Source organism: Zingiber officinale, chromosome 9A (genome assembly GCF_018446385.1).
Source record: "Zingiber officinale cultivar Zhangliang chromosome 9A, Zo_v1.1, whole genome shotgun sequence".
NCBI lineage: Eukaryota > Viridiplantae > Streptophyta > Magnoliopsida > Zingiberales > Zingiberaceae > Zingiber > Zingiber officinale.
In genome coordinates this window covers 10,362,764-10,434,852 of record NC_056002.1, presented here as the reverse complement: position 1 = coordinate 10,434,852, position 72,089 = coordinate 10,362,764, and the positions used below count along the sequence as shown (strand labels likewise).

At 36.9% G+C, this 72,089-nt stretch overlaps 3 protein-coding genes across 3 annotated transcripts; 2 read left to right on the top strand and 1 right to left on the bottom strand.

The window, feature by feature from the left end:
- The first annotated feature begins 25,256 nt into the window (after positions 1-25,256).
- Positions 25,257-34,485, top strand: LOC122019805 (protein STICHEL-like). Its single transcript, XM_042577345.1, has 9 exons — positions 25,257-25,584; positions 26,412-28,509; positions 29,111-29,330; positions 30,532-30,742; positions 30,852-31,042; positions 32,381-33,098; positions 33,802-33,871; positions 33,963-34,052; positions 34,127-34,485. Exons 2-9 carry the CDS (start codon positions 26,551-26,553, stop codon positions 34,145-34,147), a joined length of 3,480 nt encoding a protein of 1,159 aa, XP_042433279.1. The 5' UTR covers positions 25,257-25,584; positions 26,412-26,550; the 3' UTR covers positions 34,148-34,485.
- A 2,006-nt stretch (positions 34,486-36,491) lies between these two features.
- Positions 36,492-42,472, bottom strand: LOC122020067 (vesicle transport protein SFT2B-like). Its single transcript, XM_042577799.1, has 6 exons — positions 42,244-42,472; positions 41,497-41,550; positions 38,831-38,904; positions 38,083-38,200; positions 37,922-37,980; positions 36,492-36,841 (listed from the first exon to the last, which is right to left on the bottom strand). Exons 1-6 carry the CDS (start codon positions 42,388-42,390, stop codon positions 36,763-36,765), a joined length of 531 nt encoding a protein of 176 aa, XP_042433733.1. The 5' UTR covers positions 42,391-42,472; the 3' UTR covers positions 36,492-36,762.
- Positions 42,473-48,702: 6,230 nt separating this feature from the next.
- LOC122018915 (peptidyl-prolyl cis-trans isomerase FKBP42-like) lies at positions 48,703-54,301 on the top strand. The gene is made up of 7 exons (XM_042576381.1): positions 48,703-48,912; positions 49,344-49,529; positions 51,078-51,167; positions 52,265-52,449; positions 52,619-52,741; positions 52,825-52,977; positions 53,876-54,301. Exons 1-7 carry the CDS (start codon positions 48,834-48,836, stop codon positions 54,200-54,202), a joined length of 1,143 nt encoding a protein of 380 aa, XP_042432315.1. The 5' UTR covers positions 48,703-48,833; the 3' UTR covers positions 54,203-54,301.
- Positions 54,302-72,089: the final 17,788 nt, after the last annotated feature.

Below are 72,089 nucleotides of genomic sequence, written 5' to 3'. Positions count from 1 at the left end.
GCTGAGTTCGATGGACTACGTATTCGGATAGACCAGCGCTACGATGACCTGCGCGGGCATATTGACCAGCGCTTCGATGATATGCGTAGTCATCAGGTGGTGACACAGCAGTTGCTACTCGGATGGATGGCACGCTACCCGCCTCCGCAGTCTTACCCAGGCTATTCATCCTCCAGCGTGCCGCCTCAGGATTTCACCCTTCCTGCCGATGATGATGATGCTCCTCATGTTGAGGACGTTGATTGATATAGTCTGTGTGTCACCTTGTCTGTATGTATTTTGGATGTTATTTTTTAGTCTTTATGTCGGACCTGGATGTTTGCACTTCTGATGCTACTCATATATGTATGCTACTCGGTTTTATATTTGCTTGCTTCTTATTATGCTTCATTTTCTGTATTCTCTTTATGCTGTTCATATGCCATGATTTGATTGTATCTTTTGTTTTTCTTACTGTCATATTGAGACCTTAGAGGGAACTCTGGGTCGGTTAAGAGAAGGCAGTATGGATTAAGGGGGAGCCTTTTGAGTTTTTGTCACCTCATTTGCATCTTTTCGGTGTTTGACAAAGGGGGAGAGGATACCTAAGTTTAGAAATGTATGAAAGCTTGATTTTAGGGGAGAGGATAACGGGAAGGATCTTGATTCCCGTCATTGACTTGGTGGTGTATCCGTCTTAGGGGGAGGATCCCGATTTCCCTAAAATTATGGGTAAATGAGCATTTCTGATCTAAACTTAAATCGTGTTGTCAAACAATAAAAAGGGGGAGATTGTTGATACAGTCTGACCTGGATGTTGTTTTGCTGTTGACACTGATTTAAGTTTGTATCAGATATTTAACTCAGATTAATTACTAATCTAGGTTGACTAGGTTGACCTGATTGAGAAAGTCCTAACTGGATGTTAGGCGTTGGAAAGTCCCGTGAGTGAAGCCAGCAGTCTCGGTGAGTGAAGCCGTGAAAACCCTAGTGAGTGAAGCTAGGTGCAAGTCCCGGTGAGTGAAGCCAGGAAAATCCAGATGGATCAAGGTGATCGGACATCCGTGTTGAAAAGTCCAAGAAGGAAGCTTGGCATGCGAAGTCAGAGGGCTCGGTAGCTCGTTCTCTAGGATCGGATGAAGTCGGAGAGAGCTAGGAGCTCGTTTCCCGGACTAGGTCGAGAGGGCTCGACCGGATCGAGTCAAGAAGTCGGATCGGTCGGCACCGATCCGGAAACTGACACCGGACGGCCTGCACCGATCCGGAAATTTTATACCGATCGGTCGCCGACCGATCAGAATTGATCGCAGCTACCGAACGCCATCGACGGCCGCACCGATCGTAAATCGATCGCAGCTCATCAGGATGTTACCGATCGGCCGAGACCGATCGAAGTCGTAAACGCTTGGGAAGAACGCTATCCGATCGGTCCGGGACCGATCAGATAGTTCTCGATCGTCCACGCCGATCGAGCCGTGCGATTTTCAACACGCTATCGATCGGTCCGGGACCGATCAGATATTCCTGATCGTCCGCACCGATCGAGATGATCAGAGCATGGATCGGTGCACCGATCCATGATTGTTTGTTTTGCATGTACTTTTTCTGATTGCCGTATTTGTCTTCACCATCTGTTTTTAACCATCTGCTGTGAGTCTTTCTAGCTTGCAGGTTGCAGGTCACGTTCTCATGTTTGGATTCAAATTAAGCTTCATTAATAGAAGGAGACAAGTACCCTTTTCACTGTAATTTGCTGCAACAGATACGTTTGGGGCATCAACGTTCACTGGCGAAATTCGATTATGATTGGGCTGCTCAGTTTGACTTCTACCCATTGGTTGGTATCCAGAGACGCCAGTGATTTCCATTGGCATATGTTCAGAGAATCAGAAGAGGAGGAGAGGTGATTGGCTACGCCTTGCTGGCAGCAGCGATTCTGCAGACGGCGTTGATACGAGCAGAGAGACATAAGTAGGAAGAAGAGGAGTTCAGAAAATATATTCTGAATTCTCTGTCTTTTGTGATCAAGTCTTCCAGAGAGAAAGTTGGTGAAGCTGTGAGCTCCTTGCTGAGAAGGTTGATTGTGCGCTCTCTGCTCTGTTCTCTTCTCCGCGTGGCTGTAAGCTCATCTTAATATTTTTCTCAGCCACCACTGTAAGTCTTGTGCTTAAATCCATAATCATCTGAGACTTTGTTGAGAGGTTGCTCCACCGAGAAGGAGACATCTTTAGCCGGATCTTGTCCGGGGTGTGATCTACCGAAAGATCAAGGAGTCGTCCTCCTTACGGACACGCCGAGGAGTAGGGGCAAGTTATCCCCGAACCTCGTATATCCTTGTGTCTGTTGTGTGTTTGTTTTCTTTCGTTTTAGTTTTTCTATTTCCGCTGTGCTGTGCTAACAAAGTTCTTGAAGAAATTTCTGTTTAGTGTTTTTCAAAGAGGCTATTCACCCCCCTCTAGCCGTCTAAGATCCCAACAAATAGGACTTCAGTCACCACTGGGGTCTCCACATTAATGGTTGGGGGAGTGGGAGGAGCTAGCTTCTGATTGGCCATTAGATTGGCAGTCACTTGCTGCTGCTCGCTACTTGTCTCTGAAGTTGAGCAACAACTTTAGAGAGAATAGGCCCAGGGGTTCTGGGCTCTTCGTTCTCCTGAACTCGGTCCTCAGTATGAACGGTACAGGGACGTCCTCTTCTTGACATTCAATTATGCAGAGGAAAAGGCTTGATAGCTTCTCTAACCCTTCTAATCATACTTATATATGAATATAGAAAAGGGAAACAAAATCTTCTATCTTACTTAAGCATTCAAAAACAAATACTCTATACTGCAGTTAATAATAAGGAAAGCAGAATAAAGAAAGAATTTAAATACTTTCTTACTTGGAGACGGCAAGGCTGATGCTGATGTGTGTGTGATGCTGGAGAATGGGAACCGCTCTGATACCAACTGTAGCGACCACCCTTCTTACTACTACTCTCTAAGGGCGACCGTTACTTAACTACTATTCTACTTACTAGTGTCACTGACGCTATTATTAGAATCAGTTAGATTTATCACGGTTCAGAGGAATTCCTATCGAAAAATTTCGACAGAGTCTCCCCTGTACCGGTGACCAAATCCATAGTACATAAGATATATACGCAGTCACAGGCGACTGGAACACGTTTTTTCACAACCACGCAATTATAAAAACAACAGTAAAAGGAAGAACTACTCCAGTAAAAACAACCAACTATATCACTCCACAAATAATTAAAGTGACTAAATGCATATGCGGAAATAAACTCAACTACAATCTCACAAACTCCATAATAGTGTTAAAGAAAAGAACTAAAGCATAAACTCTAATCAAATAGGTCCTGCAGGTTTGGTAGCACTCTCTGGATCTCTCCATAGTCCAGACATCACACACTTCATCACCACCACCATCCTGTCGCCTCCCTTTCATATCTTAGCTTTTCCTTTATCTGTAGTAGGAGGAAAGAAAACAAAACTATAAGCGAAAATACTTAGTAAGTACTAATCTATCTCACAAAACATCGAAGTGCATAAAAGTAATGCAATAATACTGAAACTGTAATGCTAAAGCAAAGCTGCATGTACTCATGGTATACAGAAATAAAACTGAATACTAAACATGCTCACTAACTGACAGGAAAGTAATGAAACTACTACTGTAGGCTTAGAAATAACTAAACTTTTATTGATTCTAAGCATAAACTTGTTTCATTTTCTTATACCCTTATACTAGAAATTAATCTTTTAATTTCTTTTTCACTTTCTTCTTCTTGTTCTTCTTTTCTTTTCTTCTTTGGGTCCAGGCCTAGTACCATCTTTATTTTGCGCGCTCTCTAATAGTGACTGAGGTAGCGAGCCTCTAGTCCTATGAGGTAAAGACCTTGGTCTTACCAGGGTCAAGACCTTGGAATTGGTCACCTGGATTTGTTTAACGACAACCTTGGAAGTCGGGTACTAGCCTCTTACTTTAGTTTACTTGTTATCTCTTTTTAACTAGACCTTGGTCTTTTTCTTTACTCACACTTCTCATAATCCTTTATTAGAGCTTATTAGAATCCTGTAGATATATCTAACAAGTGTAGGATTACAACTAACCAAGCATGCTACATGAAAATAACACAAGGGAAGCCGATCTGAACTCTCTAAGTACGTTATAAAACAAGGCAAAGGAAAGCAAATCTGAATTTACTAATCATGCTATAAAATAGAGCAAAAGAAAGCAACTTTAAGCTTACTAATCATGCTATAAAATAGAGCAAAAGGAAGTAACTTTAAGCTTTCTAAACATGCTGTAAAATAGGGCAAAAGAATGCAACTTTGAGCTTTCTATACATGCTGTAAAATAAAGCAAAATCAATCACTAAAATGCTTGTGCCTAGATTATGGTTGTTCATGCCACTATACAGCATAAAAGAAAGTCTAGCCGGATATGCTAAATACAGGGTCGTTCTTGTCCAATACAAAGTATAACCAAGCCCAAACATCCCTCTGTGCAACGCTACGGTAAGGAAAACAGAAGCATACCCTTCGAAAGTAATCCACCAAAAAAACAGAACTACATGCTAACAACTAACTACGGTCCATACAGGAAGGTTAAATGTAGAGCTGCTCCTTTCAACTTATCAGAAAACTATGGCAGGAATTGCTATAATCTGCACAGCATAAGGAAACTAAGAGCATAAGACAGCTACCTATCAACCCTAAACCATTTCCCTCTTATATCCTTAATGAACTCACGGCAGGGACCCTTTTAAAACCATGGCAGCAAGCCTCAAACAACTTCACAGCATGCTTCAACATCAAGGGAAACGAGAAGAACTCAAAACGAATTCGGAGCTACTCCTACCACAGGTGAGTAGTAACTTACTATGCCTTCTTGGACTTACAACTGAAAGGGAGAGGCGGCTAGGGTTCCGGGTGGAGCTTGAAACTTGGCGGCTCCTTTGTGCTTCCGAGATCCCTTCGTCGGGATGACCACCCACGGTTGAAGGTCGGCCAGAAAAGGGCTTCGCCGGCGCCGGAGACCAAAACCTAGCTTGCTGCGTTTCCGCCCGAGCCCAAAAGCGCCGACGCACGCGTGAGGAGAAGAGGAAGAGAGGTTAGGGTTCGGGTAAAATTTCCTCTCCTTAACTTATCCTTTAATACCTAGGCTTATCTCTATCCTTTACTATAACTTAATTATATTTCGGTTCCCATCTTTTCACGAAATAACCGCAGACCAGTTGGTTGGCTGGGTTCGGCTCGGGTTGAGGTCGTGGGTTTGAACCTCGCCTTCAACGGTTTTTGTCAAAATTTCTTTATTTTTGAAAACATACTAAACGACCTCCAAAAATTACGTAAAAATACTCTAAAAATTTCTAAAAATCTCTAGAATATTTTAAAAGCATTTCTAAATATTTTTATGGACATTTGGAACTCGAAATAGGGAAAATCGGGTCGTTACAGATCCAGTCGACGCTGATCCTTGGTTCGGTCGACCGATCCTCTGGTCGAGCCTGGTCCAATCTCTGGAAGTTTGATCTGCTGGCTTGGGGGTTCGGTCGACCGATCCCAATGTTCAGTCGACCGATCTCGGTCAAACCTAACCCTGCATAAAAATATTAGTTTCCTGCAAAACAGAGTTAGAACACAAACGATAATATATAGAAATAAATTTGACAGTCTCCAGACTGTCCGGGTCTGACTTCGGATTTCCGACCGAAAAACCCTAGGTCGACCCACGCCTACTGTTCCCTCTGCGGGGAACGCGTCCTCACCTACTTCTCTCAGGAGAGTTACCTGATCCCATCTCGATCCTCAAGATCGACTGGACTTTTGCTTGACACTCGATGCTTCCGGACTTTCTACTGGACTCCCGCTTCCCGGCTCGTCCAGTCTTTCACCTGGTTCGCGACACCAGGACTTTCCACCTAGGGTTACCACCCCCTAGGACTTTTGCCTGAAGCCCTCGACCCGCCAAGACTTTCCGCATAGGATTACCGCCCCTTATGACATAGGGTTACTACCCCCCAGGGTTTTTCCCTTGCCTAACCGCAGCTAGGACTTTCCTAAAACACTCAACCATACACATTAGATAACAATTAAACTTAACTTTGAATCCCTTTGCCATTATCAAAACTTGAGTTCGATCGTCGGATGCTTCCCGCACCAACAGAAAGTCCTAGTTGAGGCAAAGTAAAGAAGTCTTAGTGGACACTAGGCAGGTGGAAAGTCCTAGTCACGGCTAGACAAGGAAGTCCTAGTCCATGGGACTGGGCGAAGTCTTGGCAGGTTGAGGACGTCAGACAAAAATCCTGAGGGCAAGGATACTAGGTGAAAGTCCCGGGGTCACGGACACTAAGCTAAAGACTGGATGGGTCGGGGATCGGAGGTCCAGCAGAAAGTCCTGAAGTCTCGGATGTTAAGGAAAAGTCTAAACAGTTTGGAAGACCGATTTGACAAAAGGTAAACACTCCTGAAAGGTGTAGGTGAGGATACGTCTAAGTACTCCATGGTAGTTTTGATGTGGTAAACCAAGTTAAGTTAGGTCGTATGTATTTGATCATTGTATCTAAGTGTGCAAGAGCTTAGGAACACAAAAATGTTGAGCGGAAGATGTAACTAGCGAGAATGATGGTAGGGGAAGGGAGTCACGTGCTAGGTGCATCTGAAGGACGAGGTGCTGTGGAAGAGTACACTGGTGGACGAGAAGAACATGCATGGTGGTCCGAGGGATGAGAAGATGAGGAGGAAGGCTGCTCGAGAAGAGGGTCGAAGTTGGGTTCATGTGAGCTCAACTCCGGATAACTGAAGCATCACCCACGTAAAGAAGACCAACCTGATCTGCCTTGTAGAAGGTGTCTTCCATGGGTTGGAAGGTGCTTCAATGCTTCATGGAAGGCGCCTTCCAACCTATAGAAGGCGCCTTCCAGCCTATAGAAGCCGCCTTTACTAACCGTTACCTGAGGATAGAGTTTTATCCTCGGCGGATAAACTCTATTAATTGGAAGGCGCCTTGGACCACTTTGAAGGTGCCTTTAAGCCGCAGATAATATTTTTCAGGAACTATAAAAAGACTTCTAGAGTTAGGAAATATTCAACAACTCTTGTATTCATTTCTTAGTATATTTCTGAGCGTTCAATGAGTGTAAAAGGCTTCTCCGCCTTTAATAAAAAAGACTTTTTAGTTCTTTCTTTTGCCTTTGATTAACAACCACTTAGGCTGTAACCAAGTAATTTTTTCACCTCTTTTATTTTTAGTTGTTAAATTATTTTTTTATAATTGTGCTACTAATCTGAGTTAAAAGATCGAGAAATGTAGGCGTTCTCCGTTGAGGGAATAGTAGACATTGGTTCAACCTAGGATTTCATTGAAATCCCAAAGTTAGAACCAGACAATCCTGAGACTGTTAAATGTTTTATTACTCTTATTTTTGTTAGCTAGAGCCCTAGAGTCAATCATTTGATGATTGTATTTTTGGACTTGTTGTATCATATTCTATATAAATAAAGGCATTTGGTTTTTGGTTATTATACTTACTTGTATTGGTGCCAAATAAACTAAGTATAATAATGTCCTTGAGTAGAAGGTTCTTACCTATATCAATCGATTGGTTGAATCGATAGTGAGATGATATAGGGAACACTACTCTTAATCATTCCTAGTCGAGTAGTAACATTCAGGGACAATGTTAATGCAATAAGACTAGCATGTAGGTCAACTCGATGACTTGATCTCACAAGTCATGGAGATAGAGATATCAACTTGACACATGGGTATGCATTAGAGAATGTATACTGAATGACCCGCCATGAGAAAGTATCATGGATCGTTATATGAGTGTCATATACTTTCTCATGTGGCTATTAGTATGACTACTAGTCCTTAGACCTGAAGTCACCATGGTTCCCTACATAAGGAGTTATGTACTTTAGTTTCGTCAAACGTCACCCGTAACTGGGTGGACTATAAAGGCGATTACTGGGTATGTAACAAATTATGCGGAGGGATGTGAGTAATGTAGGTGGGATCTATCCCTCCTATATGACGGGAGTGACATCGATATTCTTGATAGAGTGAGACCACGAAGTGCATGGCCATGCCCAAATGAGTCAATATGAGATATTGAGCTCATTTGATTGAGTGAGTCTACTTGGAGTTCAAGATTTAGATTGGTCAGAAGATGACACAGTCTATGCCTCACATTGATCAATCTAGATGTCTAGGATAGAAGGACACTTGTCATTATTGTGAGGAGTCACAATTAGTAGTTACAAGGTGATGTTGGATCTCAACATTCTTGTAACTTGGGTAGTAATGATGTGCTGCTAGATACCGCTCATTACTTATGCTCCTAAATGGGTTTAGGGGCATTGCCAATGTTACAAGAACCTATAGGGTCACACACTAAGGATAATTAGATGGAGATTAGGTTCATATGATGAACCAAGAGGATTAGATTCATTTAATGAATCAAATTGGATTAAGAGTAATCCTAATTGGGCTAATTGAGTTAGATTCAAGTTGATTCATGTGTTCAATGAGTCTAATTTAGATTATGACTCATTGAATCAATTTAATTAAATGAATTAGATTCATTATATTAAGTTGGCTTGAATCAAATGGTTGGATTAGATCAACCATGAGAGAGATTAAGTCAAGTTTGACTTGACTTGAGAGGAAGAGAAAGAGTCAAGTTTGACTTGACTATTTGCCACATCATTAGTGATTTGGCATTAGGAGGACTAATGATGATGTGCCACATCATCAAAGTGTGCCACCTCATGGGGGTTACAAAGCTATTCTCTTTAATGGCTACATTTAATGAGGATGGGGGTTACACCTTGTGAAGGTGGCCGGCCACTTAGGTGGAATGAATTGGATTCATTTCATTCAAGGCATTATTCCATCTTCTTCCTCAAGTGCTCTTCTCCTTTCTCCCTCTCCTCCTTCTTGGCCGAATCATCAAAAGGTGCTAGCACATCTTTTGTGTGATTTTCCATCTACGTGTTCGTGTGGATACATATAGAGAGTTGTCTACGTTGACAACTTCGAGATCCGGCACCATTTGGACGAGCGGGAACGCGAAGGGCTTCGCTTCAAAGGTATAACCTTTTCTTTTGTAGATCTAAGTGTAGATCTAGGTAGAAACTCGTATTCATATGTTTTCAAACTTTTTCTTTGCACGGATCCATTGGCTAGGGGCTTTCGGGGTTTCCGCGACGCGAAAAAGCGATTTTCGCGATCCGAAAAACTCAACAGTGGTATCAGAGCCACGTGCGAAGACAAATACGAGTTTATTTTGTGTTTTATGAAAATTTTTCAGTTCTGTAATATTCTGTAAATTTATGATTTTTATAGTTTTTATGGGTATTTTTCTCGTAGAAGCGAAGCACAAGTGTTTCGACACTTGTAGGCTTCGACTACCGAGAAGTTTATCCCAAAACGGCCAAGTTTCGCCCCAAAACTTTTTGGGACAGTGGGCTAAGGCGCTGTTAGATCGCAAAGGAACCCTCGCGATGGTTAGATCGCGGGTAGGGGCGCTGCCCCTGGCCCCGCAAGGGGATTCGTTCCGCGATTGCGCCCAAAAATCGCTAAACGGAACCGTCGGGAAATTGTACTCGTAAAAATTGTAAAATTATAGGAAAAATTATAGAAAATTACAGAAATATATAATTTCGAATTATATATTATTTTTGTGATAGTCATGGCCCAAAGATCCAATTCGATTGGATAATTTGTATTGTAATTCAAAATATGGCCTGCGTGCCATTTTGTGTGTTTGCGTGTGTTGTATTTGATACGCGACCTGCGAGTCATGCCTCCCTATTTATATTTTGGTTGTAAATTAGATTTAGACTCGAATGTAACTTGAGTTTCAAAATGTAATATAAATTTTGAAGCGGTGGAAGGTCCACTCAAGACGGAGTTACGAGGAAGGCGCGAGCAACACAAGGTGGTCAAAAGGAAGGCGCTTGAGAAGCTGTTGACCTTAGGTTGACCATCCGATCTTCTCATTGGCTTGAGAAGATCATAGTAGGGTCATGACATAATCACAAAATTATTTAATTAATTACTTTTGTATGTATGTGATGCATGCTAGTTAATTAAGTAATTAATTAGTGCCTAACGATTAGATTAGATCTAAGTCGTACACATGATGCACCCTTCGATTAGATTAGATCTATCGAGTATATGATACGCATCATCGTTTAGATTAGATCTAAATCGCGACAACTCGTAATGCCTACCATGCCGTGATACCTACCACTACCTCGATTGTAACGACCACCCTTCTTACTACTACTCTCTAAGGGCGACCATTACCTAACTACTACTCTACTTACTAGTGTCACTTATGCTAATATTAGCAACACTTAGATTTATCACGGTCCCAGAGGAATTCCTACCGAAAAATTTCGACAGAGTCTCCCCTGTACCGGTGACCAAATCCATAATACAAACAATATATACGCAGCCACAGGCGACTGGAACACATTTTTCACAACCACGCAGTAATAAAATCACACTATAACTAAAGCAACTACTCAAGCAAAAGCAACCAACTACATCACTCCATAAATAATAAAAGTAAAGTGTGGAATAAACTTAAATACAGTCTCAATTCATAATAACACTTAAGGAAACTAAAAGAATTAAACATAAAGTCTTGACAATTTTGCCAGCTAATTCTGGATCTCTCCACAGTCCAGTCATCACACACCTTCATCACCACCACCACCCTGTCGCCTCCCTTTCATATCTTAGCTTTTCCTTTATCTGCAGTAGGAGGAAAGAAAATAAAACTATAAGCGAAACGCTTAGTAAGTACTAATCTATCTCACAAAAACTCAAAGTGCATAAAAATAATACAACAATACTAAATCTGAAATGCTAAAAGGAAAGCTGCATGTACTCATGGTATACAGAAATAAAGCTGAATACTAAACATGCTCACTAACTGACAGGAAAATAATGAAACTACTACTGTAGGCTTAGAATTAAAGAACTAAACTTCTATTGATTCTAAGCATAATACTTGTTTCATTTTCTTATATCTTTATACCAGAAATTAATCTTTTAATTTCTCTTTTACTTTCTTCTTCTTTTACTCTTTTCTTCTTTCTTTTCTTCTTCTTTGGGCCGAGGCTTAGTACCATCTTTGTTTTGCGCGCTCTCTAATAGTGACTGAGGTAGCGAGCCTCTAGTCCTATGAGGTAAAGACCTTGGTCTTACCAGGGCCAAGACCTTGGAATTGGTCACCTGGATTTATTTAACGACAACCTTGGAAGTCGGGTACTAGCCTCTTACTTTAATTTACTAGTTATCTCTTTTTAACTAGACTCTAGTCTTTTCTTTACTCGTACTTCTCATACTCCTTTATTAGAACTTATTAGAATCCTGTAGATATATATCTAACAAGTATAGGATTACAACTAACCAAGCATGCTATATAAAAGTAACACAAGGGAAGCAGATCTGAACTCTCTAAGCATGTTATAAAACAAAGCAAAGGAAAGCAAATATGAACTTTCTAAACATGCTATAAAATAAAGCAAAAGAAAGCAACTTTGAACTTACTAATCATGCTATAGAATAGAGCAAAAGAAAGCAACTTTGAACTTACTAATCATGCTATAAAATAGAGCAAAAGAAAGCAACTTTGAACTTACTAATCATGCTATAAAATAGAGCAAAGTCAATCACTGAAATGCTGGATAGGGTAGCAAAATAAGCTAACTCTGAATTGTTATAACAAGGTTATTCTTGCCCTTAAAACAGCAACAAACAATCTATCTAAACATACTAGTATACTAAGTTGTGCATGCTCATTAAGTGGCAGTGAATGCTACTGCTGCTCCACTAATCAATCTCCAACAGGATTTGCTAAAACAGGTTATGCATGCTTATTAGATTAATAAGAAAATCTGATCTGTACACTTAACTAAGCTGAACCTGCTCAGAAATAACAATGAAAAATCCAAACCGTAGTGCTGAACATGTGGCTGTTCCTGCTTACTGATTTAGCAAGGAACCAAATACTGGAATGCTAAATAAGGTAGCAAAATAAGCAAATTCCGAATTCTTATAATATGAATGTTCATGTTAACCAAAATAACAAAGAATTCAGAACTGGAATTAAGGGCAGCAGGTAGACATACATGGATACAACATTTAAGAGCTAAAGGCATGCTTAAAACACAACCACATGCTGGAAATTAGGGCTGTTCGGCTTGACCATGAATTCGAAACAGAAATTCTATGTAAGAAATGCTCTCATCTACATGGTATAAAGAGCTAACAACATAGGAAGAACATGCTATTACTTAACTGCATAAGGAAATTAATAGCATAAGCAAGAAATGCTACAATCTACCCGATATAAGGGAACTAATAGCACAAGACAGCTACATATCAAACCCTAATCCCTTCCCCTCTTGTATCCTTAATGAACTCATGGCAGCAACCATGAACTGGCAATCTGTACGGTATGATCCAAAACAAAGGAAGAAATTAAAACTCCAACTTGAGCTTAAAATCTGTTCATACTCGGTACATTAATTAGGGCATCCAAAAACTACACCTAATACTTCATATTCTTCCCTTATGACTCACGGCAGAGAGCCCAAAGGACCAAAAATCTCTACAACATGCTTTGAATTCAAAATGAACAAAGAACACAATTTCTTGACCTTAACTTGCTATGCTCATGAAAAGGAAAGGTCAAACTTGCCGTGCAGTGAAACATTAAGATTCTAGGGTTCATGCTAGACCTTGGAAGCAAGGAAGAATCAAAGAAAAATAAAGAAACCCGAAACAACTCCTACCGCAGGTGAGTAGTACTTACCCTTGCTTTTTAGGACTTACAACCGGAAGGAGACAGCTAGGGCTTCGCGGAGATGAGGACTTCGGCTTCTCCTTTGTGCTCACGCGTTCTCTTCGACGAGAGGAGCTCGGATCCGCAAGGTTCACCAGAAGAAGACCTTCGTCGGCCGCCGGAGATGAAGCTCCAAAGTTGCTGCGTTTCCTCTCGAGACCAGAGACGCCGACGCACCCGAAGAGGAGAAGGAGTAGAAATTAGGGCTCGGGAAGAAAATTAACCCTTTAAAACCTAGGTTTATTTCTGCCCTTTTCTATAACTTAAATCTATTTCTCTCCATATTGGGTTAACAAAACCCGCATAGCTCAGCTGGTCGGCTGCGTCCGGTTAGGTCAGGTTTGACCCGAGGTCACGGGTTCGAGCCTCGCCATCAACGGTTTTTGTCAGAATTTCTTTCTTTTTTTGTAAATATACTAAACGACCTCCAAAAATTACGTAAAAATACTCTAAAAATTCCTAAAAATCTCTAGAATATTTTAAAGGTATTTCCAAATATTTTTATGGACTTTTAGAACTTGAAATAGGGAAAATTGGGTCGTTACATCGATCGCATGTTGTTGTTGAATCTGCCAAAGCAAAGCAACACATACTACCTTGGTAGGGTACGGAGGGACAATCTTGGTCCCGCCTATCAACGCATGGGAGAGTACAACTCAATTTGATTGAGTAACTAGTTAACTCAATTGGATCGAGTTTAACTATAGGCATTATCCAATGGTTGGTAAATAGGTCAAAATCACGTTTATATTAACTCTTGGGCGTATTAGCCAAAGCTAACTCGAGTTTTAATATAAATGCGGATTTTATCTTATAAACAAGAGTTGCATAGAGATGTAATTGGTAATTAGTTACCTACCGATCATACTAAGTCTTGGGCGTATTAGCCAAAGCTAACTCAAGGGTTAGTATGATGTGGATCTTGTCCCACATGAATTATAGAATTCAATGGGAGCATCATTTAGTTAAAGGCCTAATTAAATGATTAAGAATATGATATTTATTTTCTGCATTTTTCTGTTGTAGATAACCATGACGTCAAATACGAACACCTTCTCCCTGCGATCTGTCCTCGAGAAGGACAAGCTTAATGGAGCAAACTTCCTGGACTGGTACAGGAACCTGAGAATAGTTCTCACTCAGGAACGTAAACTGTACGTTCTGGAGCAGCCCATTCCGAAGGCTCCTCCTGCCACTGCCCCGCGAGTTGACCGAGATGCTTTCAAGAAGCATCAAGATGGCGCATTAGATGTGTCTTGTCTAATGCTAGCGACCATGAACTCTGAGCTTCAGAAGCAACATGAGTTAATGGGCGCTTACGATATGGTTGAACATCTTCGTCAACTTTATCAAGGTCAAGCGAGGCATGAGAGATTTGAGATCTTAAGGGCACTGTTTCAGTGCAAGATATCAGACGAGGCTCCTGTAGGCCCATATGTACTCAAAATGATTGGGTACATAGAGAACCTATAAAGGTTGGGGTTCCCACTTGGCCAAGAGCTGGCCACTGACCTGATCTTGCAATCCTTGCCGGATAGCTACAGTCGATTCGTTCTAAACTACAATATGAACGAGATTGACAAGCCATTGCCTGAGCTGCTTAGCATGTTGAGAACTGTTGAGCTGAACCTTAAGAAGGCTAAGCCCAACACTGTTCTGATGGTTCAGAAACATAAGGGCAAGGGCAAGCCCAAAGGCAAGGGAAAGTCCCAAACCAAGGACAAAGGCAAGGCACTGAAGCCTAAAGGAGGGGTCGCCAAGGATGCTACCTGCTTCCACTGCGGTCAGACCGGGCACTGGAAGAGGAACTGCAAGGTATACTTGGAGGATCTTAAGAAGAAGCGAAGTGAGACTTCCACTTCAGGTATATATGTTATAGAAGTCAATCTATCTATTTCTACATCATGGGTATTAGATACTGGATGTGCTTCTCACATTTGTACTGATGTGCATGCGCTGAGAAATAGCAGGGCATTGACAAAGGGCGAGGTGGACCTACGAGTAGGCAATGGAGCACGGGTTACTGCTGTTGCTGTAGGGACTTACTTTGTATCTCTGCCCTCTGGGCTTGTACTAGAGTTAGTCGATTGTTGTTATGTGCCTGCATTAACTAAGAATATTATATCAGTTTCTTGTTTGGACAAGAAAGGTTTCTCGTTTACAATAAAGAACAAATGTTGTTCCGTCTATTTAAACGATATGTTCTATTGTAGTGCACCTCTGATAAACGGACTCTATATTCTAGACCTTGAAAGCTCTATCTATAACATAAATACCAAGAGGTTCAAGTCAAATGACCTGAACCAAACCTATCTCTGGCACTGTCGCTTAGGTCATATAAATGACAAGCGCTTATCCTAGCTCCATAAGGATGGTTTGCTGGACTCATTTGATTTTGAATCTTATGAGACGTGCGAGTCATGCCTACTGGGCAAGATGACCAAGACTCCCTTTAGTGGGCACAGCGAAAAAGCGACTGATTTGTTAGGATTCATACATAGTGATGTATGTGGCCCTTTCAATATCGCTGCTAGAGGCGGTTATAGGTACTTATCACATTTACTGATGACTTCAGTAGATATGGTTATGTGTACTTGATGACACATAAGTCTGAATCCTTTGAAAAGTTCAAAGAATTCAAGAATGAAGTACAGAACCAGCTTGGCAAGAGTATTAAGATACTTCGATCCGATCGAGGTGGAGAATACCTTATCCATGAGTTCCGTGACTATCTAGCTGAGTGTGGGATTCTATCCCAACTCACTCCTCCTGGAACACCACAGTGGAATGGTGTATCCGAAAGGAGGAATCGTACCCTATTAGATATGGTACGATCTATGATGAGTCACACAGATCTTCCGACATACCTTTGGGGCTATGCTCTAGACACGACAGCTTTTATACTCAACCGAGTTCCATCTAAGGCCGTGATAAAGACACCATATAGGATATGGACTGGGAGAGATGCCCAGGTGTCTTTCATGAGGATTTGGGGTTGTGAGGCTTACGTTAGACGTCAAGTCTCAGATAAATTAGAACCCAAATCTGACAAGTGCTACTTTATAGGATATCCCAAGGAAACTAAGGGATATTATTTCTACATTCCCAGTCAGCACAAGATAGTTGTGGCAAAGACTGGAGTCTTTCTAGAAAGGGACTTTGTTTCTAGAAAGACTAGTGGGAGTACATTCGATCTTGAAGAAGTTCAAGATGCGGATCCTAGCACTGAAGCCTCGATGGAAATTGAACTGGAACCACAAAGTGTTGTGGATGATGTTGTTCCACAAAGAGTTGAGGAACAACAACCAGTTCAAGTAGACCTACCTCTTCGCAGGTCTGACAGGGTATGTCGTCAGCCTGAGAGATACTCATTTCTCTTGTCTGACCATGATGACGTTGTGCTCATAGAGGATGAGCCTATCACCTATCAGGAAGCTGTGATGAGACCAGATTCTGAGAAATGGCTAGAGGCCATGAGATCCGAAATGGAATCCATGTACACCAACCAAGTATGAACTTTGGTTGATCCACCTGAAGGGGTAAAACCCATAGGGTGTAAGTGGGTCTTTAAAAGAAAGACTGACATGGATGGACTTATCTATAAGGGTCGCTTGGTAGCTAAAGGTTTCAAGCAGATTCATGGTATTGACTATGATGAAACCTTTTCTCCAGTAGCGATGTTTAAGTCTATTCGGATCATGCTTGCTATTGCAGCCTACCATGACTATGAGATATGACAGATGGATGTCAAAACCGCGTTTCTGAATGGAAACCTGCTCGAGGATGTGTACATGACACAACCTGAGGGTTTTGTAGATCCACAACATATTAGCAGAGTATGCAAGCTGCATAGGTCCATTTATGGACTAAAGCAAGCTTCTCGGAGCTGGAATCTTCGATTCGATGATGCAATCAAACAGTTTGGTTTCATCAAGAATGAAGATGAGTCGTGTGTCTACAAGAAGGTTGTAGGGGATATAGTTGTCTTCCTCATATTGTATGTGGATGACATACTACTCATTGGGAAGGACATCCCTATGCTTCAGTCTGTCAAGACCTGACTAGGGAGTTGCTTCTCAATGAAGGACTTAGGTGAGGCATCCCGTATTCTAGGGATACAGATCTATAGAGATAGATCTAAGAGATTGCTTGGCCTAAGTCAGAGTACATACATTGACAAGGTACTCCTACGGTTTGCCATGCAGAACTCCAAGAAGGGATTTCTGCCGATGTCACATGGCGTGAGTCTTTCGAAGACTCAAGGTCCCTCTTCTAGAGAGGAGAGAGACTGCATGGATCAGATCACTTATGCCTCAGCCATAGGATCGATCATGTACGCCATGCTATATACTCGACCTGATGTCTCGTATGCTTTGAGCATGACGAGCATATATCAGTCAGATCCAGGTGAAAGTCACTGGATAGCGATCAAGAATATTCTTAAGTACTTAAGAAGGACTAAATAATATTTCTTGATATATGGAGGCCATGATGAACTAGCTGTAAAGGGTTATAGTGATGTCAGCTTCCAGACCGATCAGGATGATTACCGATCGCAGTCAAGGTTCGTATTTTGCATTAATGGTGGTGCTGTTAGCTGGAAGAGTTTGAAGCAGGACACAGTAGCTGATTCTACAACAGAGGCCGAGTACATTGCTGCATCAGAGGCAGCAAAGGAGGCAGTTTGGATTCGCAAGTTCATCACTGAACTTGGGGTGGTTCCTAGCATTACTGACCCTATTGAGCTCTATTGTGACAACAATGGAGTTATAGCACAGGCGAAGGAACCTCGCTCACACCAGCGAACCAAACACATACTACGACGCTTCCATCTCATTCGAGAAATCATCGAGAGAGGAGATGTGAAGATTTGCAGAGTACCTACAGAGGCTAACATCGCAAATCCCTTGACCAAGGCTTTGGCACAGAGGAAGCATGATGGTCACACTAGGTCATTGGGGCTTAGAGCCTACACTGATTGGCACTAGTGCTAATGGGAGATTGTTAGCTAGAGCCCTAGAGCCAATCATTTGATGATTGTATTTTTGGACTTGTTGTATCATATTCTATATAAATAAAGGCATTTGGTTTTTGGTTATTATACTTACTTGTATTAGTGCCAAATAAACTAAGTATAATAACGTCCTTGAGTAGAAGGTTCTTACCTATATCAATCGATTGGTTGAATCGATAGTGAGATGATATAGGGAACACTACTCTTAATCATTCCTAGTCGAGTAGTAACATTCAGGGACAATGTTAATGCAATAAGACTAGCATGTAGGTCAACTCGATGACTTGATCTCACAAGTCATGGATATAGAGATATCAACTTGACACATGGGTATGCATTAGAGAATGTATACTGAATGACCCGCCATGAGAAAGTATCATTGATCGTTATATGAGTGTCATATACTTTCTCATGTGTCTATTAGTATGACTACTAGTCCTTAGACCTGAAGTCACCATGGTTCCCTACATAAGGAGTTATGTACTTTAGTTTCGTCAAACGTCACCCGTAACTGGGTGGACTATAAATGCGATTACTGGGTATGTAACAAATTATGCGGAGAGATGTGAGTGATGTAGATGGGATCTATCCCTCCTATATGACGGGAGTGACATCGATATTTTTGATAGAGTGAGACCACGAAGTGCATGACCATGCCCAAATGAGTCAATATGAGATATTGAGCTCATTTGATTGAGTGAGTCTACTTGGAGTTCAAGATTTAGATTGGTCAGAGGATGACACGGTCTATGCCTCACATTGATCAATCTAGATGTCTAGGATAGAAGGACACTTGTCATATATTGTGAGGAGTCACAATTAGTAGTCACAAGGTGATGTTGGATCTCAACATTCTTGTAACTTGGGTAGTAATGATGTGTTGTTAGATACCGCTCATTACTTATGCTCCTAAATGGGTTTAGGGGCATTGTCAACGTTACAAGAACCTATAGGGTCACATACTAAGGACAATTAGATGGAGATTAGGTTCATATGATGAACCAAGAGGATTAGATTCATTTGATGAATCAAATTGAATTAAGAGTAATCCTAATTGGGCTAATTGAGTTAGATTCAAGTTGATTCATGTGTTCAATGAGTCTAATTTAGATTATGACTCATTGAATCAATTTAATTAAATGAATTAGATTCATTATATTAAGTTGGCTTGAATCAAATGGTTGGATTAGATCAACCATGAGAGAGATTAAGTCAAGTTTGACTTGACTTGAGAGGAAGAGGAAGAGGAAGAGGAAGAGTCAAGTTTGACTTGAGTATTTGCCACATCATTAGTGATTTGGCATTAGGAGGACTAATGATGATGTGCCACATCATCAAAGTGTGCCACCTCATGGGGGTTACAAAGCTATTCTCTTTAATGGCTACATTTAATGAGGATGGGGGTTACACCTTGTGAAGGTGGCCGACCACTTAGGTGGAATGAATTGGATTCATTTCATTCAAGTCATTATTCTATCTTCTTCCTCAAGTGCTCTTCTCCTTTCTCCCTCTCCTCCTTCTTAGCCGAATCATCAAAAGGTGCTAGCACATTTTTGTGTGATTTTCCATCTACGTGTTCGTGTGGATACATATAGAGAGTTGTCTACGTTGACAACTTCGAGATCCGGCACCATTTGGATGAGCGGGAACGCGAAGGGCTTCGCTTCAAAGGTATAACCTTTTCTTTTGTAGATCTAAGTATAGATCTAGGTAGAAACTCGTATTCGTATGTTTTCAAACTTTTTCTTTGCACGGATCCGTTGGCTAGGGGCTTTCAGGGTTTCCGCGACGCGAAAAAATGATTTTCACGGTCCGAAAAACCCAACAATTTTATATTATTGCTTGTTGTGCTAAGCTTATGTTGTAGAAAATCAAAAACTGGAAAAAGGCAGTCCAAGCACTTGAATTGGGGTTTAGGCACCCGAACGTCCAGACACCCAGGATGGGATGAACCCAGGCACCCAAGTGCAGCTAAAGTGGAGCTCACTGATTTGCTGGCACACGTCACATTCTAGGTGCCCGGACCAGTCTGGGCACCCGGAGATGGATAAAGTTCACCGGATAGAGTTTCAATGAGAGCACCCCATGTCAGCCTTGCGGGGGGTACCCGGATGGGATTATAAAAGGTGGGTTCAACCAACACCTTGAGTTCAACTTTTACTATGACTTTCTCTCCTGCGCGTTGCTCAAAAGATGACTCTATTATTAGTGTAGGGAGCATCAGATGATCGAACCTGTGCTTTGATAATGGCAAAGAGGTTCAAAGTTAAGTTATCTTTTTGTCTAACAAGTTAAACTAAACATGTAGGAAAATCTTAAGTGTTTTTAAGCAAAGGAAAGTCCTAACTACGGTTAGGTAGGTGGAAAGTCCTAGTTGCTGTTAGACAACGAAGTCCTAGTCCGGGGGACTAGGTGAAGTCTTAATAGGTCGAAAACATCAGGCAAAATCCTAGGATCGTGGATTCTAGGTGGAAGTCCTGGGGGTTGCGAACACTAGGTGGAAGACTAGTGGGTCGGGGATCGGACGTCCAGCAGAAAATTCCTAAAGTCTCGGATACAGAGCAAAAATCCAAACAGTATGGAGGACCGATCTGACAAAAAGTAATTTCTCCTGAGAGGAGTAGGCGAGGATGTGTTCCCCTAAGAGGGAACAGTAGACGTCGTCTGACCTAGAGTTTCAACGGAACTTAAAATCAGGACCAGATAGTCCTAAGGCTGTCAAATCTTGTCATTCTTTGCATATTATTTACTTGGACTAACCTTGTTTGCAGGATATTGAAGGTGACAAAACATGGTGGTCTGGGCACCCGGAGTTTTGGCGCCTGGACCAGCTCCGGGCGCCCGGACCACCAAAATCCATCTCTTCGCCGAGCTGGAGCGCGAGGATTGGACGAGCCTACGCCACGGTCCGGGAGTCCAAAAGGGGTCCAAGCACCTGGAAGTGGATATTTTTTGTTGATCGACTTTTGACGAGAGCACACCATGTCAGCACGGTCCAGACACCCAGGAGGGGATCCAGGCGCCCGGAATAGGCTATAAAAGCCGCTTCGACTAGTGGCTTTAAAACAAAATTTCAAACATCTTCCGCTTCTGCATGCTGCTAAGAAAATGCCTCCACGACGTTCGAAAGTGTCACAGTTATTGTAAAAATGAAGGTGTATGTTTGTAATAAACTTTGTGCAAGTTAAAGTTTGATCGTCAAACTAGGTACTCACCATTGGATGAGTAGCAATTTTAATGAATGTAGGAGGTAAGATTGCTAAAGGGGCCTTCTCATCTATTGTGGACTTAGTAGCTCAACTATCCAAAAAGGCATAAAGAGTGAATTCATGTCCATGGATGTTGGCCAAGCATTAGACACAAATGTCCATGGTATGACCAGTATTACAAACACTAGGTGTTTTAATAAAGACAATGCCTAAGTCCTGTTGAGGTTCAGAGATGACTATCTCTTTTGCTTTATCAGCTTGATGAGGCTTAGGTGCTTGGGCCATTGGTCTAAGTAGTTTTATTTCATCCTCTAGGTTGCTAAGTCAAGTTTCTAAAACTGCACTTTTTGTTTCAAGAAGTAGGTTTCTTGGGTCATGTGGTTATAGGCATTGGTATGGAAATGCTGAAACTTTATTCTAGGGGCAAAGTGTGCAACATTATTGTCTGCACAAGGTACACCTTCCTCGTTTGTCAGTAGAAGGATAGTAACCATAGATAAAACAAGGAACATTAGTGGTTCTTAATTTTAAGGTCCACTAGTGTGGACATTCGGAGTATGCATCCAATGTATGTGATAATACCTGTCGGAGCATCATGTCAATTGGTTGATAGATATCTTCCCATTGTTCCTCTAAGTCATTTAACTCGTCTTGAAATATATCTATAAGGAAACCATATTTGTCAATTTGTCTTGGTGGTGGTAGAAAAGAATTGATTAGTGTATAATCTGAGGAAGAAGAGACTTCTTCTAGGTCGTCAACGGATACTATAGAGTATATCAAGGATGTGCCTGAGACATTTAGTGGATTTCAACTAAACCCAAGTTTGTACAATTTATTAGCTGGGCTTCTCTTGTGTAAAAGTTTTTCTTTCTAGACAAGTCGAAGAACGATGACATGGCTCGTGATAGGCGAAACATTTAATAGTTTTGCATACATTTTCTTAGATTTATATTTTATTTACATGTTTGTCTTTGTTTAAGTAAGACTTCTTTTCTTTATTTTTTCGTATAAAATATGTTTTATTTGGTTTTTCCCTTATGTTATGGATGTATAATAGTTCTAGGAGGCTATCATCCTCTTCTTTTGTATTGTTGATGTTGATTGACTCTATATTGTTATGGAGTATAAATCTGACTACAAAAATCATAATGTTATTTTTAAGTTGTTTTGTATTTGTATGTATGTATATTTTTCTTTTAGTACTTCTATAATGTGTTGTATTCTTATCCCTATGTTGCCATATTATGGGGGAACTTTCAATGGCTGCCCATGCTTTATGGATTTCTTTGCCTAAGTCATCTGGTAATTTACTAAACAGTCTTTCCCCAAATTCAAGGTTGCAGTAATTTCCAGAGATTGTTGTTAGGGCTAAAAAGTCATTACAAAGTGGCTTGATCCAATTCCAATTAAGGAGTTGTAATTGTTCTAAGTCTCGCATTGCCTCTCATTGTCTTAGGTCTAAGTTTATGTTAGCATCTTTAGCTGTTAGTAGGTGGTGCAGTATAACAAATATTTAGGATATTATTTACTTGTGCTACGATTTTAGCAATGTCTTCCGGGAACTTTTGTTTATATGATTCTCATGCTGCTCTAGGTACATCCCCTAATTAATTTTCTCCTATACGCATCATAGCTTCTCTAGATTCAATGTCAAGTTCATGTTTGGCTTGGTAGTCCCTTTAGACTGAAACAATCCATTGTTCTAAATATGTGTCATATATTTGGGGATCATCACATTCTGTTATATTTAACAGTATGATTTTTTTTTTTCAAAATAAGTAATTTTTGGTGGCGTCTTTTTCCTATTGTTCTAAGTAATGGATTATTATTGGTGTATGGAGCAATTCGTGTTCTAAGGGGATGTCCTTGGCCATAGTCTTTTGTTCCCATGAAATTTTCAGGACAAGGTGTAGTTATTGGAGGTACGTTTACGGGTATAGTTCTGAATGGTCTAGATGTTCCTGTTGATTGTGTTGGGTTCATAAGATTTACTTGTGGGAGTTGTTTCCTAGCAATGATGTTTTGATCATCATCAAAATAGAGTTCCCAGTCCTATTCTAGTCTATGTAATTATTTTTCATTTTGTTTGAATTTTAACCGTTCTTCTATATTTGCATAGGATGTTATTGCTACTGGGCTATACATATATTCGTCTAAGTCATCATAAAAGCTCTGGAATTCTTGGTCTTGGTTTTCTTCAAGTAGGCTTTCAATGTTCATTAAGTTAAAGTTTTCTTCCTCTTCATCTTTTTCATTCTGAGAAATAGAGGGTTGATAGTCATTAAATCTGACTATCGTTTTCTCATGTCTATTTTTACACATAATCAATTATTTTGATTTTAATGTTTATTGTTGTGTGTCTTTTATTTGAGCTTCTAGTTATAGTAGTTTTATTATCTATTATTGTGAGTATATGATGAAGAGATGTAAGTAAGGCTAATATAATGTTATTTTATTGGATAAGGATTTGATCTCCTATTTCTACAACTTTGAGTTTATAGTAATCTGTTGTTATTGTTTGGAAAAATCTAAACCTTCTATAGTAATTATTTCCAAAGTACAATTTATTTATTTATATTTAACTTCCTTACAGATTTATTATAAGTTATCTAATCTATCTGTGAGTTGAGCTTCGTTGGCTAGGAGCAACTTTTTAAATTGTACTAGTATGTCTTTTGGTTCCGAACTATTTAGTTCAGTGTTATATATCATCCTAAATGTTGAATATAAATAGTAAGCAATTTATTATTATCATCTGACATTATATAATAACGTGTAAAGTTGTGGTTGGTCCGTGGCGTGATAGGCTACTAGTCCGTACATCATATTGATGAGTTCAGATCCTCTGTTCCAATTTTTTCTTATCCTCATATTTCATTATCGGTCGGATGAATCAGATTAAATCTCAAGGATACTTTGTACATCACGAGAATATTGTACATATATTAAAAATATCATGATATTTTGAAATTTAATCTGATCCATCCAGTCAATAATAAGATATGGAGACAGGCAAAAATGAGAAGAGAGGATCTCAACTGATAGATTGAGAAATTATCAATTCAGCCCACACAAGTCAACCCAACCACGATGAATTGAGTTATACAAGTCAGTCCATTAAAAAAATAAAAAAATCATTATAATTTATTGAATCTGATCCTAAATAACTATCTTTAAAAAAATATTATCAAAATTCTTAATTCTTGATTTTTTTATACAGTCCAAAAACAATTGGCAAAAAAAATCCATAATTATCCATAACATAATTTTATTCTTCAACTCACAGATCAATCGATCCTTTAAATCCGTAATTTACATAGATTAATTGTTGATATCTATTTTTAAATATGTTGATAAAATTTAAATTAAATCCGTATATATTATTTGACGGAATGAATCAATCAAATAAATTCATATAAATTAACTGACTTTAATAACTTGCTATACTAAAACAATATAAGTCAATATAATTAATTTTATTATCGAGTGATTACTCTAATATATGATTAATTCCCAATCTCTATATAAATAACCACTACACTAAATTAAAATACCTTATAATTTATTCTCTTTTACAGAATATGGAATCATCTTGATCGACTGTTAAAAGTAACGGTTTTACTTAGCCTCCCATTTTATTAACTCTGTTATTTTTTTCTAAAAAATATAATTATAGGACAAGGCTGGAACCCAGTGAACAGTATGACAAATAATAAGCAAAATTAGTTAATGATGCCGAAAGAAGTAATAAACGAATGCTTTAGTCCCACCGTTCAATATTATACATCAGCGAGATATTTACTTAGAATATACGGAGATTTAAATGTTAGATTTTAAATTGACAATATTTTATAAGCTAGTTATTGGATACATAAGCGAGTAATAAGTTGGCTAAAGATGACGGTACTCATCTTAATATTCTATCAATTTATCTTAGAAAATAATTAATTAAGTTGGATAATGTCGAGTTTAGAATGGTCAATTTAATTTCATAAAAAAATTTTATTGATCATCAAAATAAATCTGATTTAAATTATGAATATCTAAATGATAATCCACGTATAGATTCGACTTAGAGGCAGTATAAAAAAAATGTAAATTGCATATAACTATTAATTTTTTAAAAGTAATTTATTGACTATGAGAGATATTTAGCTCGGTCCGAAAAAAAGTAAAAAAAGCAAGGGAGGGAGGAGAGATGGCCAGTTTGGCAGTTGGCGCCACCAGTTCGGCCGACACATGGCCACTGCCGCCATCATCGCCGAAATTTGGAATCTCGGCGAATTTGGGGGGAATTGTTTTTTTTTATAAGTTCGGCTTGTCGGAAGGCAGTGACTTCCGCCAGCTCAAACCCTAAAAAAATCGAGCAAATGCGACGCCACATTCGGGATTGACCACTCCCTTGCCAGAACTGGGTTGGATTCAAAGCTCCCCGGCACTTCATCGCATTGCTGAGATCCCCTATTCTCTTCTATTCTGCTATTGATTTGGGACTTCAAGGTATGCGTCCTTACTTGTAAAGTTTATGTTTTTTCAGTAAGACAAAAATGTTTTTTTTTCCTTCGATTTATAGTCAAGGGATCTTCGTTGTTGAAGGATGGGTTTGGGATACTTACTGTAATTATTTATTTACTACTTGTTTTTTGTTGGTGATTTTTGGTTCCTGGTATCGTTTTCATATCTTGATTTGTTCTTCCGTTGGGTAATGGTTGTATACATTTAGTTTGATCTACAAAATTAAACCTTTTTTTTGTTTTAATTGCTCTTGTATATTCTACCAATGGGCGACTCCTTAATCCTTGCTTAGGTTTCATGGAAATGTTGTTCCTTTACAACTAGATTTTAGTTGACAAATGATTTCTCTTCATCCAGGGCTATATTGTTGGGTGCCTCATGCAATGGGCCTCCCCTTTTAATAATAATTTCTAGAAGTGCACTTATGAGTTTAGAAACGCCATGTAAACGAGAATAGTACAATTCTGTTGGATATGACTCCCGCTTGATATTTATTTGGCTTGAGAATAACAATGTTAAGATCTGTAAGTTTGGTACATTAATTGATTATTTTTTACTGATCAGTTTGACTTCATTTCTGAAAGAGTTTATTTGGCACTTTGTTTCATACACTTAGTCACATCTAATGAATACTTTAACCTATGACGAATCTGATGATATTACTAGTTATATAGCATTCTATCCAATGGATGCATAAATCCATGTGCCCCTTCTCAAATAGTTGGGAAAAACATGATTTGTGGTGATGATGGCTAATATGATGATATTGAAAAGTTTATCTCACTTCAATTATCCTTTTTGGTCGAATGCAGATGGTTTCCACATTCTCTACCTTTGCTGATACATGGTGGAGAAGCTTGTTTGACTTCATGACTACGCTTTGCATTAACTTTCTTCCCTAGATTACAAGAGTGGGTATTTTTTGTTAGGAAAGCCAATTGTGGTGCAAAAATGGTGGAAACATGTGTTGGTCCAAGTGAACTTCATTTGAAGAAGGAGCTTACTGCTCTTCAAAAGGCTCGGTTTTTACGTGACCCTGAAACATGTTCTTCTTGGAAGTCCCCAGCCAGTTCTAAATCCCTAATTGCTATCTCCAATATAAATTCAAAAAATCAAATAATAGGCAATTTAGCAGGAAAAACCAATGTTTCACATGCAATACTTGACAAAGGTGAAGCAAAGAGCAGTAAGATATATCTTTATAATTGGAAGCACCGATCTACCAGATCTATTGATAATGGGACAAAATCAGTTGAAGATAAACAGCTATCAGTCAGGGAATCTTCTGAAGATAATCTAAGAAATCATCATGTTCTGGATTCTAATAGTCATGCATATCCTGAATGTCTTGGAAGTATATATAGAGTCACTGGCACAAATTTAGATACTTTATACAGGAAAACTGATAGAACTTCAAGAAAAAATTCCAAAGCAAGGAAAGGCATGAATAATCAAGGACCAATCTCAATGTTACTTGATATGCAATCTAACCCTTTGGCATTTGTTAACTCTGCTGAACAATCTGATGATGCTGAAAACTGCAATGCTGAAGATTTACCACAGTTGAAGCATGAGCTATCCCAATGGAAAGTTCACTGTTCCCTCTCAGCTTCACCATTATTAAGTGATTCTGGATTTAGCAATTTGTCATATTCCTCCAAAATCTTCAGAATGATGCAAAAGCAAGAATCATCATCTTGCACTCCAGCATCAACTAACTCCTACTACAAATTTGGGGTTCATAACCCCAGTGTTGTTGATTCATGTGATGGTACAGCAACTTCTTGTGAGGGGGATGAATTGGACCGTCCAGATTTACCTAATAATCAAGGTTGTGGAATGAGTTGCTACTGGTCAAAGAGAACTAAATATAGAGGAATTGGAGGCCTTAATTCTCCTTCACTGTCAGACACTATAAAAAGGAAAGGGAGTATCATTCTATGTGGAAGGAAGAGATCCTCTGGTCATTCTAAGCCAAAGCATACCTCTAAAGTTTCTCAAGGTTTGCCTTTGTTGACTAATAGCTGTAATGATGGAAGTTCCTGCTTAGATACAGCCAGTGATGAGTTATCAACTAACCTTGGAGAACTTGATTTAGAGGCAGTAAGCCGATTAAATGGAATGAGATGGTCTAGCTGTAAAAGCCAAGATACATTGGAAGTAGCCAGACTTGGGGAATATGACTTGGAGCTTGAGGACAAAAGAGATATAATCCATAAGTACCAGCCAAGATCCTTTGATGAAATTATAGGTCAAAACATTGTTGTTCACTCTCTTAGCAATGCCATCTTGTGGGGGAGAATAGCTCCTGCCTATCTGTTTCAGGGTCCTCGTGGAACAGGAAAAACTTCTGTTGCAAGAATATTTGCAGCGGCCTTGAATTGTTTGTCTAATGAGGACAAGAAACCATGTTGGCTATGTTGGGAATGCACTGCTTTTTCCAGCAGAAGCAGAACAACCATGCATGAAGTGAATGCCACGAGTAAGAAAAAGTTGGATAAGCTTAGATATTTGTTAAAGCATCTCTCACTGTCTAAACCAACTTCTCGGTATAGGATCTTTGTTATTGATGATTGCCACATGATATCTCAAAAGGTTTGGTCGTTGTTTACTAAGTATCTTGAAGAAGATTTGCCTCGTGTTGTCTTCATATTTTGCACAATCGACATGATGAACTTGCCTCACTCAATTATAACGCGTTGTCAAAAATACAGCTTCTCTAAGGTCAAAGATGTTGACATTACCTGCAGATTAAGAAGCATTTCTGAACAAGAGAATCTTGATGTTGAACTGGAGGCGATAAATTTAATTGCTTTGAATTCAGATGGTTCACCAAGAGATGCAGAATCAATGCTAGATCAACTGAGCTTGCTGGGAAAAACAATAACAACTACTCTTGTAAATGATTTTGTGAGTTTGCTTCTAGTTTATCTATAACTCTAGAATCAATGCTAGAGATGCAGGATCTATAACAGCTTGCTGGTCTTGTACTTGTTTGACAGTTAAATATTTGACTATCTCTTTCAAAATCAACATGTTGTAGCTATTTTCTAATGAAGTTAGGTGATGGGCAATGACAAAATTTATGTAGATAAGATTATCAATGATCTAGATGCAGCTTTATTATTTTTCCATCCTGAAAACATTGAGTTTGATACTAACATTTTCTGAGATGTAAACAAACCTAAAGCAGTGTATAAGCATCTGAAATTTTTATAGATGAACAAAGTTTCAAGAGTAGTCATAATCACGGTCCAACAATATTCAATAATCTGATTATATATTGATCATAACTTTGCATGAAACATTTAAAAAGGAACTGTAAATTCTCAAGCAATCAAATATTTTTTGTTGCTCAAGTTGTTTTCTTAACACTTTTCTCAATTTTTTTAAGAACTAGATCGTTATCATGTTTGATATTAGAAAGAAACCAGACAGCCCAAGCAATATTTACTTGTATAAGGACAAATTTCTTTTATTCACTAGCTCTCTCTTATTTGGGAACTTCCAGGTTGGAGTTGTTTCTGATGATAAGTTGCTTGATCTCCTGGAGATAGCTATGTCATCCAACAATGCTGAAACTGTTAAAAGGTCTAGAGAATTGCTGGATTCTGGTATTGATCCGATTGCTTTGATGTCTCAACTCGCTGGTCTTATAATGGACATAATTGCTGGTACCTACGAATTAAAGAACTTGCAGATTCATGACACAACTCTTGGGAAGCATAGTTGTGAGTATTAGGTGTCCATCTTTCCATTGTTTTGCTCAGGTTGATCTTTTTCATAAAATTGTTAATTAAGAATTTCTATTTTGCTTGCTGCATAAGTACAACAGAGAATTTGTATCTATTAAATTGTTAAGTGTCAAAAGCATCGGTCTTTTTTTCATTGTCAAACTATTGTAATGCAGAGGTTCTGGTGTACCTGAGGCAGGTAATTCATATTATTGAACCTGATGACAGATAATTGAATGTATAGAAAGGAAGGTTAAAATATTGTCCTTCTCTGTGAGCTGTAAACGGGCATGTAACAGGCTTTTATTTTTGATATTCATTAACTATTTATTGTAGAAGATAATAATGGAAAGTTCTAATAGATTATCATACTTGGGTCGAGAGAGAATTTCTTGCCTGCTATGACAACAAGATGAGAGGGAGAAAAGTGTTCCAGTAGGAGAATTATTTTGACACTTGACATATAAAGAACTAATAATAAAACATCCCATGTAAAACTAATCTATTAGCTCTGACACTCAGTTAACTATTAATTCAAACAATAGTAAAGAAATGAAATTAGTCCAATAATATTGAATTATGTAACCAATCCAGACATAATAACCTTAATCAACTATAATTTATAATGCAAATCAAAGAACTTTCTTTGGAAACTCAATTTTCATGAAAATATGTTGTTTACTTGTCATTGTTTATTTTGAATCACTTTTCTGACAGGTAACAGTTGAATTGGTGTACCAAGGCAGTTCATAAAATTCAAAGAACTTGATGGCTGTCTTGTGCTTCTCATAGTGGCAATAATTCAATTTGTCAGAATTTTTATTGGAGGCTTCTCCAAATAACTTATTAATTGAAGTTCGACTTTCCTGATTATTATGATATTGTTAATTATAATTTTGTTTATGCATAATACGAATTATTATCTCTGCTTCTTAATACATTTTACTTATTTATTTTTAAGAACTCTACTTAAGAGGTAAATTATAGTCCAGAAACAAATATGCCTTTGGATGATTGGTTATTTGTGTTGATGAAATTCTTTATTTTTGTTGAAAAAGGAGGGGAATGGGGATAATCTCTTCCCCATGAATTGACATGCCCATGAATTCTGTTATCCATGTTTATTTTCTCTCCGATTTTTATGGATGACATCAAGGCCTGATGCTGATGTTTTGTCATTTAACCTGGGAATCTGCAGTAACTGAAGCTGAGTTGGACAGATTAAAACAGGCTTTGAAAATTATTTCTGATGCTGAAAGGCAACTCCGTTGTTCTAGTGAGCGCTCAACATGGTTCACAGCAGCTCTGCTTCGTCTTGGTGAGAGTCAGTGTTTAGAAAACACTCAATCTAGCAACAACAACAAACAGAACACTGACATGGTTTATAACACCAGATTCTGTCAGGGCAGGTATTTCTCTATACATCCAGAAGGAATCAAATATTATATTTTTCATACGCCTTCTAAGTTTTAGGGAATATGGAATGGCAATGACAAGTGATTCTTTCTCTGGAAACAGGAGATCTCTTGGTGATGCAATAATTGATACTCGTCTAGCAAATGAGGCAACATGTGTGAAGTTATGTGCACATGCAAACTTAGATGATTTAGATATGACCTGGAGAAGGTGCATTGATCAGTGTCATTCAAATACCTTGAAGCAATTGCTATATGGCAATGGAAGGTTGATATCAATTACTGATAATGAAGGTAAGCCATCTTATCCTATACAAAGATTAGCTGACCTTATTAAACTTGTAGTTCATTTTCTTATGCACTCGTTCTTGATATAGTATATTGCTGCATTGTGTTACAATAAAGTGATCATTTGTGGTTAGTTGATATATGCTGCATATGTCAGCAGTCCAAATACAAGTCTCAGGATTATTAGTACTTTTAGAATGCACCAATATTGCATGTAGATAATAGGTATTGTATATGTATATTTGTTTTCTCCCCTTTCATTTAGAAAAAACTAAGGAACTAATAGCTCGTTTATTCTGAACTCAAAATATGTACTTTGTCATGTTTTTACCTTGGTAAAATGCTTCTTAAACATACATTTATAACAATATCTAGTATGTCTCAAGCTCTAGTGTTCTATTTTTTTTTATGGACTTGGAATTTTTTGTCCATTCAGGGGTCTCCATGATTCCCATAACTATATTTAATTCCTTTATTTTGTTAGTAAAGCATAAATCAACATTATTAGATGGCATTGTTATGACATTTTTAGAATTTTAACGAAATTTATTTTTCCTCAAGTTCTCTTTTTATCCTTGCCATCCTATGTCATTTTGAATTTAGTGGCGATTATGTAATCTCAAATTAAAATAACTATTATGAAAATACTTTTCCTTCAGTGGTGTAAACCTATCTTTCCTTGGTGAATGCTAACCAACATTTGAATCTCAGTCTGTGGCGATTGACACAAGTAAAACTTTTCACATCACCTGCCAACCAATGTGTGGAAAACACAAACCGCCGAAACGTTCAAAATGTGAGAGGATCTTTCATTCAAGCTCATTCTTCATTTATAAGAGAGCCGTGAGTTCATCCTTCGTTCTGAAACCCTTGATATGCAAACTTTTTCTTTGTTCACAAATAGTCTTCTTCACCTGACAACCAAGTCGTGAGCTCATCCTTCATCTTGAAACCTTAACATTTGGAAGAGAATATAACTAAGACCAAGTTTAAAATAGCATTTCATGTTGGATTTTCCATCACATTTGGAATGATATAGTTTTCACACCGTGTTGTGCAAATACAAGTTACAAAAAAATAACAAATATTACTTAAATTCATTTTGATGTGTGTCGCAACATGCTGAGACACGAGAGATTACTTGTGCCAATTAATATTTTGGTAATTTGACCATGTTACTGATTTGAGATTTCAAACCATGGATAGTATTGGTGCACTTAACCCAATTTTGCTTAATAGGATGATAAGCTTCCTGTCATATGGCAGAAAAGATTAGTTGCTATTATTCCAAGTCGAAGTTAGCTTCTTGACAGTCTTTTATTTTCAAATTTGCCCCATTTTCAGGAACCTTGATTGTTCTAATTACATTTGAGGATGATAAGATAAAGACCAGAGCAGAGAGGTTTTTAAGCAGCATCACAAACTCATTTGAGATGGTCTTGAAACAAAATGTGGAGGTCAGGTTGAGTCTTCTACCAAAAAATAATGTTGAAGGAACAGAAGCTTCTTCAGAATCTTCTGCAGGCAATTTGCTGCAAAGAGAAGGCAGCAATAAAGTAGAATTAAAGACTGTATCTGGCCTTTCTGAGAAAGACAAGCTTAAAAGAACATCCAATCTTCCAGTGAACACTGTCAATCATTCTGAAAAGCTGCAATCAGCAGAAAAACCTGAGAAACCTGAAGTAATAGCAGACAGCCAAGTACCTAGTATTCCCATGCTTTTGGCAGAAGTTAAAGGGGAATCGACACATCAGTGTCAGAAAGCAACCTCGGATGAGCAAAGGTTAGAGAGTGTTTGGATTCAAGCTGCAGATAACTATACACCTGAATTCTTAGGTCACTCAAAGCCGGAGAAGAACCAGATACTCCCACAAAATGGTGTCATTTCTCAGGATAATATCCAGTCCCTTACGGCACTGGATGCAGTATCAAGTAGGATAGATGAACTAAATCATGGAATCAATTGTTTAAAAGTCTGCGATGCTGAGGACAGCCACAAGGAACAAGCTGGAGCTGCCAATCAGCATGTCGTTTCTCCAAGTCTATTGCACAAAGAAAACCAGTAAGTTAATCTTGTGTGTGGATCTGAGGAAGCTGTTGCAATCTTATTAAGTCGGTCATCTGCTGTTCCTTTCTTCTAAAAGATAGTTTGCAGCCACTTCTCTGCTTTACCTTGCCCCTAAAATATAGTTTGTTGCAGTTGAATATAACTATTGGATCTAATACATTCATTCAGCACCTTTCTCTATTAGGGTTAATAGATTAATATAACACAACATCTAGTATTTATTTTTTTCAAGTCTTGCATATCGTCTGCAATTCATGTTAGAATTTAGCACCTGCTAGTTTTCTGCTTATCCATCACTGAAGCGCTGACATGACATCCTATGGTTACTCTCAATAAAATGCTGATGTGGATGCTAGCATGGAAAGGGCAGTGAGAAGATGGCGGCACAACTGCACGTCACCAGAGAGAGGGTGATCACTGCAATTGCAATGTGAATGCCACATAGTGTTCTAATGGTGAATGGATGGAAACTGACGAATATTAGATTTGAATACAAATTGTGAGCATCATGTTAGATGTGAAAAAACACTCAAGTTATATGCTATATTAATCTAATTTTGTCTGATACTGGAATAACTTTGTATTTTGATCAACTATATCCTTTACTTTCTCACTCTGATTTAGTTCACATAATCAATCAGATTAATGCTTCAATGTCCCTTAGTCGCAGCTCTTAAATTGCTTAATTGTGTTTCAGGGGTTATGAACCAGGACCCGGATGCAATGGGCTCCTCTGTTGGAGAACCAGAAAAAGCAATGGGCGAAGGGTATGAGTTAGGACTAGCAGCTACAACTCTTTCATATTTCACTGATTTTAGGTTCATACATCAAGCTTGGCCAATTTCTTGTGCTTCTCAGGTAAAACAAGGAGTTCTCATTGGATCAAAAAAGACTGGTGGCCAACTTTCATTGTTAGGGCAGTGCTCCAAACTGAATTCATTCTCTCAAGTAATTTCTTGAGACCTCTGTGCTTGTGGATCACACAACTCCTAATTACACTTCATTGATTCACATGGATGTAGATCGAAACTTCCTGCCACTAGCTTCGGTTGTAAAAGGGTCCATCTTTGAAAGCTTTGCTATACAAAACTTGATCGAGCCTGAGACAGATATTTACTCTGCGATTGAATGGCTAGTAAAGAGCAGCTTTGGTTTTCCAGCGTAATGGTTTCTCATGCTGAAAATTGATCACGGAAATCAATTAATTGAACAAGAATAGCTATTTTACTAGTAGATGAGATTTGCATCCTTATCTTTGATCTCTTACATGCAGTAGCTCATCTCTCTCTGTAGCATTGCTTGGTGGGCTATCAGTTGAGTTGCTTATTGGGGTCTTGAGTTTGGATTCTTGATTCTGAATGATCCAACTTTGTTTTTTAAATTTGCTGCACTATCAAAATTGAGTAAGCTACGTAGCACCATCTGATATACTGCTGGACTTAAAAAATAATAGGAGGCTCAAAGTTTGAATTCAAAATAGGATGAATTTTTTGGAGGCCGGTTTCTGAGCGCACATAAGTTGTGTTTCAGATTATCTGGTAGGCAAACTGGAGGGATGACTGTCTATTTTCATGATTAGTTGGGTGAAACCTAAACACTCGGATTACTAAAAAAATAACAATAGCTGCTGGATCTTCAGAAACATAAGTCCTAATCATTTTGTCAAGTCTTTGGTAAACAGAGATTCTTAAGAAGCGTTCTAAACGCTTGATCCAAGTTGGTTTTACAATTTCATTTTAGTTCAAATTCTTGAACTTTTGCAAATTATGGTAGTAGGGTTGTCAGAATTCACATAGGAGCTACAACTCTGATATTCACGAGTGATATAGTTTTTTACAGAGCTGAGATGAGATTCATATACTCAATCAATTGAGACAATGCCCAAGAAGTTGGTTCCTACGAGCATTGTTAAATCAAAGTTGGTCCTGGGAAAACTCCCAAGTGGCATGCCAAAGTGATGCAGAAAGGTTGTGGAAGCAGCTGGAGTTGGGCTTAGTAAAATTATTGCTTTTTAAAATTTATTTATGGGATCTTTACGGCGATAAATTAGAGAAAAATCCTTAAATGAAACTTTAACTTTGCATATAGTCCTCATCTTCAAATTTTTTTTTTTCACTTCTTGCATATAAATTTTTTTTTCGAACTCCCTCATATAAACATTATTACCTAATTGTCCCTTGTATTTTTTTAATATAAAAAGTCAAAAAATAAGTATAATTCCTCTTAAATTCAGCACTTTAAATTAAAATTGAGTATATTTTTTTATCAAATTGAACATAATTTTTCCCCGCTTAATAATTCCTCCTAACTTCAACACTATTTAAAGAGAATTTAATATATTTTTCATTCAATTGAGCACTATTTAAAAGGAATTTAATATATTTTTCATTTAATTGAACATTATTTAAAGAACACTATTTAAAAAGAATCTAGTATATTTTTATTCAATTGAGATGAGAAAATAGTCGTACTCAATTTGATAGAAAATATACTAGATTCTAGTGTAATGTGTTGAAATTAAGAGAAATTATACTTATTTTGAATTTTTTATACTAAAAAAAATATGAGAGATAATTAGATAAATTAGTGTCCATTATATTTGGTTAGAGAGTGAAAAACTGAGAATGATTTTCTTCTCACTTAATATAAGTCCTCCTAAATTCAGCATCATTTAAAGAGAATCTAGTATATTTTCCATCCAATTGAGCATTATTTAAAGAAATATAATATATATTTTTTTATCCAATTGAGGTGAAAAAAAAAATTATGCTCAATTTAATAGAAAATATACTAAATTTTAATTTAATATGCTGAATTTAAAAGGAAATTTATTCATTTTTGGATTTTTTATACCTAAAAAATATAAAGGGTAATTAAGTAAATTGATATCCATTATCTTTGGTTAGGGAGTGAAAACAAAGATTTTTGGTAATGAGACTATATGTAAAGTTTTGTTTGTGATTGGAGATTGCATGTAAATTTTCCCTTATTATAATTGTATCCTCCCATGCATCTATAATTTGATCCCCAACTATGACACATTTATAAGAATTTTTCTTTCAAATGGAACATGCAACTATGAAATGTTGAGCTTCTAAACCACACGCCACGAACACTTCCCAATTTATCTTGACAACAGATGAAAACTTCCGTAGAACTAAACCGGTCAATCTAGATCCAGTGTTATCTAGTTCAACATATAATTGCATCCTAATCAAGCAACTTGTAAATCAGCAACAGTTTTCTTTGTGCAGAAATCTGGTTAGACATGATCATCAAACGCAGGGACGCATTCATTTCAACTTGTCGCGTATCAAGACTAAAGTTGAAACTTTAATGGAAAAGTGTGTGCCACTACTAACTAGTATGCAAGTTCCAGCCACAGCATACAAGACAAATATAGATTTATACGCATCTGTTTTGAATCAAACCACAGACAATTGTTCGTGCTAATGTCGATCACTAAAAGTAGAAGAATAAACTGGAAAATATACAACAGCTGACTGAAAAGTGAAAAGAATAACTAATATCAAGAGTTTTTTGCCCACGGTAAATTTTCACCAGTTCAGTCATCCGGTCAGCGATCAGCAACACATGCGAAAGACATTCACCACCAAAAAATCAATGAACTTTCTTTTGAAGGAGACAGATCCATCACTCAGAACTCAGCATCGAAGCAGGAAACCATAACTTTTGAAACAGCTGATCTTGCAAAAGGAATATAACTAAGGCTGTACCTGGAAAATCGAACAAATACAGGAACTAAGAGGGAAAAGTCCAAGATTTGGACTTTTCATATAATTGGGACTAATCAATAAGTAGGGATTGACACATAACATTACATTTATGACTGTTTATGCATTAAAACTGTGTGCTATAGCAACACTCAGCAATCAACAGAACCATGATGTAAATGTAAGAAGCCAGTTATATTAAAAGAATAAAGGGCAGCCCGGTGCATGAAGCTTCTGCCATTCGAAGTCTTGGGAAGGATCCATTATACATAGCCTTATCCTATTTTTTGCAAGAGACTGTTTCCATGATTCGAACTCGTGACCTTTAGGTCACAAAATAATAACTTTACCGTTACGTCAAATCTCCCCTTAAAAAAAAAGAATAGCTAAACATTTTATAATACAAAGAAGGCAAACATTAGGAGTTAATTGGCAAAGGGGTTCGTCTGATCTCCAAATGATCATCCAATATTATGCAAACTTGTTGCTAGATATTAGCAAAAATCATTTGAGAAGTTATCATTTTAGCATGACATGTCTTCCCAACCCAAGCATCATAACCAAACTTGTTTGATGAGATTTGCCACTAAGTAAATACTCAAAATGAGCTAACCTTTGTTGTGAGTAGCTTGGTCAATTTAAGAGTTGGGTTAATCTAGTTCCAGAAAGTAAATAAAGAGTGAAGTATAAAGTAGAGATATTATTGTGCTAGAGTTTTAGCTTGCTCATAGGCTTTTAGAGATTAATAACTAGATAATAAAGATGCCTAGATATTTTTATTACAGTAAGGGAAATTTCCCCAAATTTGAGTATAGTTTGTCGGTTCATAGATCATAGAATTTCAGTCAAAGTTTGTTCATATAAGCAAAGTCACTTGGTGCCTAAGCTAGCACAATCACAGATGAGCATTTCCATTTAAAATGCTGTTAGGTCAGTAACAAAGATTTGCTTGATTTGACACCAAAGAATGTATGTATATGCTTTAGCAGCACAAGTTGTATCCAATATATTTTTGCAGATTTGAACAAGTAGATAACAAAGTAGTTGGACAATTACTAAGACTATATTCAACTAACAACTTACCAGATGAGAGCACCAAACTCTAGTATAATGGCGAGAAGTGTTAAGAGCTTATTGTGGACCTGTTTTTTTATTAATAATGAAATATAAGCTGGACAAATATTTGCATGTTAAAACAAAAAAAAATAGTAGTTCAATCCACAAACGAGTTGAAGTATACTCACATAAAAAGCAGAAAACAATGCTATTATCATACTTGCTATGTATATGGAAGTTGCATATATACGGACAGGATCAAGCATCATGTCGATCTGTCGTTTGGGGCCTATAAGAAATGCTGTGCTGCCAAATGAAAGTGGATTTGATTTAAGAAAAACTTAAGAAATTTATTTATTTTTTTATTTTTTTAAAAAAAAAAATCACGGTCATACTTAATAAAAAAGGCAAATGGACATACAAACTCAAGTAAATTGATCCAGAGAAAATTTTAAAAATGTAGAACACAGTGACTTTATCTTACAAAGCAATCAGAAGCAATGCCCAATTCCACATCATTAGAACCATTTACTCGTGAAATTCTATAATGTAGTAGTACCATATGATACACTCATATAAATTATAGAAGAAGAGTTCAAATGGCAAATAAAATATAAGGTCTTCTCCAAATCATCAAGAAAAATCAAGAAGTGTAGACACATTGGCTTGTTAGTGTGGATAAGGCTTTAATCCTAGAAAATGCTTCTTCTACTGTACTATACCAGACAGCAAAAAATGCAACCTGAGCAAAAGGAAACCCATTTATAAGGAATATCATTCAGTATAGGTGCATAAAGGTCATGGTTCTCATTCATTCAGACAAAGGCTAAATCTATGAAATAAGAAATTTCTTTAAAATGACACAACAAACCAATGCACATGACTATACATAAGAATAGTAGAATCATATCTTAACTTCAGGGTATGTGCGCAAACCTTCCAATTGCAAGGAAATTCCCAAAGGTGAATGTTATGCCAAATTTGATTGGGTTGAAAAAAACAAGCATTGACTGCCAAAATATTAAGAGAAGCGAAAATGAGCCAAGACAAAATCATAAATGAAAAAGATATAAATTAAAAAGTCTGTATGAAAAGACAAAAAATTGTAACATGTTGAGAGATGTTATGAGTATATCAGAAGAATTAAAACTTTTACTAGATTAATATGCACTAAGACAGCACGTACACATAGCATGCAGAGTTATTGACATTCACTAAGTTACCACTTGCAATTGAGATATCATAATCATGGCTTTTGCAAGCCTTTGCGGCTTTGCCTACATTGATTTTGCTTTACTTTCTGAATTTGTTTATATTTCTTCTTCCAATAAAGAAGATTTTTTTCAAATAAGAATTGAGTATGCACTCAAAAGATAATTGATTAATTGGTGTTAATGAATTAATAATATAATTTCATGGTGATTTTTTCATTAAGTGAATTTTTTACGTATTCAAATTTTTTGTAATTATTACTGATGCTGAGAAAAAATGCCAATGAGTTGGATGCTAAGGTGGAGGTGTGATTTGGCCTGCTCAGCTTGCTCGGCAACGGCTTGACCTGCAAACACTAGAGCACACGCTAAAAGATGCTGGAGTTGTCCGACAAAGCCCCTCTGTGTTTAAGTCACTAGAGGTATGGTGACAAATGGCAGAGAGTATATCTATTGGAAAGTTAGAAGAGACCCCGGCTAAATACCAACAAACCTTGGTATTTATATGCATGAGATTGGGAGTTACTTGCAGAGATCATGACCATGATCTCTAGGAACCATTCAACCATTAATCCAGGCTAGCTAACCATTAATTGTAGTTGCCTCCATTGATGTCAACGGCTTGGCCATTACTGGTCATTGATGATTGTGGGGACCATGTGGGGATTGTGGACTACGTCTACTTCTAGCCAATAAATGTGCAAGCTGTAGTAGTTGTCTTGAGAAGACCTGTAGATGGGCCACAGGTGTGGCCAAAACTCAGAGCTCATGGAGCTTGGGGAATTCACAGAGGCGAGCTCGAAATGGAGAGCTCAAGAAACTAAACATCCTTATCATGGTTGGCATTCACTTGCAGGATTCCAAAAGTGTCGATGTGCCGACTTAGTCTGAGGTCTTAGAACACATGCTGGTGTATTTGATGGCTCCCTATTCAATGCTAGTACGGAGAGGGGCTACGAAGGTATGGCCTGTTGATCTAGGGTAAAGTCATTACCAAAGGTATCACTTAGAAACAAAAAATAACCTATGAAGCTTATCTATGCAAATTATTTCCATGGAGTTTTCTTGTAATTAAATGATTCATTGTTGTTTGTGAATTAAATTTGTTTATTTCCCATAATATGCGCCATTGTAAAGAGGATTTTATGCTTTTGACAAGTATTCTTATTTATTCTCATAATTGAAACTATCATAATATATCATCTTGCAACATGGTAGAAGAATGGTTTGAAAAAGAAAAGAGACAACAAAACTTAGTTAACAATTGCTAGTCCATAAGAGAAAGTATTTTCGAAGTGCTCCCTCATAGGGATCCAGGATCAAGTCAAATTCAGAAGCCTCAATCAAAAAGGGTTACACACCCTAGTTTGGTGAGACAAGTAGACATGTAAATCACTTGATAGTTAGAGTTGAAATGCAATGGAGTCGATTAATTATCTCTCTCACAAACACACACATTGAATTGCATGTATGCAGCTTGATATTGTTTTAGCTGTATTTCTTACAATATGCATTTAAGATTGGTGTTTGTTGATGTCATTAATTTGTCATACATGGTTTCATATGGCAAATCATCATTTTATTATATAGCGGTTGTAATTAGGGTCGAAAGGAATCAATGAGAGTGATGACAAACCAAAAGTCAAACTAGAGAACCTAATATAGAGCATGATTGACTGGTCGCCAGCTGTCTGATCAGCTGGACCTACAGCCAGCTGAATCTTCCAAGACATCCAAAAGCCTTAGTTTGTTATGTTGGATTGCATTGCGTTAGGTGCAAAAATCTTACATTCATGCCCCCGGTCCATATATAAACTTTGTTTCCCATTCATGAAGAGTATCAAATGGATTATCCTGAATTTGAGTGTTACTTTGTGAGAGACAAAAGATTAGAAATGTGAGACCTTATTTCGCTAGTCTATCCTTCTTCCTATCTTAATCTACCAGAAGGGAAGAACACTACATCCAGATTTGAATAGCCTTTGTCCATTGATTATTGGGTTTTATCTAATAGACTTTACATTCACTTCTAGATGTAATTGACTTTTTTATTCCATGATTTTTCCTTGTTGATATGTAGATTAATGTGAAAATGTGACATGCTTCTGTCTATCACTCTCTCCAGAAATAGCATACGGATGTAAACAGTGAGAATGAATAGTAATCTAGTAAATATGATTAGTTGATGACGAGCAAGACAGAAAAGTTCAAATAGTATAATTCAAAAAATATTTTAAGAATCACAAGGCATTATATAATTAACATAATCTCAACCTTTCAAGCAGCAAGCAAGTACATATTATCCCAGACCTTTTCAGAAAGGCATTGATCTAAACAATAAATGATGCAAATATGAGTATGAAAAAAGAAGAAGAAAGATTAGTTGCTTACCATGATTGTACATGCTAGACCAGAGGATAAGCAAATAGCAAAACCATATAATCTCTGAGCAATGAGAAATAGTCAAATATCAGTCGTTGTGCCTATCATAAAAACCTCTAGATGCAAATTCCAGTGAGTTAATCCAACTATCATTATCAACGTTTTTAAAATCTAAATGAAAAATCATCTCAACAACTAAGAAAGGATGCCATCTGACAGAAAAATAGCACCTAACAAAATTTTCTGACAAGCTGTCGGCAGCTCCCTACAACTAGATACAAAGAATATCCAGAAAATGTAAGTAAATTTGAAGGTCTAATTTACAAATTGGAAATTTTAATAAGAGGATTATCACGATCTGTCTGTATAAAGATAGACTAGAACAGCAACTAAAAAATGCATCTATGATCTCTGAAGCACTTCCCAATGCACTTTTACGATAAACTAAAGCAATGAGAATGACCTAGTGACCTACTGAACAGAATCTAAGTCGCCAAAACTGTGAATATCTACATGCATAGAAAACAAGAATTTTTAGTTGTAAAACTCCCAATTGCATCGTAACAAAAGAGTTTCAACCGTGATAGAAGTTAGATCTGTGCGATTCCCAACTGGATCCAGAAATGAGCACAGAAACCGAATCTTTTGATGGAAGATTAACAGTGATGATAAAACCCTAAGAGCTTCACCAAAAAGTGAAAGTCCATGGAGATACAGAAGAATTTCTCTTCCGATAAAGAGGCGTTATGAAAGAACCTGCTTGGTCGAGAGGGTGCAGTTGCGATCGAAATCGTCGAAGAAGGAAGAGGACTGTGTTTCTTGGGCTATGGATTCCTCGTCGGGCTCCATTCCAACAAGCATCTTCGCTTTCTCGAGAGCTCTATTCATCGTCTCCATCATCATGGCTGCTGCTTCGTCTTCGGATCCTTTCTCCTTTCTTCTTCAGCAGGTAAAAATTGAAGCCACTGATGCTTTGTGGGGATCAGTACGTGTTGTGCACGTGACTACATAGGTTGAGTCCTGTAAAAAATCCAAAACTTTTTCGTTTTTTTTAATATCTTGTTTAAAATTTTGTGAAGTATATAATTGTAAGTTATAATTAGATCTAGATAAAGTGGACATTTATCTTTTCTTTATTTTCTTATTTTCTAACTAAAGTAGGATCGTAAATAAATCCAGCATTCATGAATAAGTTTGATATATGATTTTATAAGAACTTATTTATGTTCATTTAATATACATAAGATTAATTAAACAAACAAGCTTGAACAACTCATTAAATTAAACAAACAAGTTTGAACATATATGTATTCAGCTCGTTAACGTTCGCGAACAATGTTCACGAATCATATTCATTAATAAAACTCTTTTTAATATGCTAAATAAATAATAAAATAAAATAAATAAATAAATTTAAATTATCAAACTTAATAACTAATCAAACAACTAAAAGTTTCAAACAATCAAATAAGTTTGAATTGAGAGCTTGATAACATCTAAATGAACGAAACTCAAGCCAATCTTGAATTGAAAGCTTGATAACATCTAAACAAACCAAGCTCAAGCTTATAAAAAATAAATCAAGCTAATCTTAAACGCTCATTTCGAAAACTTGATTCATTTTAAGCTCAACTCAACTTGATTATCTTATTAAACAAACTTAAACATCCTAAAACTCGACTCGTTTACCACCCTAAACTAAAGGAAGAGGATAAATACTTAAATTATTATTTTTATTTATTCCTTTTAAATAGACACATTTCAGTACCTTTTCGTTCTTTCTAAATATAAGGTATTTTTTTTTTAAAAAAAAATGATTGATGGAGGAAGAAAAATACAAAAAAGAAATTTGTATAAAAATTTAGTCCAGATACGTTAAATAGTCCCCATGAGAATTACCCTATGAGCACATTTATTTTATAATAGTCATTAGACGAGTATATTGATTTCACTTTATCACGAAGGATTTTCTCATTGGATTTAATAAACGGACATTGCACGTTAATGATAACAAACTGAATTTTGAAACTAGATATTCTAATCTCGACGATTCTATTCCACGACCACACACGACAAAAAATTATATTCTTGAATAAGTAGAACAGATGACATAATTTCTCCGGTATCCATGCAACCAGACTTCTCGATGTGCTTGGCTTCTAAACTGCATTTAACAAAGGAAAACTCTACTAGAAATGCTAAGAAATTTGTTTCACATTTTCTGCAGAGTGGCAAATGATGATCCAATATGTGAAGGAAAAAAAAATTGATAAATGATTTGTACACTACCCAAATCCTTTAATTCTGCAAGGAAACAGAAATATGAGTCTGTTACACTAACCACAAACTTCTTTTGATAGAATACACTAATTACAGTTTTCGATCAAGGTACAGCTGTCTTACATTCTTAGAACCTTCAGGTGCCCAAACTCTCATCTAGCCTGCAATGCAAGACAGAACATGAATATACCTCCTGAGATTTAGCTACCATTCCAGAAACGAAAGGAGGTGATAGATGCAATGAAAATCTCATGTACTCCAAGCCTTGCATTCATTACCAAGGAAATAAATTCATTTTGTTACAGTCCTCAGAGAAAGCATGTCAATGCTTAGTAATAACTAATACGTCTACTATTCAACACAAAAAGCATGTTACCAAGAAAGATAAGCAGTAAAAAAACAAACTTTGATGCATTCCTTGGCACATGATCCAATTGACAACTCTTCTCATAATGAACGCACAGTTTGCCCATTCTGCCATATATCTCCAGCACAAACTGGCCAGGAAAGGATGGTAAAGCATCCGAGCAGCATTGTAACCTAGTGTTGATTGAGGAACCTATACCATAGTTAAAAACATGGTTTAAAATCATGTTATAAACCAGGGTTTTGATGCCAAAACTAAACAGTTTTGGAATCGTGTTGGAGTGCCAATACATTATCCCGCTGGAAAATCACATGTGGAGGAAGGGGATGAAGGAAACAAACAGGAAAATAATAAGAAGAAGAAGAGACAACTACAGTTTTGGAGCTATCTTATGGTTTTGTTCCTTAGTTGACAGAAGTTTGGTGCTTCAGCCTTGCAGAGTTATTTGTGATTTGAAGACAATACTTGTTGAGCTTGTGTGGTCCTCACAGAGTTGTCCACAAAGCAGTTAATCCAAGCAAAGCTGTTGCACAAGTTGTGCAATCTTTGCAAAATTGTTTCACCGGTCGTCATGATCCGTTGCAGAGTCATTGTGGAGCTTGAAGAAGCTGCTTCACTAGGATGCTTGCAAGTTGTGTAGAGTTGTTCTAAGTTATTGTAGATGATAAGTTGTTCTCAGCCCTCTCACTCACAAAAGAATCCATTTTATTACTTTTTAAACTTCTATTTGTTTAATTTAAAAATAAGAATAGAGAAACAAAAAAAAATTGAATTAGAATTTTGAAGGATAAGATTAAAAAATAACTGATGTTACTTGAATTTATCTTACGTGTGCCAAAGTGTACTAAATAATGGCACGGTATAGTACTCAATAAAATTAGCACAGGGTGACAAAGTGAGATTACTCATATCCTTAATCATTTCAATATACAATATGTTAATGTCTTTCTTTTATAAAATTCTCCATATAGTTTACCTTAGGACTCTATCATACGCTTTTTTTAGGTCAAAAAATATCATGTGTAAATTTTGCTTGCGTTCTCAATAATTTTCAATTAGTTGCTTGAGAAAATATATAACTTCTATTATTGACCTTTCAAGTATGAATTTAAATTGATTTTCGATCACTGTACTCTTCTTCCTTAGTCTTTTTTTTATTACTCTTTTCTAAGGTTTTATTGTATGATTAATTAACTTAATACCCCTATAATTTGTACAATTTTATACGTCTTCTTTAATTTTTATATAAGGGAACTAGAAAACTTACCCTATCAAATATTTTTTCATTGTCAATATCAAGTTAAATAACTTTGTAAGTCAATACTTTGCTTCCCTAAATACTTCTATACTTTATCGAAATATCATCCAACCCAACTACTTTTTCATTTTCCATCCCATTTTAAGCCTCTTCTACTTTTGAAGTTTGCATTTTACAACAAAAATTTAAATTTGTATACTTTTTTGACCTCCTTAAATTACCTAAGTTAAGTTGATCACCTAAATCTTCATTCAAAAATTGATGAAAATACCTCTTCTATCGCTCTTTTATTTCTTCATCATTTACTTAATACCTTATATTACATTCATCTTTAATGCATCTTATTTAGATAAGATTTCTTATCTTTCTCTCTCTCGTTTTAGTTATTCTATAAACGCCCCTTTTCCCTTTTGTACCCCGTTGTCAATATAAACATTCTAAAATTTCATTCTCAGCTTCACTCACCGCTTTCTTTGCCTCTTTCTTGAGTACTGCATACGTTTTAAAATTTTCCTCATGCATACTTTTTAATTTATAGGTTGTTCATTTTTCCTTCATTTTCTCTTATACTTAATTCTTTACTTGGTGGTGGATGTCCTTTTGATAGATCGAGTACACTCTTGGTTCCCTTTTCCCCTTTTGTATCTTATTGTCAATATAAATGTTCTAAAATTTCATTCTCGGCTTCACTCACCGCTTTCTTGGCCTCTTTCTTTACTACTGCATACTTTTTAAAATTTTCCTCATTCTTACAAGTGTATAATAACTTATAGGTTGTTTATTTGTTCCTTCACTTTCTCTTATATTTTCTCGTTCCACTACCAAGATTATTTACTTATGGTTGACATATTTTTGACTCATCGAGTACACTCTTGTCTCGTGGCTATCATTTTCAACTTTAATGTCATCTTATCCAATGTCGTATTTGAGTTGCTATGTATTTCTCCTAATATTTGTACTCCTATCCTTTCTTTAAATATGTTTTGTTTTCCATACTTTAACTTCTACCACTTGTTTTAGGAGTTGTATATTTTCCTTCCATTGATACTATGCTTGAGGATCTTGCACCTCTAACATGTAAAATTGAAAAATATTCATTAGTGTGTACTGTGTTGGATGAGTGTGGAGATTCAAGTTTGCTTTATGCAAAATATTAAGGTGCGTTTGGTTTACGCATTTTCCATTTTCATTTTTTGAAAAAATGCGTGTTTCTGAAAAATAGTATTTGATTTGCATTTTCCATGTCTATTTTCTTAAAAAATAGATAGCATTTTCTAAAAAAAATAGAGAATGTCTAAAAGTCATTTTCTATTTTTTAGAAAACGCGCATTTTTTAGAAAATAAAAATGAAAAACACGCAAACCAAACACACCCTAATGCTTTTGGCTTAAGAGAGAGATAAAGCAAAATGCAAATTCCTCTACAATATTGCATAGAAAATCTATAAAAGTATTATGGCATCTGTTGAGATGCCACTATGTATGCCTTATTTATTTCTCTTCAAACTGAAGCACCATTATCTTGCATTCTTCAACAGAGAGCATCATCTCAGACCCAATTCATTAATCTCTGCAGTACCAAGATTGTACAAAACTAGAGACTAATTTCTTATTCAATTTACATCCTCTGCAACAAGGGTTGTCAGAATAAATTGTATGTAAGCTATCACTGTTTTTCAGCTTCATGAGAATTGTTTTTAATATCTTAAATACCAGAGGTGTTATCAATAAATAAAGAGTAAGACTAGTATGAACATCCTCACAAGTTAATCTTTTTGAAAATATGAACATCCAGTACCTCAGAAAGAAGAGTCACACTGTCAAGTTGAAACAAAATTTCAATCCCGAAGACCAAGTTCAACTTCAAGCTCATTATCCTCTTCAAACAGCTTCAACAAGCGAGCATGTTGCTCCTCCCTCTTTCTCTTCTGCCACATCTTGAATAAGAAAAAGGACAGTACTAAAAGAATAGCAACTCCAACGCATGCAAGGAGAACCTTGAGCCCAGTTTTATGACCAGAACTAGAGTGATTGCTAGCTGTTGTTGAATCCTTAGAAGGTGATGGATTCTCAGATAAACCTAAGAAGAACGAACTACTATTCAGAATGAAAAACATTGGTAATGAGATAAACAGGAATATCATATAGCCGATAACTATAGTATACATACTTGAAATACCTCACTTATCAAAAATAAGTCATAAAGAAGTCAATCAAGTGTGACAAATGAAATAACTCAATAAAGTTTCCAGATATCAAATAGCTCAAAAGTCTCTAGGAATGAAATAACAAAATAAAGTTTCCAGATTTTTCACCTAATTTTGAAACTTTGTTGATGACATACAAGATAAATATCATCACCAAATGAAATTATGAAAATACTTAATCCAACAAAGAGAAGTTCTCAACATTCAGGAATTAGAAAGTCCACAGTAATCTCCTACACCAGATTTTTCTTTCATTATTAAAAAGGAGAATTTTTCTCAATCTGAATACAAAGCAGCCGTCAAGAAGTTTCTCCCTCCATACGCTCGGATCTTATAGAAAAAGATAGTTGTTCATAGATTTGTCTAACCAAGAACAACTAACCGAACTAATCTTTTAGCCCTCGAAGAATCAAATGAAAAACCTCACTGCTAACCTTAGTAACGAAGATAACCCATGAATCATGAACGGAAACTTGAAATTCCAGAAAAATTCTAAGTAAGAGAAACAGATCCAGTTCTACCTAAAAGATCTCGTTTTATTCCATCAACCTGGCACAAAACACACCGAGATCAAGAACCATAAATCGAGGTTCGTTCGAGCCAAAATCAACTGAATGTCACAAACCGATCACCGGTCAGATCTAGGGCGAACGAAATCGAGGGAAACCAGCACAATGGCGGATACAAAAAGGATCACATCTTGCACTAAAATAACGGGTTGACAGGTATCAAAAGAAGGAAATATTTGGGTGTTGCGAAGAACTGTACCCGTAATTAGATTCAGAGAGACGGAGAGAAGGAGGAGGAGCAGCCGCGCAGATCTCCCGCTTCCGTCTCCAGTCATCTCTCTGCCCCTGACACAGTCGCTGCGTGCTGATCTTTGTTAGAATAAAATGCAGCTATCCCAAGTTAAAATATCATTGGGCCAATTATAAAAAGGTTGGGCCGGTTACTAACAAACTGACTGTCAGCCCAATTCACCATAAAATTTTTAAAATAGAAAAAATCAAAATAAAAATAATAAAAAAAACATAAAAATATATAAAAAAAAAACATAGACATAGAACTCGACTTCTCTCCGCTCGTCCAACCAGAATTTAAGTCGATCTGATGCGAAGAAGCTTCTGGAAGTGAGTATTCCATTCCTATAATTTCCTCTTGATGTCCGAGTCTCCGCACTGGTTCCACATTCGCCGCCCCTTCCCTTCCAGATCCCCCCGGCCTCCGCCCGCTAGATGGCTTCTTCCACCCCCACCTCTCCTCCGCCGCCAGAGTCTCCTGCCGTCGTCGACCGGGGAGCGCCGACGTCTCCAGGTAATTCCACTTTCTCTCGGTTTGAACATGTTATGTTTCTGGAGGTAGTTGTAGGCATTTAGGGTTGGTCGCGGCTCTGTGAACTTATTCTTACTATTGGTTTACTTAAAGAGAGGAGTTTGTGTTGAATGAGAAAACCTTTTTCGAGATAAATGAGGGAAAATTATCACTGCGAGAGGGTTAGGTGGATCGAGAAGTCATTGGTAGCTGGCGAGACACTATGTGTGTTATATCTATCATTTTGATTTCGCATTAGAAAAGTACGATCCTTTTATCGATTATCAGCTGCAAGCCATCTGGAGTGATAATATCTATAGCATTGTTGTTTGATATTCCTATTAGTCTATCTGAAATCTTAGAGAGTTTTTTTCCCAGCCCGTTTGGATTTTTTTTTATCAACTAATTTTTCCGATGTTTTATTAATTTGGTAGGCTCTGATGCTGATGACAATGACGTTGTCACCGAAGCTGCAGCATTTGTGCATAACGAACCTCTGCAAGATGATATTGATATTCCAAAAGTTGAATCAGATATGGATATCCTTCATGAGAATGTCAAGAAACAAATTATTAAGGAAGGCCATGGTGGAAAGCCACCAAAGCTGTCGACTTGCTTCTGTATGTGTGAATTGTTATTTTGTCTCTAGGTTTATGTCTGCGATGAAGCAAACTTTGTCATCTCAAAATGATTAATTTTACAAAAGCAAGATCATATGATTATATGCATGTATTCAAAGTTCAATATCAACTCCGCCCATGATGACCAGTCATGGCCGGTCCCAAGCCCGGATAAAGGAGGAGGGTTGCGTTAGGTTGCCAGCCAGCGTCAAACTATGGCAAAATTTCATGAATGAATTCAAAGTTCAATATCCAATTACCTTAGAATAACGAAGATTTAATTTTTAAAACCAAACCATTGAACAATTACAAGTTCTTTTATGTCTAATTGGAAGTGTTTCGCTTCAAGTGGTGGCTAGGGGTTGGGGTGGTTCTCATAATGGAGGAGAATCAAATCACAGGGTGTATTTCTAGGGAATGGGAGAAGGTTTTTGTGAGTTCGTGTGTGGTGATTTGGGTAGACATGGGTCTAAGCAGGCGCTCTACTAGGGTCATAGGCAGGTGCTATGGCAACATAGTGTATTGTGAACACCTTTACTAGGGAGAAAAGGAAATGGCCTTGGTGGTGGCTTGGGTTTTCAGAGAAAAAACATGGGCTGGTGAGGAGTTATAGGTAGCATACCAAAGAGATCCAACCACATTTGGCTCCGATACCACTTAATGTAGCATGAGAATAAACAATAGAAATAAGCATTTCACCCAGAGAGTGAAACATGCATGGAGAATTTAAAATTTCATTAACTAGAATGTCAATTAATAATAGAGGATTTGTTCCCTTTTAAAGGCCTCAACATTGATCTATACTCGCAAGTTAGACAAGAAATAGTCTATCCCTTGGTTACTTGGTAAATAAATAACTAATTCCTACATAGTGTATCCTGCTAAAATAAAATATAAGTTTTTCTATCTTGTCTTACTTGAAAATAAAAACTAACATTTCTTAGAAACTTGTAAAGTCTAAACTTCCTATTTGAAAATTTAAAATTTAAAATCTCCTGAAGTTTGATACACATCATTTCTCTGAGCATGAAATACTACCTATGGTGCTCAGGTGCTATTATGAAGCACAAATTAAGTTATGGTGCAGTGGCTCAAGTGTAAAAGTTTTGTTATCATTACTTACAGTTGAAACTAGAATTACCATCAGAATTTAGTGGTTCGTTCATTTTTAGTCTTTGGCTTGCTATGGCCTATGAGGACAAACAACCCCCGAGAAACCATCTAGGGAATCTAAAATCAGACATATTTTAAAATCTTAGTTTTTTAGTAGCCTTTATGTCATTCCAGCAGACAATAAGAGAGAATCTTAGTAACTTTGTAGTCTTTATGTGATTCAAGCAGACACATAGAGAGTATTGTTCATGTACATGTTATCTATCCTATGCTTCACAACCTATATCTATATGCCATGAAGCCTTAAATTCTCTCACAAAGTACTATGCTAATGTTTCTTGTTTATTGCAATTGATTCTTTATTTTATGGCTGGTATGACTTCTGAAGACGTATGTCCCAGACATTTAGTTCATTGATGACTTCTCATTATGCAGTTCATTATAAAGCATGGGCTAAAAGCACTTCACACAAGTTTGAAGACACATGGCAAGAGCAGAGGCCTACAGAAATCATATTGGGGAAAGGTACTCCTCATGTTTAGTCCTTGTAGGATTTTCTAGTCATTGAAAGTAAGATACTGTTTAAGCTCTTTATTTCATGTAGAATATTAATGGAAAACATATTCAAGGAAAGTAGCTGATTTTCCTGTATGTGACTATACCTAAATCAAAAATAGTCTAGTGTTTGCTTGCCTATATGGATAAAATCTACAAACCAAAAACTCAACATATTTTTTATATTTATAATTTATTTCTTCAAATATTTTCATCATATATTGGTTCTTAATACCATTTTGTTCTTAAATGTACTTCTTAGAATTATTGTTTAAGTTATTTTACAATTTTATTGTATTTATTATTATGCTTTTTATTAAGAAGTATCTATAATTTCTACCATTTTTTATTTTTCTTTTTGTTATACATAATATAAATATCATTGTCTTTATTATATTATATGTTTCAATATAAATACTTATTATTTTACTATTTGTTATATAAGGTGCCTAATATATATATATATATATGTAATATACTATTTAACGCTTCCATTATTATTTGATTTTTTTTAGGGTTTAGGGTTTTTAATATTTTATTGTTACATTTGAGAATGTGATTTTCACTTCATTTCCTCTCAAATAATGAAAAACTATTCACATACATGCAGCAAAAGAATATTGTTTCATTGTTTAATGAAATTGAAGTCCAAAATCAGATACTATTTTAAAAATAAAAAATGGGTCACCAGCATTGCATTTGGCGAAGACCAAATGTTGCTTGAATATAGTGTGTTCTGTCATACAATTGTTGTCTAGCCTCAAAGCAAGGTGCTATTGTCATGTATGGATCTTTGCAAAATAAATTCCAAGACGATATTGTGCTCATTGTTCTGAAGCATTGAGTGGGACAAACAAAATATCATTGGCATCTGTTGTTTTTATTCTTTTTAAGGTTATAATGCTGTATTTAGTTCCATGGATCTTTTGTTCCAACACAAAATGATTATGAGGCACACTTCTATGAAATTTAATTTTGATTATATTCCATCATTAACCAGTAGACATTTCCTACAGAACTATAGTAGTTTGTTTGTTCATTGAGTGTTCTTGACTTATGATACACAGAAAAGAAAGAAATGGCTGGTTTAGCCATTGGTATTGCTAGCATGAAGAGCGGAGAACGGGCACTACTGCATGTAGGTTGGGAACTGGGCTATGGCAAAGAGGGAAGTTTTTCATTCCCAAATGTACCTCCTATGGCAGACCTTATCTATGAGGTTGAACTTATTGGCTTTGATGAGGCAAAAGAAGTGAGTTACCTATCTTTTTTTTTTCATTTTTTTTGTATACCATACTATCACCTCACATTAGTATTTGAAATTGAATAGTTAGTATCTCCAAAATTCTTCATTAACTTCATAACTCAGTTGATATAATTGCCTTATCTTAATGTTTTGGTGTATAAATTCTATTCTGCAGGGAAAAGCCCGAAGTGACATGACAGTGGAAGAGAGGATTGAAGCTGCTGAAAGAAGGAAGGTGGAAGGGAATGATTACTTCAAGGAAGAAAATCTTGAGGAAGCGATGCAACAATATGAAATGGTCAGTTCTGTTACAAGTCAATCCTTGTTAATTGCATTAAGTTAGTTTCTTCATTAGATTTATATGTAGCTTGTGCTTGTCAGGCAATAGCTTATATGGGAGATGATTTTATGTTCCAACTGTTTGGAAAGTATAGGGACATGGCCTTGGCTGTAAAGAACCCATGCCATCTAAACATGGCTGCATGCCTAATCAAACTTAAACGTTACCAGCAAGCTATTGGTCACTGCACCATTGTGAGTGCATTCATAACTTTTCCAGTATTTTTCTGCTTTCGCCCTCAAGATGTTGTCTGTTCAATTAGGTATTATTTTTGTGCATTATCTACTTAAGCATTCCTTTCTAAATTTCCTTAATCTCCCAGATCATATAAACAGAAAGGGTGAGTTATATATGTACAAAAGAAATAAATCATCAAGATCCATACACTTATTGATCAAAGTACTAGGCTCCTAACACTTTTATTTTTAGGTATGAATTTTTTATATGACTTGAACTCAGAGACATATTAGGTTGCTGTTTGTAACAAAATACACATAGCAGTTACATTACCAGGGGATTAAGCTTGTTAATTGTAAGCTTTGTATGATGCTCGTAAAGTTGAAACTGTTTTGCTGTGATATAATGTTTAAACTGATAGATGATTATCTGGCGGGCTTAAAAACTTTCATAGGTTAGTGTAAAGGAAGATACACCAGGCATCCATAGAAGCATCGGCCCATAGAAGTCACAATTTTACAATCGTATCTACTTAGCAAATAAAGAGCAAATCACAAGCAGGTAAGGCTTGCACTTAATGTGCTCTATTTTTCAAGGAAAGAAGTGTTTTTTTTTTTGGGGAGAGTATGAGATGTTACAGGTAAATAAAAAAGAAAAAGTATCCTGCCCATTCAAGTTTCCTGCCTTGCAAGAGACTATTCAAGCTAGCTAGTTCAACACAATTTCCTGTAGCAAACACAAAAGTTTGTAGAAATGCATTTTTGATGGAAAAAAGGAAATGTCTTGAGCAATAAAACCTCACTCTATTGTGCACTAGCGGTCATGGTTATTCCATTGAACCACTTCTGCTAGTTACTTTCATGATTTTCTCACATTCTATAAATGGAAAGTGATTTTCTACCTTTATATCTTAAGGTGTTGTCAGAAGATGAGAACAACGTGAAAGCTCTATTTAGACGAGGAAAGGCCAGGGCAGAACTTGGTCAGACTGATGCAGCAAAGGAGGACCTCGAGAAGGCAAGGAAACATGCCCCACAGGACAAGGCCATCATCCGAGAGCTTCACTTGCTAGATGAACATGACAAAGCTATTTATCAAAAGCAGAAAGAGATCTACAAAGGGATCTTTGGCCCCAGACCTGAACCCAAACCAAAGAGCTCAAATCGGCTGGTCTTATTTTGGCAATGGCTTGTTGCTCTTATTTGTGACTTACTGAACTTCCGAAGGGGCAAGGAAGACTAAAACTGTTCAATATCGTTAAATGTTGTGCTCCACTGTACTTCTGAACAATTTTTCTTGCAGACAATGGAAAAACAACGCTGTTGCTATTGGATGATCGAAGCATGGGTTTCTAGCGAAGATGCTAAATCTTATTGTCATTATGCAATTTTAAACCCGTATTAATTAGTAATGTACATTGGGTTATCACATTCTAAGAGAATAATTAACATCATGAAATATTTGTGGTTTTGGGGAGTCAATTTGTTTCAAGTAATTATCTATAATCTCATTATAAAGCTTTCATGCTTCACAGGAATGCCTTAGTATCTGAGTCCGCACCAAATCTTGTGTCTGAATCCTTTGTCAAATCCAATTTTTGAAGCTATGTCAAATCCTATATCTGAAGCTGTGCCTAAATTTGTGCATGGAAGTCCCTTGACAAGGCGTACATGAGAAAGAAGATGACTCTCTCCGAATTACTGTAAGTTCAAAATTCCAATCCAAAATCCAATCTAATTCTAACAATTTCTACTTCGTTATAAGTTGAAATTGAATTTCATTGTTCTTGCTCATTGAGTGCACCAAGTGGATCGTGACCCATCATCAATTCACCCTTGCCAACTAGTTTAGTTGAATAGATTTGAAAGATTTTTCTCTTTTTAGTAGAAATTGTTTAAGTTGAAATTTTGTTCTGAATATCTGAGCATGCCTAGATCAGACAAGGGCAAAACTATTTTAGCACAGGCGGCACAATGATTAAACCTTGTTCTTGCCCCTACCATGTCATGACCCTCCAAAAGAACAAAAGTTTCCACCTTACTACACGTAGCACGGCTGGACATTTTAAACCATACTATATAATGCTAGTGTAATTCAGTAACAGTTCATACAAGTATTTAATACGGGGCTTTATATATGTTATCCATAGTTCTACCATTCCCAGTGTATTTGGAAGGAACATCCTTCACACAGAAGGCCAGAACCATTTTGGCATTAACACTGACTGATGCCTCTATTCATCATCATCACATTCTTTCAATGTAAGTAAACTGAAAATCATCCATGTTCATGTCCTCCGCCTGACTTTTTCCTCAAAACCCTTGAAAGATGGCTTTAGCTTCTATTTATTTCCTACTGTTTTTTTTTCATGAGATATGCCATTCCTGAAAAATCAGAACGTTGTGCATGAATAAACTGGGAAATACAACTTAAATTATTGTTAATCACTTGTCGTCCTTGCATAACTGGAATTGGATGGACATTAACACAAACACTGGCAGCGCAAGCAACGACGCGGTGGCCATCACTGTCAGCGAGCTGCCGCTGCTCTGCCACAGTGCACTGTCAGTGCCACAGATCACTGGCTGCATCTCAGCATTTACCTCAAGTGCCAAACAGTACTTGCAAGGACACGCCTCAAAAGGCCTGGTGCTCTCCCCCTGAACACCTGCAGGTAGGGACCCTCCCCCATTCCGATCAAAATCTCTGATGGTGTAGCCTTTTTTTTATTTGGCCGTACCCGCGCCAGGCCTAATGATAATCGTTACCCTGTTTCACTGATCACAGGCTTGTTACTACTATCTGATTTACGTCGACGTCGCAAAACAGGATCTTAATTCTCTCCGAATCTTTTTTTCCCCCACGACCGACTCAGCCTGAGGCGAGCCGTTCCACCAACCGCTCCTCTTTTTCTCGCCGTCGCCATCGCACCGAGCAGTCGCGGCGAAAAGGACCGGCGTGTGTATTTATGTGTGGTTCTGCGTGCTTCGACGGGTCAACAAAGGGAACTAAAACGTCGCACGGGCAGCTGTAGCCATCGGTGCGAAAAAGGCGAGTTTGACGTGAGGTTTGTTTGGTATCGCCCTCTCCTATTTCTTTTTTAACGTGAACGTCAGGAAGCTTCTTCATTCCTTCCCTCTTGTTTTGAAAAAAATTTAAATTAAAGTTTATGCTTGTTTCAAATAAACTCCCCTAACTATTTGAGAGTCAAGAGAATGTCTCGTGCCAAATTTGATCCTGTGGTGTTGGAATTTCTAACAGCTGTCTCTCGAAGGACATGTAATTTTTTTTTGTTATTATTAAAATTGGATCGGATCGGACAGCTACGGACCAGTCGTTTTGATGAGACAGGTGGGTACAATAGCGTATTGTCCATGTAGAAGATCTAGATGAGTACGCAGAAGAATTAATTAATTTTCTCTATATTGGATTTGATGGCTATTTATTCGTATACTTGTTGACAAAAAGGAAAGAATCTCTAAATTTGGATGATTGATCGTTATGCAATTTCAGAAATATATATATAGTTAAATTTGAAAATACATAATTGATAGTCTCATATTTTTTTTTTCAAAAAAGGTCAAGCTGAATTATGTTATTAAATTTTGTAATGATTAATTATAAAACTGGAGACCAAATTAGACACGATAGTATTGAGAATTGAACGCCTTTAATTAGTATATATAGGGTTACAACGAGATGTCATATCCCGATTTGTTGGACAATGATTACGTAAAATTCATGTTTATCCAAATGATTAGGTATGATTTAGTTGGGTCTCCTTATATATATACCTAAAAATAAGATCTTATTCACGTAACCGAAAACCTAAAAATTAAAAAATTAAAAAACAAATCATGTTAGGCGCAAACGAGTCCCCATGGATGAGTCCACATCAGAATGTATGTATATGTATATAATTTTGATATATTGCTCATCTGACATCGCACATCTTATAAGTATCTAGTGTAATTGATTTTTTTAAGCTCTTGATTATCCTAATTAGATTTTACTTTTAAGATTCAGGAGTTGAGTTATAGTATTAAGTAAAAAAATTAAATAAAAAAAATTTAAGTGCATATGGGATGTGCAATGTAAGATAGGATAGAATATCAAAACTCTATACATCCCATGTGCTTATGGACTTACGTCAGCGCACTGGTATTTGGCTTTTTATATTTTTTTTGTTTGCTTCTCATTATGTCAATCAGATTTGTCTTTAAGATTTAAAGGTTGAGTTATAGTAGTAAGCATATAAAATTTTCAAATAAAAAAATATTTAAGATTTGCACGAGATATACACGGTAAGATCCTTAGGGTAACATAGCTTTGATATATATATATAGGATTTTGTCTTTAGTATTTAGAATTGGATTATAAACTTATAGTATTGAACATAAAAAATATTTAAGGTGCTCACGAGGTGTGTGACATAAGGGGAGTGACATACAAAACTCATATATTGTAATGTTACCCTGCGCAATCGTGTGTGATTATGTGGTACATAGGTTTTTTCTTATTTATTTATTTATTTTAAGCTTGCGGTTAAGCTATTTAGGGTTTTTCATTTAGGATTTAGGGGTTGAGTTATAGTATTAATCTCACAAAAATTTTCAAACAAAAAAAATATTTTAGATGTTCAGCGTAAGGTTATATATGCACACAACCAGTGAGCACCTCAATTTTTTTTGTTTAATACTATAATTCAACCCCTAAAGCCTAAAGGCAAAATCTAATTGGCATAACAGACAACTTAAAAAAATGAACAAAAATTAACAAATAAAATAAAATAAATTGAAGTGCTCACGGGGTGTGCGACATAAGAGTTGCGGCATATCAAAACTATATATAAGTTTTGATATACTACACACCTTACCCTGCACACCCCATACACACCCAAAAAATTTTTTTTACGCCTTAATACTATAATCTAACTCCTAAACCCTAATGAAAAAAAACTATTGCCATAATCGTAAGCTTAAAAAAAAAAATTTAAAAAAAAATACCATGTGTAGCAACTATGAGTGTCACTTGCAGTTGTCTTTGGAGTCGTCAATTTAGATTAGATCCGTCGAGTTAGTTCGTCCCGCCAAACAATTTAAGCTGATTTAATTAGAATTTTATTAATCAAAGCCCATTGCCTAGGCCCCTAAACCGTACAGGTCGGCCCGCAACGGGCTTGGATTGGTCCGTGGGTTGAGAAATAAGAACACCTAATGGATGATTTCACCGTCAATCCACTTTTAGTGAACATCTCTAGCAAGGATACATGACAACTTGGCAAGTGAGTTTCAAGATCAGCAAAGCAGCCCCCAGGGCGTAGCATAGACGGTGGGCGCATGGTATCTCTGGCGTAATGGCCAGGGGTCGATTCTCAGGAACTGACGACCTGGGGTTTACCACGCCATGCGCCTATGGCCTGTGTACCTGCATGAACCTCCCCCGCCATGCGCCTATGGCCTGTGTACCTACATGAACCTCCCTCCATATCCGTGGGACCGGCACTAGGGGGCCGCTAAGGTAGCGGATCTACTTTTTTTTCAAGATCAGCAAAGCAAAACAATAAGAAGGAATAGATGGAAATTCTACAATAACTCAAGGCATTTGAATAAGTATGTTAATCCTTCATGTGTGCCTTTATTTTCAAGGGCCAAAGTAAAATCGAGAAAGCTTTCAAAGTCATCTCATGAGTATTACCCCCTCCTAGCTTTACCTCGGCGTACATGCTCATCAGAGACTTTACATTAAGCAAACAAAGAAGAGACTTCAGGTCGTGCATGCTGTTATTATACATTTCCTATTGAATGGAATTTTTTTATCATGACTTTCTAGGTTCTTAAAAGTGGTGAGTGTTTTTAAAACATAAAAAATGATAGCCTCCTTTGCTGCAAAGAATATGTGATCCTATTGTATGGAATTATTAATCTAGCTAAAGAAATAGCATAGTGGTAGCATTAGATGTCATGAAAGAAAGTTCACATGAAAAATGGGCTGACATGCAGGTTCTCTATCATTTTTAAATTTTTTAAAAAAAATTTGATGGCCCTTAAGGTTACCTGTCTAATTTGCAATTCGCCTTTGATTGAGAATTTTCAATCAGCTAAGATAATGGGCCGGTCCGTCCTACCCCACCGAATGATTAGCTCGTCATGGGCCGATTTACCTCGCCACGAGTTAACCCGCCTGACAGCTACCACAACAACAACCCTGACTAAAAAGGCATTATATATTATGCTTCCCACCTTACGTAGCACACCCCTTGAGCACCTAATCTAATTGATTTTTTATTTTTTTTTAAGCTTTTGGTTATCGCAATCAAAATTTTCCTTTAGGATTTAGGGGTTGGATTAATAGTATTAAGTATAAAAAAAAATTCAAATGGAAAAAATTTAGGTGCATATGGGGTGTATGACGTAAGAAGGGCAGCATATCAAAACTCTCTCACACAGGATTGATATGGTGCCTGATTATCATCCCCGATTGGGTCGCCCGAAAGTGATCTGAGTGGCCAAATGTGATCCGAGCGCCCAAATGTGATCCGAGCCCTCTAATGTCTGTGAGAGTCGCGAAAAGGAGTCGGGCGCCATATCACTCATATATATATATATATATATATATATATATATATATAGAGAGAGAGAGAGAGAGAGAGATAGATAAAGAAATAATAATAATATCACCTTATTCTGCACATCTCGTGAGCACCTATAATTTTTTTGTACTTAATATTATAATCCAATTCTTAAATTCTAAAGACAAAATATTATTGATATAATCTGGAGCTTAAAAAAATAAACAAAAGGAAAAAAAAATAGAATTTTGCACGTTGTGAATGTCACCCACCGCTACCATCTAGGGTAACAATCATGTATATATATATAGAGCTTTGTTATCTCGCACACCCTGTGCACTCCCAAATTTTTTTTTTTGATTAAATTTTTTGTGATTAATACTATAACCCAACCCCTAAATCTTAAAGATAAAATTTTATTGGCACAACTAGGAGCTTAAAAAATTAAATAAGAAAAAAAAATTGATCGTTTGTGTGTATATGTAGGATCATTTTTTGCAACGAAATTAGAGCAGGATTGGTGGGATCGGAGTGAGATAGGTAACATCGAAGCAAGATTGGTAGGATCATAATTGGATCGCAGGGGCGGATCTAAAAATTTTATTAAGAAGATATAAAGAGCTAGATATCACAAATACATATATATATAAATTATCATATAACAAAAATTAAAATATAATAATAAAATTTATCTGTAAAATTTTCATGTGTAAAATTTTTATAAATTATAATTTATGTGTAAATTTTAAAAATATACGGACACTATAATAATTTTATTTTTCAAGTTTGTGGTCACTAACCTATCAATTTTTTTTTCTCTTTCTCACATAATTTACAAAACACCCTATTCCTTAAATTTTTCTACGCATTCTACTTCTGTCGCTGTTGGGCGACGATCTGCTCCTTTTGCTGCCACATCTCCTCCACCATCTTGTTCATCGTAGCGTCGGTGTCCTCTCCCTCGACATCGTATCTTGTGAACACCTCTGTGATGTCGATCGACGTCATCTCTGCCTCCGCCAGTAGTGCCTCCGCCTCCAACATCAGTGGTGTGCCTCCCTTGCTTCCAAGTAGTTCCTCGCCAAGATTCGGAACACTGTCGGCTTGCAGTACGAGAGGTGGATCTTTCGGTCCATTCGCCCCGCCCGGAACATCACCTCATCAAGCCGCTCTAGGTGGTTTGTGCTTAAGATCATGAGTCGCTCCCTAACGCACGACAACCAGAGCCCATCCACGAAATTAAGCACGCCGGTGAGACTCAAGTATAGTAATTTCATATTAAAGAGGTTGGGGGGCAATTGTGGATCGGTAGAAGATTTGAGAAATTATAACTTTTGACTAAAATTGAACCACGTGGCCTATATGATATTAAATCGAAGTCTGTTTAGAGATCTACAGTTAGTTACCGAGTGAAACCCGTAACCATATTTTAGATCTAAAAATATTGTTTAAAGCATTTGCGTTCGCTCATGAGACTTTTTAGTCTTTATTATTATTATTATTATTATTATTATTATATTTTGGACTATTTTATAATTTAAGTTATTTTTATTTTTTGCAGAATAACTAGGTTAGGATTATGAGACTATTGAAACATTTGTTCAGTTATTTTTTTGTTAATTTTTTTTATCAATAATATCCTATTATTTCTTTCCCCAAAACAATGAATTTTTATATGTCTGGTGCCTAGTATTATATGAAAATAATATATCTTTAGAAGATTATTTCGGATGTTTGAATCAAAAGTTTCAATAGCTTCCGCTATATCAATTATTTTGTTGTCCTTTAAATAAATGATTAATCAGGTCAGATAACGTCGAGCCTAGGTGACTGACCTGATCCTAGAAAAATTTTCCACCGATCACTAGGGTAAATCAAGAAGCGCTCGCGGTATACGTCACAGAAGTCCAGTATCCCTTGGTTACAACTCTTATTTTAAAAAAAAAATCTCTACAAATGTACCATAGTTGGAAATCGAACCGTATATATTTGGATAACAATTGATCAACCTTCTACTCCACCATAGACATGAGAGTTTGTGTCCTTTAAATTGAGTCATCTTGTGAACCAAAGAATATGCTTGAGGTTAAATGTGATTATTATTATTATTATTATTATTATTATGTTAGTAAATTTTTGTAATCTTTTAGTTTTTTATATGAAAATGTAAACATTATTAAATATTATTATACTAGAATTGTAATTAAATTTTTAGTTAATTTAAATTAATACATATAATAATATTATTATTGATGCTGAGTGTTGATAATGACATGTAATTTTTAATAAGATCGTATGATTTAAACTATCCAATCCCAATAAATCTAATCCGATCTTGATTTTTCTATAACTATGCTAACAACTATAGCCAGAGGAACACAATTTTTCTCTCCTGATTTTATTTGGGGGTTTGCATCCCGCCTCAAGTATGCACAGCTACACTGTTGTGATCTGTTCGTTCAAAATAAGTACCATCTCAGTACAGGTCTTTAAAGATCAGTACGACGAGACTGGTTTATGAACCAAAGTGATATTAATTTTTATAAATTAACATCACTTAGTCTTCGTGTTGATTTGTAGAAATCTTGTTGATATAAGAATGGACTGACGGAGACACTGAGGACGAACGAATTATCTTTTGTCATCATGATTTATAAAAATCAACATTAAATCAATGTTGATACGTAGAAATCAACACCATGAAACAACTACAAACCAACGCGACTTAGCTTTGGCATTGGTTCGTAGAAACCAGCACCAAGGTGATATCGATTTCTATAAATCAGCAACAAGATTTTTACAAATCAACACCATCTTGATACTAATTTCTACAAACCAGTATTAGTACTGATTTCTACAAATCAACATCACCTTAGTACTGATTTTTATAAATCAACATCAAGATAGTGTTGATTTGTAATCTTGGTGTACCACTTGGTACTGATTTATAGAAATCAACACTAAGATGGTACTAATTTTTACAAACTAATATCAAGATGATGCCTTAGTGTCACCACTTAGTGTTAATTTCCATAAATGAGTACCAAAATGATGATGTTGACTACAAATCAACATCAAATCTATAAGCCAACACCATATACATCAGAGAGAAGAAGAGTGTTATTTTGGATACCAATAAGAGAGGAATTAAAAATTTAAAATTTTAGCTCATATCGAATGTGGTCCACAATATCATTAAGATATTTTTAAGAAAATACATACCCAATGAGGTATATATTGTTAATATCCACTTAATTTTTTAGTAAAAAATGAATTGCGAATTTACATAATACCTACCCGACTTCCATAGTCACTCCGTCGACATCGCATGCATCTACTCAACAAATGTGGACGAAAGCATTAATAGCCCATAATACACGTAGTACTTTTGGTGTGCATGGAGTGCTTGCTAATCATTCATCTAAATAATTGGGATGCCTCTGTCCTTCCCTTTCTTGGTTCAGCTCCTATGTCTCCACTGTTAACAATAGACATCTCATCCGGACAACATTAATTTCCTCCTTCACAATGGACTCCACTACTTTTTCTCTCTCAAATCAATCAATCAATCTTTGTCATAGAGCCCCTTAGCTTGCACGGAGAATCATCCAAAAACCATTTTCACAACTTGAATTGCTTGTCCCATCCACTTGGCCAACCTTGTTAGTAATTTAAGGGGGATAAAAATATATATAATAATAGGTTACATATGACAATATAATTATCATTGTCCTCGAGTTTGCATTACATGTTAGATTCTATTACTTTAGATTGTATATTTAAGCATCTAATGCTTGTCGACGCACTCTACAGAATAATAGAATTGATGGAGAAATTTGAATGAAAATTATAAAGTTGGGTACTGTATATGTAGATGGTTCAACCAACATAGATTGTTGCTAATTAGTTGAGAGGAGTATTCCATTGAAATATGAGGTTATGATTTGTGGTTGTTGGAACTCGTGTGAACTGGAGGAGGTGTATAGTTTTGATCGCTTCTCTCGATCTTGTCGTGCTCGTCGTTTCAATGCACAGTAGAAACTTCTTCAAACTTGACTTCACATATACAACTCCAGAATTTTACTTGGTATCCACCTCTTAAACGACTAATTCAAGGCCTACCTTTAGTGATCTCCCTCCACTATGAACTTCTCCTTCTCGTATAACTTTCGAATATGGAAAAATCTCTTACAACAAGTTCTTACAAGAACAAATACAAGTAATACAAAATACAAATGAAAATAAAAGCAAAAACACTATACAATTAGGAACTTTATTTTGGATGATTTCTTATCACTTTGGAATGTCTCTTGTGTTGGGATCGTTCGTACTCGGCTAGAGAGGGGGGGTGTGAATAGCCGCCCTAAATTCTCGCGTTCTTCCTACAGTTAGGGTTAGTCGCAGCGGAAATACAAGGAAGAAACTAAGGAGAAGAAAAAACAAACCGATGTAACGAGGTTCGGAGATGAACTCCTACTCCTCGGCGTGTCCGTAAGGTGGACGAAGCCTACCAATCCGTCGGTGGATGAGTCCCCGGAGAACCGGCTAAATATGAGCTCCTTATGGGTGGAGAAACCTCGCCACAACTACTTCTTGCAACAGCAAGATAAGGAGTACAAATACAAGAGAAGCAAGAAGTAAATACACAGCAAATGTAAACAACCCTTGCCTTCTTGTCGATTGTTGAAGAAGCAACAGCTTCTCAGACGCCAACCACAGCAGCAGCTCAGTCGGAGTCCCAGCCGAAGGAAGAAGCTCACGCGAAGCTTGCGAAGAAGAGCTCAACAAGGCTCAAGCACCAGAACAGTAGCTCTGTAGCAGAAAAGAAGAGAAAGAAGCTATTGCACAGAAGATGTCCTCATCTCCTTTATACCTGCGAAGAAGAAACAGCGAAGAAACTAGCCGTTGCAACGCAACGGCTAGAATCCTGATCGGTCTGTGGACCGATCAGGCCCTGCGCTGATCGGTCCCCAGACCGATCAGTCAGTGCACAAACATTCTGTGAGCTGGGCTAACTAAAATTTTACTCGACTAATGACGGATCCAATTACTAAGAAGCTCTAACGGCCTTCCTTGCTGATGTACATCTGCTACGGAGGGGAAACTGATCGTCCCAACTGAGCTACAGACCTGCCGATCGATCCGCAGATCGATCGAAGCTATCGGGCATTCGGTTCCCAACTGGATCGGTCACCAGACCGATCAGATAACTAGTGACTTGGTTTTTGCCCAAGCCAAGTCTCAAGCCTTCCAAACCAACATTCGGTCAACCTCGACCTGTTGGTACTTCATCTGGTCACTCCCTTGATCTGCTAGAATTCCCCGCCAAGTATCCGGCCAATCCCTTTGACCTACTTGGACTTTTCTCAACACTAGATGTCCGATCATCCCTGATCCATCTGGATTTTCCCTTGCCTGGCTTCACTCACCCGGACTTTCACCTGGCTTCACTCACCAGGATTTCCACACTGCCTAACATCCCAGTTAGGACTTTCTCACTGCCTGGCTTCACTCACCAGGACTTTCCAACTGCCTAACATCCCAGTTAGGACTTTCTCACTGCCTGGCTTCACTCACCAGGACTTTCCAACTGCCTAACATCCCAGTTAGGACTTTCCCACTGCCTGGCTTCACTCACCAGGACTTTCCACACTGCCTAACATCCCAGTTAGGACTTTCCCACTGCCTGGCTTCACTCACTAGGACTTCCACTTTCACCTAGCTTCACTCACTAGGATTTTCACCTGGTTTCACTCACCAGGATTTTCCCGACTGCCTGGCTTCACTCACCAGGACTTCTCCGACTGCCTGGCTTCACTCACCAGGACTTTTCCCCGTGCCAAACTCCCTGTTTGGACTTTCCCCGTGCCAAGTTTCCATACTTGGACTTTCCGCGTGCCAAGCTACCTGCTTGGTCTTTTCCCCGTGCCAAGTCTCCGTACTTGGACTTTTCCAGTGCCAAGTCTCCATACTTGGACTTTTCGCGTGCCAAGCTCCCTGCTTGGACTTTTCCCGAATCAGGTCAACCAGGTCAACCTTAACCTAAGGTTGCACCTACAATCTCCCAAACACCTATTCTTGTCAAACATCAAGAATACAACTCTCTTCTCGTCAAACATCGTCAAACATCAAAACATAACTCGAGTCAAGTCAACTCGAGTCTGGTCAACCAAGTCAACTTTGACCTAAGGTTGCACCGACATCTTGATGGTTAAAAATGCAACAATACTTCACCTCAAACCTCTCAAGAACTGGCCCAAGAATTCTCCTCGAAATCCTCTTTATAAAGTTGTTTTGTTGGAGCTGATTTTCGCCTACCAATCGATTGGTAAAATTTACCAATCGATTGTTATCGAATCTGATAGTTTAAACCTACAGAACGACTATTTTTTTTTACATTACCAATAGATTGGTATAACTCACCAATTGATTGGTTGCTTCCAATCGATCAAGCCAATCGATTCCAAAATATTTTGTTCACTACTATATGTTAGTGTAAGCCCTAAGAGCCAATCAAAAGTTGATTAACTTAGGACATATCGTATCATATTTTATTAATAAAAGGCAAAGATTATGATTATTATATTTACTTCAAATCTGTGTTAGATGAATAAATATAATAATGTTTTAGGATAATAGGTTGTAGTCTACAACATATCAATTGGTTGAATTGATAGTGAGAGACCAGATATATAGAGAATACTATTCTAAACTATTCCTATTCAAGCACTAATATACAAGAACAATATATTAGTGCATTGAGACAAACATGTAGGTCAATTGATCACTTAATCTCACAAGTCATGGATATAAGATGTTGAGTTAACACATGAATAAATATTAGAGAATATATACTGAATTGACCTGCCATGAGAATATTTCATAGATCATTATATGATTATCATAAATATTCTCATAGTGACTATTGGTATGAATAGTCCTTAGACCTAAAATCACTACGATTCCCTACATAAGGAGTTGTATACTTTGGTATCGGCAAACGCCACATGTAACAAGATGGACTATAAAGTTGATAATTGGGTATGTAATAAGTTATGTAGAGGGATGTGAGTAATGTAGATGAGATATATCCCTTCCATATTGCGGAAGTGATATTTGTGGGCCCCTTGATTAAGTAGGACTACTAAAATGTATGGTCATACTCAAATGAATCAATATGAGATATTGAACTAATTTGGTTAAGTGAGTCTACTTGGAGATCAAGAAACACAAACATTGATAAGAGGATGACATGGTCTATGCCTCATCGATCAATTTAGATATCGAGAATAGAAGGGTAAAGTCATACAATATAATAGACACAGAAATGTTAAGTCAGATTTCAACATTCTCTTCACTTGGGTAGTAATAATGTATTGCTAAATGTCACTTATTGCTTATGCATCTAAAATGTTATTTTAGATGCATTACCAACGTTATGAAAACTTATTATGTCACATACAAAAAACATATTAATTTGGAGATAGGTTCAATTTTAGTTTGATTAAAATATAATGAACTATTGGGCTATTATATTGAGTCTAATTCGAATTAGGCTCATTGGGTTAGACTCAAATGAATCCAACCATTGGATTGAGCTAATTTGAATTAGACATATTGAGTTAGACTTAATTGAATCCACTCATTAAAGAAAAATAATGATGATTAATTTTGATAAATCATGAATTGAAGAAGGAAGACCAAAGGCAAAAACCTTTGTATTCCTTTGATGAGTACAAAAGGAATTTTCTATGCATTTTCTTGAAGAGTTTTTTTGCTTGTCTTCTTCCTCCTCTTCTCTTGGCTGAGCCACCCAAACTTGCTACCACAAGAAGGTCGTTCTTCTCCAAATCTATGCTCGTGCGATGAATGTGGAACGTGCTTGTGTGGATACCATGGAGGCGTATGTTGGTGCAGGGAGTACCAGATGATCAATCCTGACTTTTGATAATGGCAAAGAGTGTTGGATCGAGACCGCGCTAGAGGGGGGGGGGGGGAATAGCGCTCGTGGCTTTTATGCATTTCATATTTGTAAATCAACGAGAAAAGCAGCAGAATAATTAAAAGACACAACAGAACAACAAGAGTTACTTGGTTCGGAGCCTTAAGCAACTCCTACCCCAAGGCCCGCGATCGTTGATCGCTTTCGGTGGGCAACAACTATAATATCGCAAAATTTAATACAAGTATGAAATGGGTACAACAGAAATTTAAAGCAATACCGACAACTAAATTACAGAAATCGGAGCGTCGGGTTGTCGGGGGCTTGTCGTAGCTTGGCCGGAACCTTTCGTTAGCAGCACACAGGAAAAGGAACACTTGAGTGTTGATATTTTGAAGTGCTGCTCGAAATCTGCTTATATAACATGCTGAAGGCACCTCCAAGCCTGTCCGAAGCGCCTCCAACTTGCCGAGTTAGCCGCACAGATCAGAACAGAACTGATCGCAACTTATCTTCTTGAAGGCACCTCTATCACCCTTTAAGGCGTCTCAAAGTAGTGGTCCAAGGCGCCTCCAATGACCATTGAGGCGTCTCCAGGTCCTCTTCGCAGCCATCTCACACTCTGCACCCGATGCGCCTCCAAGCTCCATGAGGGTGTCTCGGGTACTGTTCATCCGAGGCAAGATGTGCACTTTAGTCCCTGCAAAATGTGTTAGTTCACAAAACACCCACATACCCTGCAAGACAAAGTTAGCACACATATAAATCCAGTAAAAAGAGTATTTGGCAGTCTCTGGACTGTCCGTTTCTGACTTCGAATTTCTGACCGGAAACCCTAGGTCGAACCGACGCCTACTGTTCCCTTTTTCGGGGAACGCGTCCTCACCTACTCCACTCTGGAGATCATACCTGATGCTAGTTTGGTCCACTAGATCGACTGAACTTTCCCCCTAGGGTTACCACCCCCTAGGACTTAGGGTTACTGCCCCCTAGGATTTTTCTCCACCTAGGGTTACCTCCCCCTAGGACCTAAGGTTACCCCCTCCCCAACTCCTTAGGATTTCTCCTCCTCCTAGGGTTACCACTCCCTAGGACCTAAGGTTACCACCCCTTAGGATTTTCCACCACCTAGGGTTACCACCCCCTAGGACCTTAGGTTACCACCCTTTAGGATTTTTCACTTGCCTAACCACAGTTAGGACTTTCCTGTAAACTCATTCAAGTACATTAGATAACAATTAAACTTAATTTTGAATCCCTTTTGCCATTATCAAAACTAAGGTTCGATCATCTGATGCTTCCCGCACCAACAATCTCCCTTTTTTTGATTATGACAACTGAAATTCAAAGTTAAGCAGAAAAATATAATAAAAAATGTTACTAGCATAAGTAAAAGTTTAGCACAAGCATAAATATGATAAACACAAATAAAGCTCCCCCTTAATAGAATCTAACAAGAACTCCCCTTAATAAAAGCTCCCCTTAAATTTTTAAAAAACTTAAATTTAAAAAAAAATTCAAACTTTCTTTGAATTTCTTTATACTCTCCCCCTTTACCATACATCAAAATAACTAAGGGAGCAAAAGAATTTCTTTGAATTTCTTTAGTTTGAGAAACCTAAATTCTTCAGAAATAATTTTATCTTATTTTTCAAAAATAGAGCGTCAAATAAATACTTAGCTTTTAAAGAGGGAATGAAAAAATTGACGAAATATGAAAGCTTTTAAATGGAGGATTAAACATATTTTGGAAAATACTTAATTTTCTTGTAAAACTTTTAGCTAAATGTAGTTTTTGACTTTGAAAAGTAACTTAGTTAATTTTTGAGAAGCTTTTAAACACCAAAAAAAACTTAGTCAAATTTAGAAAGAAGCTTGAGGAAGTAATGCTTAGATAATTTTGAAAAATGATTAACTTGAAAAAGCTTGTAACATTTTAACCAAGGTCATTTTTACTCTAGAAAGATATTCCTAAAGTTCAAGCATGAGTAATTGAAATTCCTTGGCCACATGTCTAACCATTAGTTACTAGCTGATTACCTAGAGGGCAATAACTTTCACTTGGCTAGTCAAATTAAGTTAGTGATCTAGTTATATTTGATTAAGTCTGGATAACTTAACTTGATTACTATTATTTTGGTATTTATTGTCCAGACTTAATGCGATGCACAAAAATAAGTATTCTGAAGTCTAGACTGTACCATATGCATCTCACTCCATTCTAAGTGTTTCAAACACAAACAAGTTATGCCTAGTGTGCTTGTGAGATGCTCTAACTGAAATCTAGGGGAACATGATTTCTAGGGTTAGTGCCTAGGCTAAGTCCAAATTTTGAAAATCTAAGAAATTGAGATTTTTTAAAATATCATTTTTCCTAGAATTTTGAAACCAATTTGAAAAAGTAAGTTAATAAAATATAGTAAACAGAAAATATGTTCTATTCTACTAAGCGCATTCCTATTTGTCTTCTAAGTGTACTGAACTCAAGTTCAGGTAAGGGCTTTGTGAATATGTCAGCCAAGTTTGATTTGGACTCAACATAGTTAAGTACAATATCACCTTTAGCTACGTGATCCCTTACAAAATGGTGTTTTACTTCTATATGTTTAGTCCTTGAGTGATGAATTGGGTTCTTAGTTAGATTAATTGAACTTATATTATCAATTGAAATTTTTGTTTTTTGATATTCTAGTTGATAATCTTTAAGTGTATGCATCATCCATAACAATTGAGATACACATTCTTCTAGGGCTATGTATTCAGCCTCAGTGGTAGATAAAGCAACACAGTGTTACTTTCGGCTTGACCAACTTACTAGACATTGCCCTAGAAATTGACAGCTGCCACTTGTGCTTTTTCTATCTAACTTGCACCCAGCATAGTCTGAGTCAGAGTTGCCAGTTAGGTCAAGGGTGCAAGATCTAGGGTACCAGAGTCCTACATTTAAAGTTCCCTTAATATACCTAAGTATTCTTTTGACAAAGGTTAAGTTAGACTCTTTTGCACAAGATTGGTATCTTGCACACATACCTACTGCAAAAAGAATGTCCGGTCGACTTGCAGTTAGATACAGTAGACTTCCTATCACACTTCGATAGTATTTCAAGTCTACTAGTTTACCTTTTAAGTCTGAGTCAATTTTAATATTAGTGGCCATTGGTGTATTAATATTTTTTGAGTTTTCAATTCCAAATTTTCTAACTAAATCCTTAGCATATTTAGTTTGATAAATGTAAATTTCATCTTTGGTTTATTTAATTTGTAAACCTAAGAAAAAGTTAAGTTCACATACTAGACTCATTTCAAATTCATTTTTCATTAATTTGGTAAATTCTTTTAAAAATTTAGAGTTGGTTGATCCAAAAATTATATCGTCTACGTAAATTTGGGCTATAAAAATATCTTTTTCTATAATTTTTACAAAGAGGGTTGGATCTATTTGACCTTGGTTGAACCCTTTTGATATTAGATAATTGGACAAGCGTTCATACCAAGCCCTAGGAGCTCGTTTTAGTCCATATAGGACCTTTTTTAGTCTAAAGACATGATTTGGATGTTCTAAGTCCTCAAATTCTGAGGGTTGACCTACATATACCTCTTCTTTAATAAATCCATTTAAAAATGCAGATTTTACGTCCATTTGGTATAGCTTGAATCCCTTGTGTGGTGCATAGGCCAGTAGCATCCTAATGGATTCAAGTCTGGCTACAGGGGCATAGGTCTCATCATAGTCTAACCCTTCTACTTGATTGAACCCTTTAGCTACTAACCTAGCTTTGTTTCTAACTATTTCGCCTTGATCATCTAATTTGTTTCTAAAAACTCATTTAGTATCAATTACAGTCTTGTTAATGGGTTTAGGGACTAATTCCCAGACCTAATTTCTTTCAAATTAGGCTAACTCTTCTTGCATTGCTAAGATCCAGTCTAGGTTTGGTAGGGATTCATCTATAGTTTTGGGTTTAATTTTGGAAATGAGAGCTATTTGGGTTAGGTTCCTATAAGATGACCTAGTTCTGACTCCTAGAGTTGAATCACTCAAAATTTGGTCAGATTTGTGATTGGTGCTTGTTCTTGTTAGTCTTATATTTGAGTTAGTAATTGGTTCTTCAGATTCATTAGGTTCAGGTTGAATTTCTTCATTATCATCTGTATATCTTGAGTTAACATTTTCTGTATTATTATTTTCATTTATTATATTGGGCAGTTTATTTTCTTCATCAAATATTATATTTGTTGTTTCTTCAACTTTTTGGGTATTTTTGTTATACACTCTATATGCTCTACTGGTTGTTGAGCACCTTAAAAATATTCCTGGGGTTATTTTTGAAGAAAATTTCCCTAAGTAGTCTCTGGTGTTTAAAATAAATACTTTACACCCAAATACTTTTAAATAGTTTAAGTTAGGAATTTTATTATAGTATATTTCATAGGGTGTTTTATTCTGAAATTTGTTAATTAAAATCCTATTTTGTATATAACAGGCTGTATTAATTGCTTTAGCCCAGAATTAATTAGATAATTTATATTCGTTTAACATGGTTCTAGTGACTTCTTGTAGAGTTCTATTTTTACGTTCTACTAGACCATTTTGTTTTGGGGGGGGGGGGGGGGGG

Coding starts and splice junctions, on each gene's coding strand:
- LOC122019805 (XM_042577345.1), top strand. CDS start 26,551: ATGGTGGAAACATGTGTTGGTCCAAGTGAACTTCATTTGAAGAAGGAG. Junction 33,099..33,801: donor CTATTGCACAAAGAAAACCA/GTAAGTTAATCT, acceptor ATTGTGTTTCAG/GGGTTATGAACCAGGACCCG. Junction 34,053..34,126: donor AACTGAATTCATTCTCTCAA/GTAATTTCTTGA, acceptor ACATGGATGTAG/ATCGAAACTTCCTGCCACTA.
- LOC122020067 (XM_042577799.1), bottom strand. CDS start 42,390: ATGATGATGGAGACGATGAATAGAGCTCTCGAGAAAGCGAAGATGCTT. Junction 38,201..38,830: donor AATTTCCTTGCAATTGGAAG/GTTTGCGCACAT, acceptor TTCATTTGGCAG/CACAGCATTTCTTATAGGCC. Junction 37,981..38,082: donor CATTGTTTTCTGCTTTTTAT/GTGAGTATACTT, acceptor ATAAAAAAACAG/GTCCACAATAAGCTCTTAAC.
- LOC122018915 (XM_042576381.1), top strand. CDS start 48,834: ATGGCTTCTTCCACCCCCACCTCTCCTCCGCCGCCAGAGTCTCCTGCC. Junction 52,742..52,824: donor CGATGCAACAATATGAAATG/GTCAGTTCTGTT, acceptor TGTGCTTGTCAG/GCAATAGCTTATATGGGAGA. Junction 52,978..53,875: donor CTATTGGTCACTGCACCATT/GTGAGTGCATTC, acceptor TTATATCTTAAG/GTGTTGTCAGAAGATGAGAA.